General features: G+C 44.9%; 1 protein-coding gene across 1 annotated transcript; it reads left to right on the top strand.

The window, feature by feature from the left end:
• Positions 1-37,593: 37,593 nt before the first annotated feature.
• Positions 37,594-43,291, top strand: CEBPA (CCAAT enhancer binding protein alpha). Its single transcript, XM_086945142.1, has one exon. The coding sequence runs from the start codon at positions 37,918-37,920 to the stop codon at positions 38,719-38,721; it is 804 nt and encodes a 267-aa protein (XP_086801268.1). The 5' UTR covers positions 37,594-37,917; the 3' UTR covers positions 38,722-43,291.
• The last annotated feature ends 28,798 nt before the right edge of the window (positions 43,292-72,089 follow it).

Here is a 72,089-nt window from a genome sequence, read left to right as displayed (position 1 = left end):
CTTTTGTACACTCCCTCTCCCCACACTCCATTGGGACCTTGACAGGTCCTGTGGTGGTACTCCTTCTTCTGTTTGTTTATTTCAAGGTCAAAGGGACCAGGAGTATCCCCCTCCACATGGTGGAAAATCCCTCACTCTCTCTTTGTTTTTGCGTATTAATTGAATTAACATAACAAATGCTACTAGTGGGCCTCCAGCAGTGATTGTGCCACCCACCTAAGTAGTCCTTTAAACATGTCTCAGACCTGCCATTGCATCCTGGGTGTGTTTTAAACTGCCTTTTGTCCGGGCAAAATAAACCTTTTGCCAGACCCAAACCTTCATTTTTACTACAGTCCTGAGCACAAGGTGCAATGTATTTCAAAAGTAGTACATGTACTTTTAGGTTTTGCATATCCTGATAGAGAAAAACTCTTAAATTTGTTTTTACTACTGCAAGGCCTACCTCTCCCATAGGATAACATTGGAATTACCATATTACATTGTATAAGTGCAGTTTCCAAATGGGAACAGATAACCCCTTTATGTTTGGTGGTTTTGGAATCACAATTTAAAATCATAATATATGTTGAAGTCAAATTTTAAATTACAGTTTTTAAAGTGCCACATTTAGGAAGTTAGATAAAATGTGGGGTCTTGTCCGTAAGGTACCAGGTAGGACACTCAAAACTATGAAGAAAACAGGGAAATCACCTGGTTACTGCTTTAGAAGGCTGCTATTTATTTCAGCAGACTCGATGCCTTGACTATCTGGTTCATAGGAAAAAATGCGATTTGTATCACATACATTTTTAATGCTTGAATGCTTTTTGTTAAACAATTCTATATGACCGAACAAAACACAAAATCAATTATACATCCAATGTTGTTACACAATAACTGGAAACAATAATGAACAAATGACATAAGAGACTCACATGTATCAAGCAATATGAATCAATAACATATAGAAATTACACCCGCTTATTAGTTACAATAAGCAGTCCTATAGCTTACTACTTGAGCTAATATTTAGTTGGGACTGCTACCACAAGGGCTGTATTTCTGTGGGGCTGAATCTTTAGAAAAAAGCCTCCCTAGAAAACTAACTAGACATTTACTAGTGAAGGTCCCTTTGTGTCAAGAAAGGAAATGCCGACGCATTTAGGAGGTTGGCATGTTCTTGCCTTAGTCATTTGGTGCCTGAAGCCTGACTCTGGACACATTACTGGGTGTAGCTGACAGTTGGGCTTTGTGCATTTCTCCTAGAGAGCCACATACAATTGAGAGCTTAGGTGTGAATGGATGGGGCCATTGCCGGCAGGATGGGAGGGATGAGCTGGGCCCAGCCCCACTTACTTGTGAATACACTGTGTCCTGTCCCAACATAAAGAGCTGCATACGCCCTGTAGTTTGTCTAAAGCCAGGGCCAGGAAGGCAAGGCATGCATTTCAAAGGCTTGCCTCCAGAAACGTCTCCCCACTTCAAAGGCACAGCTGTGTAAAAATACTGATCGTCAGACATCAACACTTCAGTAAACTTTTGAACCTTTAAACTTCAGTACACATCCGGACCTGTGAATATTCTGACAGTGAGAAGGACTGCTGGGCTGCTACAAGGGCTGCCTCTCTACTGGACTGCTGTTCTAAAGGAATTGCTGCCCTGCTTCCCTCTTGCCTGGGGAAGAAGAACTTGATCTGCAACTTCATCTTGAACCCAAGACTCCAGAGTGACTCCAAGGGCTTCTCGATCTGAGCCTCAGGGACACAAAAGTCTCCCCAAGCAGCTTATGGACCCAGCTACATTGTGTTCCTGGTCCCCAAGTGTTGTCTCTCAGGGCCTGGACCCTTGGTGTGGCTTAGGGGCTCCTAAATCAAGCTTTTGAGCTCTTCGTGACCACAAATGTACCCATTTGCACTAAGCCTATGCTGCTCCTACCAAAAATCATCCCAAGCAATCCCCAGCCCATCTCTTCACACTGCAGCATCGACTGCTTTTGGGGAATCACCAACGCGAAGCACCAGCCCCCCTGTCTGTGACGTGCGGCCTGCTCTACATGTCACATTGATTACCCCCTGCTACACTTTCCTTGCTACTCACAGCCCTCTCCAATGTGAATGGGACTCTTGGCACAAAACTGGATAAGATAAAGCTTCAATGGGACTAATATGGGACTGTATCCAATCTACGCTCCAATGTGGTCAGCCTGAACTTTTGATTTTAATTTAGCACAGCACAAAAAAATAGCTGTGATTTGCACTTTATGATTTTAGGCACTTTTTTACAGTTTATTTTTTTTAATGTATGACTCAGGTTCTACTGATTGGATTTTTGTCATTTTTGTCTTGTTTCATTTATTAAATTAAGCTCTGTTTTTATATTCTAGTATGAGACCTTTTTGTGTGATTTTTTTCACTGCTTTACTGTATGAAGTGTCGCACAAATGCTTTGCATATTGCCTCTAAGTTAAGCCTTACTGTTCTGTGCCAAGTTACCAGGAGGTGAGAACAGGGTAATTTAAATTATCAAGTTAGCTGAGACAGTTTGATAGCATTATAATGTCATGAGTGCACTCCTGATACTTCAAGCTCAAGCAGCTGGATAAATGAACAAAATGATCACAGCTGTGTGGAGGACCAGCACTTTTTTGTGGATGTTTATAATTTCTGTCAATTCGAAACATGTACCCAACATGTGGGTTAAGCCAAAGCCCCTCTAGTGATGATTCAGACATTATTGTCTGGCAATAGCTATGCTGTCAAGCCAGACAGTAAAGTGAATAAGGAACTAAAAATATTTTTTTGTTTTTGTTAGTTTAATTTTATAGTGCAGCTTATCACCCATGAAGATACTCAGGCACTGTCCATGGGCACAGGAGAATGAGTGATTTGCCAAGAATCACAGGGTGTTGCGCCAACGCCCAAGACTCAAACCCAGGTCCCCAGCTCCCAAGTCCACAGCTCTGGGCACTGCGCAATACAGAAAAATGTGTCTTTAGACATTGCCTGCCATTTGAACTTTCTTTTAGATTGTTACAAAATAAATACACAACTGAAGGTTCTCTTTATTGATCATTCTCATTTGAACTTCTGATGAAATTCTGAGGGTGCAGCAGCACCTCCTGCACCCCTAGTTCCAGGTCTCCTGTACTGTCCTTAAAAAGGGCTTGAGCAATAATTGTGTCAGAGTAATGGTTGAGCAGATTGGAATCAATATATTTCTCCAGTTTGATCAGGCAGAGCGCAATATCATGTGGAAATGCACTCCACCTAATTTAATGTGGGCCAGTGTTCCTGCAGTCAGTTTTCACAGTGTGAGAACAAAGGGCATGAATTTTCCATGCAGTAATCTCCCATGGAGTAAATGCTTGAGGTTAGGGCTGCAGCAGCCATGCCTTGTTCCCTATTTTTCTGGCATAGCACTAGCATACAGTGCTCGGCCCTGAGAGCTCTAACCTTTCCTTTCACTCCCCTGCTCACTTACCCTTTCATTTCCTTCCACCCTACCCTGAGGAAGAAGCATACATTTGCTACCTGCTTAAAGCAAGTGGCAAATTTATGTTTTACACTGTCAGTGCACTGCTGAGAGAGTGCCATTTCCTGGGACTCTGAAACAGACTAAAGGGGTACATGTTTCTGTACAGTACCTATGTTAACACAATGAGTGATGTATCGAGTACTGTAACATGTGAACAATGTGTTACAAATCTCTGTTCTAGGTGTGTTAACCCCATTATTCCCAGGTGGTATCAAGTCTAATTGTATCCTGTAACATTCAGCTTGTGTTTCATCAGATGCTTTCTATTGTCATGATTTTCAATTTCCTCTCATTCTCAGTACCTATTTTGAAGCTAGTATTCGTTTTTGCCTGCAGCATCCCAGTCTTTTCTTTCATCGCATACCTCCTTTTTAGGTTTCGCTTGCACACCACTTGTGCTGTGCTTGTGAAATCTCTTGTATTTAATATATCTTAAAAGGAGGCTCCTATCAGTTGACATTTTTCTCCAAATTACTGTGTCCAATCGCTTTTGTGTGGAACTTTTTTTTATTAACTTCCCTAGGCTGCTCGCTTTTAAGATACTTCCTCTTAAGCTGTTCAAACTGTTTAAGCCCCATTCACTGTCAAGTTAAGATCTCTTCCAGCAGTTCAAACTGTTTAAGCCATATTCACTGTCAAGATAAGATCTCTTCCAGCAGTTCACACTGTTTAAGCCCCATCCACTGTCAAAATAAGATCTCTTCCCACAGAAAAGGGGGTGTATGACAGAGGCATGCATGGTTGAACCACGCTTGCCTCTACCACACAGCCCGAAACACAAATGTGTCTCAACAACACATTCCTTTACCACTCATTCCTTTACAACATGGTAAAGGCAAATTTGGGAAAGGAATGTGTGGTAAAGTTCATGCACCAACCCACCCGCCCTAAAAACGACTCCAACCCTTAAAACTTAAACCAACCTGACTCCCCCTGCCCTAAAACATGCCCTTCTTGCCCTGAAAACTGTCCCTCCCCCTTGCCCTGAGCCTTAAAAACTGCCCCCCTGCCCTGGAATCTGCCTATTCTGCCCCCCTCCCTGAGCCCTAACTCTGCTCTCTACCTTAAAACCTACCCCGACCCCAGTCCCCCACCCAGAGCCTACAAATCGCACCCTTGAGGTTCCGTGACAATTGTAAGTGGTGTTTTCGACTCGCACGAATATGGTCAAGTCTGGTATCTATGAACCGCAAATGACGAGTTTAGTGGGTGTACGCGTTTTCGCTGTGCTAGCCTAAACCGTTCGTTTGTTTCGTGGGTTTCTTCATCCGAGCCCACGGGTTCATCTTAGATACGGCATCCATTTTGTTTCTTGCCCTCAAGTAGCCAGCGAACGGACGCTGTCCGCTTCGCGACCCTGGGATTCCCAAACTCTTGCGGAAGACACGTGTTCCTTTGAAGGTGTCTTTATGATGAGGGGGATGGCACTGTAAGGCAGATGGCCCCGCTCGAGGCTCATCTTGCCGTGCCGGTCTATTGTCTTAGTTGTGCATTCATTAGGCACGTCCCCTTTGATGCCTGCAACTCGTGTTTCCTGATACCACCCCTTTTACACCCTCTTCGATCTGTTCACTGTCCTCGTCTTCCTCTGCACCTGTTTCTGTCTCTTCCTTGATTCGTTTACTGCTGATTGGAATGTACTAATGGCGGGAAGATGTACTTTTACAGTTGGGAACTGCCAAATGTTACTGTAATTATGTTCCGGGCCCTGAATACATGAAAGCGACCCCTTATGATCTTTACGATGGGAACCAGGTTGTAATCCTTTGTGCACCATGTTATCCTATGCCCGAAAACTGTATAAAAAGAGCGATCCACAGATACAAGTTGAAGCAGACTCCTCGAACTTGCACACGTTGTACTTCCTGTGACTTCTGTGTTCCCTGCAGTAATAAACCTCGAATCTTTGACGCCGAAGGAAGTGTCCCGTGTCTATGTCATTTGTACGCCGGAACAGGTTACCCACAAAGGTTTTAGGTGTTATCCCTGGCACCGCTGGGTCTTAGAAAAACCCAGTCCTTCAGTTGGCGCCCAACGTGGGGCTGTATCAGTGGTACCGGTCCAAGCCCGACGATCGTGAGGAACTTCGTGTGAAATCTCCGAGGGAAGGTGCACCCCGCTTCATCGATCCTGTTGTCGAAATAAGTGGCCCGACGACTTTTCCCGCGAAGATCCCCGCCTCCTGACGGCTGCGACGGACTGCTGCCCTGACTGTTGTCCTGTTTTGGCGCCTGGCGTAGACCTTGGTACAGCGAGACGATTGACGGGCCTTCCTGGTGACGCCATTGATCTTTGAGTTAAGTATTTGTGGGTCGCTCCCAGAGTCCTTTGTTGTGGGTGCTTAGTTGTTGCATGGTTCCATTGCATTTGTGGTTCTTGGTATTTTGTTCTTTGTTGTGATATTTGACGTCTGCAGTCGCCAAAAACCGAGGGTTTTTGCTCTTTGCAGGGATATTGTAATCCTATAACCCTTGACGTTTGTGAAACTCGGCTAGTGTGCACGATGCCTGGCCGTAGTACTTTGTTCAGTTGCTTTAGAGGTTGTGGTGCGGATTCCCGACTGGAGGACTCGTGTCCGATACCTCCGGTTGGAACTCCTACTTACGAATTGTACAGTCGACACGGTTTGGGTCCAATTACATTCAATGAGTGTTGGGTTTGTTACACTAAAAAAGACGGTGTCCTTAGTTGGCCACCTCATGGTAGTTTTGAGCCCCGATTTTAGATAATCTTGAAGCTAAATTGTTCCAAAGAAAAGCAAGGCCGGCCATGTTTGATTCCTTTCGGTTGTGGCGTAAAGAAGCCAAGCAGAAAGAAATCAAGCAGATTAAATGTAATAAGAGAGAAGGAATTGTTACAATGGTAAGAAACGCAGAGCAGTTCCAGCGAGATAAGGAGGAAAAGGAAAAGGAAGTTTTCGATAGGTTGCAGCGTATGACTGTGGATAAGTGTTACCCCGCTTTACCGACAGGTACGGATAAGTAGGAGGAAGTAGTAGAGGACCCTTGTTGTCCTATCTCTTGAAGTCACCACCTCCGTATGCACAGGGTACCGCAGTTCCTGTGGTTCCCCCTGTCCCTGTTCCTCAACCTGCTCCTGTCCCTGTTCCCCAACCTGTTCCTGTTCTTCAACCTGTTCCCGCTCCATTACCTGCTCCCGTCCCTACTGCTCCCCCGCTTGTACTTCCTCATACTCCTGCTCCCGCTGCTCCTACTGTTCTGGTTACTCCTGCTGTCCCTTCTGTTCCTGACACTTCTCTTGTTACCCCGTTGAGTTACTCTTCTACCCCATCTGCTCGACGTCATGTCCCTTCTGTTGCTGCTAACTTCTTCACTTCTCTTGGACCGGTTCTTGAGTCCGCTGGTTCGGATGGTCCCCAAAGGCGGAGTCTGCTTCCTGTTGGTAGGGAACGTGACTCGCTGTATAACATGGCGATGGGTTGGATTAGATACCCCCTTAGAAATCCTCCACGTATAGTGCTTGATACGTTTTCTCAATTCAATGAACCGACACAGAGGTTCGTGTTTGAGGAAATGTGCAAGCTTTTACGTGACCAGATATCAGCTGATGCGTCTGACGATGTCTTGGCTGCTCTAACTAATCTTCAGCTTCAGTTTGCGAGCGGAATAATGGTGGGTAGCAATGTTCGACGTGCTGTCGAGCAGTTGCTATCTTTTCGTCCTTCTATAATGCCTCGGGCATTGTTTTTAGAAGACATTGAGGAACCGCTAGCAGCGCCTGGTCAGTATCCCATGCGCGAGGTTCCACCAGTATGGATGCCAGGTAACCCTGGTAGTAATCCTGCAGTCTTGCCACACTTTCAGAGAGTGTGGATACATCTTCCGTGGAAACGGTCAGAAGTTTTGCAGGTGAAGCAATCTCTGCCTGACCCTCGCAAAAATCCTGCAGGGTACTATAAAGAATTGTCGCAGCTAGTTGATGCTACGATAATGAATCTTGCCGATATCGATATGCTATTTGGCAATGTCGTACCGCAACCGGTATGGGCAAAGATTCGTCAGGAAGGCCATGCGGCGGAATTAGGCGGTGACTGGGCTGCACTTCTTGCTGCGGATGCCTTGCAAGTTGGTGGGGCTAAGCCCGAACAGCTGATTGCTAATCTCCCTCAGAGAATAATAACTCTTATGAAAACGCTTATGCCAGCTATGAAGGTGAATTGGGACAAGTTGTCCGCTTGCAAACAAAAGAAGGATGAGAGTGTCTCTGATTTCTTTACCAGATTTGAGGAGGCATTCATTGATCACAGTGGTCAAGATATGGGTACTGAGGGAGGTCAGAGATTGTTTGTGGACAAGTTTGTGTCAAATTTGTTGCCGGACCTAAGCAACAAATTACGGAATTCAGAGAGTGCGTGGGCTGTTTCCACTTCTGCTCAAATATTGGCTACGGCCCAATATTATGAGAATAGAGAGAAAGAGGAAAATGATCACGCCAATAAAAAGACAAAAGAGCTCAAAACGAAAGTGTTGTTGCAACAAGCGTATCCTCCACGTTCGAATCAGAATGACTCGCAACAGCGGAATCAATCGCAGTCTCAGTCGAATAGGCCGCAATCCCGAAATGACTCCTCTTCGCAGAGATCTACGTTGGGGTACAATCAGTGTGCCTATTGTAGGGGAGAGGGTCATTTGAAATTCGATTGTCCAGTTTTGCGTGATCGAAATAGTGGTAATTCATCTAGAGGAGGTCGTAGTGGTCCTCAACAGGCATCACGTGGTAGAGGTCCCGGTGCTCAAAATGATCGTTCTAATTATTCTTCTGATTCTAATAATTGTTTCGATCAACGCGGATTGTCGCAAGGCAGATCTGCACAGTACAATGTGGACGATTATTACGTCGATCAGGACACTGACGACGGTAATTACTAGGACAGCCATAGACAAGGAGAGGGAGTAGTATCAGTTCCGGTTGATCAGAGAGGGCCTTACGTCGCAGTTGCCACCTTGGGCGTCGTTGAGCCTTTTCTGTTGGACACTGGTGCAGCGAAAAGTTCCATCATGCATTCGAAACTCCCTGGCGCACCTTTGTCTGGCTTAACAAATGTTTCCGTTGGATTCTCTGGCGCCCCTGTTAGCAATCCGGTTTCGCGCCCTTTGCCCCTTGCAATTGGGCCTCGTGAACTGAAAGCTCCTCTGATTTTAACTACTGGTTGTGGTGAAAATCTTTTGGACCTGGATTTGCTAAAACGTCTGTATGCGACTTTGTATTGTTCTCCTGGGGATTGACTACTGCTACACAGAACGAAGTGCGTCAAGAACGTAGCGGACGGTTTTAGAGGATGGCTTTCTCGAAGCTGTCGGAATTGGAAAAGGCTCAGGTCCAAAGATTCGAATTGCGCAGAATTACACGCACAAAATGCTTCATGTTTCAGGTGTTCCTTCTGTTCTTAACTGTTTCCTCGTTATTGGTGGGTGGGGTGTATTACATGATACAGTCATTGTTGCCTTCTGCCTCACCTACCCCTTCTTCTGAACCTAAACTTACCTCCACTGTCTCTCCTCATTCCTTCCACATCTTACCCCAACACGAGCAGGTTAGACGTGCGGAATTCATGAACAATTCCTTCGTTCAGCTCCTTCATCAACATCAGTTGGTGATGAACACTACCAATTGTTGGGTGTGTGGGTTAATGCCACATACCACCGATAAGGGAATTCCGTACTTGGTCCTTCCTTATAGTTCCCAGGGTTCAGCTCGAGCATTCCAAACAATGTTTCGAAGCGCACTAGATTCTTACCCCAATCGAGAGCCACGTTCTCCACACTTTGGTCCCGGTCCGTACCATAAGCCTTTGGCAATAGCGATTGCTGATTTAGATAGGGATATCTATGAGCCGTCGCTCATCCCAGAGGAAGAGGTGCGAGCTTATAGGGATCTCAGTGAGGTTGAGTATAGTGCGCTTGTGGGCGAAAGACAGCTCAAAAGCTCGTCTCCAATATGGATCGTACCCCACCTTGGTAATTTCTGTCTAAAAGGCCGTGGTCAAAGCCCGAGAGCTCACCTTGGGGAGAGTGCTTGCTCTGAGACGTATGTTTTACCAATGCTCTCTTCCCCTGTTCTCCTGACTGCCAAGGGTACGTACTTTGTCTGTTACGACCGTGCATATACATGGTTGCCCCTTGACTTCGCGGGCACCTGTTATATTGCAAACTTGTTGCCACCGACTTTTACAGTCGCCTCCGATTACCACAAGACCAGAGTTGTGAGGGGCGTGATTAGCAAAGAGGACACTGCCGGTCAAGAGGCAGGAGACTTTTTCAAGGGTTTCTTGCCGTTTTGGGGGCCTATGATCAATAGTAGGAACCTGAGACAGTTGACTCGAGTGGTGAAATCGACAGCTAACATCACTGCCAGTGCCCTTGGTAATATCACAGCAGAGCTTCAGGCGGATAGGCTGATGACGTTACAAAATCGTATGGTTTTAGACGTTGTCTTAGCAGATCGAGGTGGAGTATGTAAGGTGATCCATTCGAGTTGTTGTATATTCATTCCAGACAACGCTCCGACTGTCTATCAAGCCAACTCGAAATTGCATAAGATCTCTGAGTCCATACACGTGGACGTAGGGGATTGGACGCTACTCGGGTGGTTTTGGGGCCTAATGTCGACTTGGGGTTGGAAGATTCTGATGATCATCGGGGTTGTTGTAGCATTCCTGTTCACGTGTTGTCTTTGTGTGCAGTGTGGTCCTGCCTTATGTGGCCTCTGTGCCACGACGTGTATAAGGCAGCCGCCTGTTACCAAAGGAACTTGATGTAAATGAAGATGGAGAGATCATGGAAGGTTATAAGGCATTTATTATGCACTACAGAGAAAAGCTGGTGATCCCATCAGAAAGCAGAGAGCTAACTGACTGGGCAGAATACAGTGGATAATGACATCAAGGAGATGGAATGTTAAACTTAAAGTGATACAGCAAAACATAAGTGAAGAGAATACAACATATCCTCTTCCCTTCGTATAGAAAGCAGGAGAAGAGAGAAAGAAAAAAAAACAAAATACAAGCACATGCTCATCGTTACAGAGAGACCTTATTGGCAAACAAAATCATGCAAGTAACTTGGAGGTCTTCTGACTCTCTGAACTCTATCAATATTGATCTCCTTAGAAGGAACATCACGGCTACATTCAGCTTTTTTGTACAGTGCCACACGCCTCAGGTTCCAACTTTCGCCATTGAATAGAGTAATGAACCTTCTATGAACAGACCTGACCTTGAATGGGCCCCTAAACTTGGTCAACCCAACCCCAACTCGACCAGGCTTGACCTTCACCCAATCATTCACCGCAATCTTACAACTGCTATCAGGCTCACACAAAGCGCCGGGATTGTCAGGGCCAACATTTATCAACTCTTTCATCCAGGCGGCAACAAGCTTTGTGCCAGCTGAGCGCCCCCTCATGATGTTGAAAGGAATCATTCCGGTCACACCATTCTCAGTGGTTCTGTAGGCCCAAACCAGGTCGTTTACTAAATCTCTCACATCTGTCCTTGACGAAATTGCCATCTGAATCGCACCTTTAACCATCCGGTTCGCCCTCTCGACTATTCCATTCCCCTGGGGATTGTAAAGTGAGGTCCTGGAATGTGCAATTCCACATTTTTTTAAGAAAATGGCCATCTCCAAGGAAGTTAACTGAGTCCCATTGTCGGTGACAATCCTAGTTGGAAGACCTTCTTCCCTAAAAATGTCGCTCAACACAGTAATAGTATTACTGGTAGTAATCTCCTTCATGAACTTAACCACTAACCACTTTGAGGAAACGTCAACTACCACCAACCCAAACCTCATATCTTGACTCAACTGGTAAAACGGGCCAATGAAATCAAGGCATATAGTGTGCCATGGGGACCCCGGGTCACCTATTGATCCACAACCAGTATGACTACCAACTTTGAGTCTCTTTTCACTCTCCAAACAGTCCGTACATCTTTCCACCCACTGAGAGATTTCCTGGTCCATGCCAGGCCACCAAAAATTCTCCCTAACTCTCCTCTTGGTGAGGGACTGTCCCAGATGGCCTTCATGGGCTAGTTTAAATATAGTAAACCTCACATCTTGTGGGGGAATGAACTTATCTTCCATTAAAATCAAGAAGCCATCCTTGTCCAAGACAGACAATTGATCAAGTACTTTCAAATATGGACGAACTGCGGGGGATAGGCAACTCTCTCTCCTCGGACCCTTAACGATCAACTCCTTGACTTCTCTCAACGCCACATCCTTTGCCATAGAGGTATTCCACAAACTCTTGCCAATTGCCCCGGCACAAATATCTACTACCTCATCCACAGCAGCTACAGACCCTTCAGAATTGGATGATTCAACACCCAGCTTGTCTACCGACTCCCACGGTAGTGGTAGTCTAGAGAGACCATCGGCTTGGCAATTCCTCCAACCTGGGATGTACTCAACTGTATACAGATATTCTTGAATCCTAGCAGCGAGCCTAGCTAACCTCGCAGAACCCTTGCCAGCCCCACCAGGTGACAGAATTTTAACCAAGGGTTTGTGGTCTGTCAAGAGCGTGAACTTGAACCCCCACAAATACATCCTGTAATACTCGCAACCCCACGCTGCGGCTAAGGCTTCACGCTCGATAATAGAGTAATTCCTCTCAGCTGTAGTGAGCGTCCTAGAAGCGAAAGCCACAGTCTTGATCCCGCACTCATGTACTTGAGCCAAAACCGCACCAACACCCACAGCACTGGCATCCACAGTCAAGACTGACCTACGGTTGGTATCAAATGGAGTCAGGATGCCTGCATCACAAATTTCATCCTTGATTTTCTTAAAACATTCTACTTGCTCCACACCCCACACAAACTTGCATCCTTTCCTCAACAACACCTTAATTTTTTCTGTCTTCTCTGCAAAGTCTCTTACGAATTTTGCATAGTACTCAATGAGGCCGAGAAACGACCTCAACTGATCTTTGTCACTCGGAGCTGGTGCATTCCTGATAGAGTCTAATAAATCACGCTTGGGTTTCACACCATCGACAGACAGGGTATAGCCCAAGTATTCAACTTCTTCCACCGCAAATTTGCATTTCTCTTTCTTAAGAGTTAATCCAGCTTGTTCCATCCTTTCTAGAACAGTCTTTAAGATCAGATTGTGTTCCTCTACAGTCTCACCAAATATTAGAACATCGTCTTGGAAGTACACCACGTTGTTCACACCTTTCAGTACAGCCCCCATCATTCTTTGAAACACTCCGGCTGCAGAGGCAAGCCCGAAAGGCATGCGTGTGAATTGATAAATCCCCTCGGTTGTTATAAAAGCTGTCAAAGCCTTGGAGTCCTGATGCAACTTTATCTGATGATAAGCGCTGCGAAGATCCAGCTTGGAGAAGTACTTCCCCCCTTTTAATGACAGAACCAACTCGTTGATGTTTGGTAACGGGAAGTTATCTACAACAATGTTCTGGTTCAGGGTGCGAAGGTCCACACAAAAACGAAATTTTCCATCAGATTTGGTTGTAATAACTACGGGAGAAATCCAAGGTGATGTTTCTATTTGTTCTATCACTCCCTGGTCCAACATTTCCTTCAACATTTTCTTCACTTCCTCACGTGCAATAAATGGAACCTTCCTCACCCTGTGTTGTATAGGCACGGCATCCTCACGCAATACAATCTTATGCACATAACCTCTCAACTCCCCTATGTGCTCATCAAACAGACATTGCATCCCCTCAACAATTGAATCCGTAGTTATGCTATCAACAACCATCACCTGTTGAGCTGCCCTGGGATTAATGATTATGCCAAGGTCATACTGTTGCCCCCATCCCAAAATTGCTGGGCCTGATCTGGACACATACACCTTCCCTTTGACGGAAGTCAAGTCAAGTCAAGTCATAACATTTATATAGCGCACTACATACCCAGAGGGTTTCAAGGCGCTTAGGAAGGGGAGGAGGATTATTTGTCAAATATCCACGTTTTAAGCTGCTTTCTGAACGCTAGGTGATTCTGGGTGAGGCGAAGGTAAGCGGGGAGTGAGTTCCATGTTTTGGCGGCCAGGTATGAGAAGGATCTGCCTCCCATGGTGGTCTTGTTGATGCGAGGTACAGTGGCGAAGGCTTGGCTGGAAGAGCGAAGTTGGCGGGAGGGGGTGTAGAAGGACAGTCGAGAGTTGAGGCAATCTGGTCCGATGTCGTAGAGTGATTTGTGTGCGTGGGTAAGCAGTTTGGAAAGTAAACGATAAACGATATCACACATACCATGAACCCAATTACATCTATACTCTCACCTTGGTAACCACAGGGACTAATATCGCTAGGTAACAGCTGCACATTTTTCCAATTTTCTAAATACATATCCTTGGGGATGATAGTCCACAATGATCCTGGATCGACCATCAGCTGTGTCTCGATCTCATCGATAAGGAATTGAGCTTTGGGCCTGAACCTTCTACCGGGTTCACCTTCACTGACACCATCCTCACCCAAACACAAAATTTTGTTGGCACCTTCAACACCAACAACGTCTCTCACTATTTCCCTGTTCTCTACAACAGCTACTTTATCTGCATTACCTCCCCTGCACATCTTGGAGAAATGCCCCTTCCTCCCACACTTCCTACAGACCTTGTCAATAGCATAGCATCTCCTAAAATCTGAGTTATGGAAAGTGCTCCCACACCTACTACACATCCTTCCTTGATATCTGTTCCTATCACTTCCTGGAAACCCACTGTTGTATTTCTTCAGACCACTTCCATTCAAATCCATGCTTTTCCCATTCACAGCGGCAACTTCATCTTGTTCAACACAAGAAACACCATTCCCTTGAACATTTTCCTTTCCATTATCTCTCTTTTCCATCTCTCTCATACATGCGTTCGATTCTTCGACTACTTTCGCTATATCAATGGCCATTTGTAGAGTCGGATTTTTCGCTGCCCACAGTTTTTCTTGCATTTTTTTGTTACGACATTGCACTATCAGCTGGTCGCGTATCATTTCATCTCTTATCTCTCCGAAACTACATTTGATGGACAGTTCTCGTAACCTAGCTACAAATTGGTCAACTGATTCATCGTTCCTCTGGGGTTGAGTGTAAAATTTATGCCTTGCCATAACAATGTTCACTTCCTTTGCATACTGCTTCTTCATGCGAGCTTTTGCTTCAGAATAAACATTAGTTATTGCTCTCCCATCTTGATTTAATCCTACTGGAAGATATTTAAAGGAACGTTGGCCTTCCTTGCCTAGAGCGCTTAACAACAAGGCTTTTTTCCTAATTGCACTAAAATCCTTTCCATCAAGTGCTTCTAAGTAGTTCTCAAAAATGTCTATCCATTCATCCCACTCGATGGGTGGATCCCCAGTTGTTTGTAGAAACATGGGAGGTACTATAACATTTAGATTCTCCATTTTACTTTAATTGGCAGTACTTTCTCTTGTGTGCACTGTAATATAAATATGGACACAGCCTCAAGATAACAGTAGCTCTACTGGATTGCTCCTCACAGCGTCTTAATAATAATATCAATTATACTTTAATCTTTGTGCCTCTTATCTTTTGAGAACAAACAAAATGTCAATTGCATTAGTCACTTGCGCTAGGCACTGCTTACCGTTTCACCTTCAACTGAACTGGTGCAGTTATGTATTCAATCTGGAAGCACAGAGTAACACAGAGCGTTGAGGGCGTGTAGCGCTGACTTAAAACGCGGTAATCCCTTTGAAAGCGTAGTCAGCGTTAGCGCTAGCGTTGTCCCAGAGCGTGTTACCGGCGTTGCTAGGTAACTAGCGATGGATTCAAGATGGCGTCTGGATGCGTAGCGTCATTGCGTCATCTCCGCTTCCGCTTGTCCTATTGACGTTGCCTGGCGCTTTGCGCTTGCTCACCTTCCTGTGACGTGGTTAGACTCTGTTCAGCACAGCTTGGGGCTTCCTTCTTGTGACGTGGTCCGTTCGGCAAAGAAGAACGTTGTGCAGTAAGTCTTGACAATGCAGCTCGTGTTGACCTGCTCGTGCAGGTTTCAAAAAATGCTTGGCGCTTGTGCAGATTTTCGAAAAATGCTCGGCGCTTGTTAGAAGAATGCGACGAGTTCCTGAGTCAAGTTTACCACAAATGCAAAGTCCCAAAAATCGATCACAAGTGAACGATCGATCAGTGATTTAAATAAAAATAGAGGTTCACTCATTTGACAAACAGATTAGCTAAAACAAAGTCTTACTGATGCACTCACCGCGTGTTTAAGCAGAGTGATGACTTCTTTAGTTTCTTTAAAAGTCGAGTTGGCTTGCACTTGAATTGTGAAATCAGGGTTTGCACACAGAGATGTAGTTCTTTGTTTCAGGCTGTGAGGAGTAGGGTTCCAACGGTTGCAGGTTACTTGAAATACCAGTAGCTGTAAATTATTACTTTAGTATCTTGGTTATTCACTTATGCAAATGTCTTTCTTAGTTTCTTCCAGAATGAGTTTTCTTCTTCAATCTGAATTTCTCTTCTTCAATCTGAATTTCTCTTCTTTAATTTGAATTTCTCTTCAGTCTACAACAAACAAGATTTTCGCGTGGTTCTTTTCTCACCAGTAGAGTTTCACTCCCTCTGTAGTTGTTTAGCTTCTCTGCCCATCGTCGCCATGTGATGTAAATGAAGATGGAGAGATCATGGAAGGTTATAAGGCATTTATTATGCACTACAGAGAAAAGCTGGTGATCCCATCAGAAAGCAGAGAGCTAACTGACTGGGCAGAATACAGTGGATAATGACATCAAGGAGATGGAATGTTAAACTTAAAGTGATACAGCAAAACATAAGTGAAGAGAATACAACAGAACTCTGATGGATAGAATTATGTTGCAGCAGCATCTAGATGGTCTGATGAATATCGAGATCGATTCTGATTCCGACTAGTGCTTGCCTACATGAGGGCAAAAGGAGCGTCTGAGGTTCCGTGACAATTGTAAGTGGTGTTTTCGACTCGCACGAATATGGTCGAGTCTGGTATCTGTGAACCACAAATGACGAGTTTAGTGGGTGTACGCGTTTTCGCTGTGCTAGCCTAAACCGTTCGTTTGTTTCGTGGGTTTCTTCATCCGAGCCCACGGGTTCCATCTTAGATACGATTCAGAAAAGGGGGTGGTGATGAACAGAGTGTCTGAATTAAGCAGACCACTCTTACCCAGTCCAAAAATCAGGGCTTGATCCATCACCGTTATTTATCTCACTGCACCATCCCAGCTCAGAACCTGGCTATATGCAAATCAGTCTGTCCCTGGCCCAGTGCATCATGGGAACAGGGCAGACTAAACTACCAAGCCAATTCTTCACCAGAAAGGAGACAAGCTACCGGGGACCGGTTTCTGGCATTTCAGCCTTCTTCGGCCCGGCTTGCTTGAATCCTGATGGTGCAGTGAGAAAGGGACTCATGTCTGAGTATACCCTGCCACACCTATGGTGGCCAAAAACGATTCAGAAAAGGGGGTGGTGATGAACAGAGTGTCTGAATTAAGCAGACCACTCTTACCCAGTCCAAAAATCAGGGCTTGATCCATCACCGTTATTTATCTCACTGCACCATCCCAGCTCAGAACCTGGCTATATGCAAATCAGTCTGTCCCTGGCCCAGTGCATCATGGGAACAGGGCAGACTAAACTACCAAGCCAATTCTTCACCAGAAAGGAGACAAGCTACCGGGGACCGGTTTCTGGCATTTCAGCCTTCTTCGGCCCGGCTTGCTTGAATCCTGATGGTGCAGTGAGAAAGGGACTCATGTCTGAGTATACCCTGCCACACCTATAGTGGCCAAAAACGATTCAGAAAAGGGGGTGGTGATGAGAGGGAGCTTGTTTCCTTCCCAGTGTAAGAATTGGCTTTTGTAGTTTGGTTTGCCCTGTTCCCATCATGCACTGGGACAGGAACAGACTAATTTGCATACAGCCAGGTTCTGAAACTGGGATGGTGCAGTGAGCTAAAAAACGGTGTTGGATCTAGCCCTGATCTCTTGACTGGGTGAGAGCTTTCTGCTTAATTCAGAGACTCTGTCCCTCACCACCCCTTGTTGTAAATATTTTTGTCCACCCTAAGCGTGGAAGGGTATTCTCAGATGTGAGACCCTTGCTCATTGCACCATCAGGATTCAAGCAAACCGGGCCGAGGACGGCTGTAATGCCAGAAACCGGTCCCCGGAAGCTTGTTTCCTTCCCAGTGTAAGAATTGGCTTTTGTAGTTTGGTTTGCCCTGTTCCCATCATGCACTGGGACAGGAACAGACTAATTTGCATACAGACAGGTTCTGAAACTGGGATGGTGCAGTGAGCTAAAAAACGGTGTTGGATCTAGCCCTGATCTCTTGACTGGGTGAGAGCTTTCTGCTTAATTCAGAGACTCTGTCCCTCACCACCCCTTGTTGTAAATATTTTTGTCCACCCTAAGCGTGGAAGGGTATTCTCAGATGTGAGACCCTTGCTCATTGCACCATCAGGATTCAAGCAAACCGGGCCGAAGACGGCTGTAATGCCAGAAACCGGTCCCCGGGAGCTTGTTTCCTTCCCAGTGTAAGAATTGGCTTTTGTAGTTTGGTTTGCCCTGTTCCCATCATGCACTGGGACAGGAACAGACTAATTTGCATACAGCCAGGTTCTGAAACTGGGATGGTGCAGTGAGCTAAAAAACGGTGTTGGATCTAGCCCTGATCTCTTGACTGGGTGAGAGCTTTCTGCTTAATTCAGAGACTCTGTCCCTCACCACCCCTTGTTGTAAATATTTTTGTCCACCCTAAGCGTGGAAGGGTATTCTCAGATGTGAGACCCTTGCTCATTGCACCATCAGGATTCAAGCAAACCGGGCCGAAGACGGCTGTAATGCCAGAAACCGGTCCCCGGGAGCTTGTTTCCTTCCCAGTGTAAGAATTGGCTTTTGTAGTTTGGTTTGCCCTGTTCCCATCATGCACTGGGACAGGAACAGACTAATTTACCTACAGCCAGGTTCTGAAACTGGGATGGTGCAGTGAGCTAAAAAACGGTGTTGGATCTAGCCCTGATCTCTTGACTGGGTGAGAGCTTTCTGCTTAATTCAGAGACTCTGTCCCTCACCACCCCTTGTTGTAAATATTTTTGTCCACCCTAAGCGTGGAAGGGTATTCTCAGATGTGAGACCCTTGCTCATTGCACCATCAGCATTCAAGCAAACCGGGCCGAAGACGGCTGTAATGCCAGAAACCGGTCCCCGGGAGCTTGTTTCCTTCCCAGTGTAAGAATTGGCTTTTGTAGTTTGGTTTGCCCTGTTCCCATCATGCACTGGGACAGGAACAGACTAATTTGCATACAGCCAGGTTCTGAAACTGGGATGGTGCAGTGAGCTAAAAAACAGTGTTGGATCTAGCCCTGATCTCTTGACTGGGTGAGAGCTTTCTGCTTAATTCAGAGACTCTGTCCCTCACCACCCCTTGTTGTAAATACCATCTTAGATACGGCATCCATTTTGTTTCTTGCCCTCAAGTAGCCAGCGAACGGACGCTGTCCGCTTCGCGACCCTGGGATTCCCAAACTCTTGTGGAAGACACGTGTTCCTTTGAAGGTGTCTTTATGATGAGGGGGATGGCACTGCAAGGCAGATGGCCCCGCTCGAGGCTCATCTTGCCGTGCCGGTCTATTGTCTTAGTTGTGCAGTCATTAGGCACGTCCCCTTTGATGCCTGCAACTCGTGTTTCCTGATACCACCCCTTTTACACCCTCTTCGATCTGTTCACTGTCCTCGTCTTCCTCTGCACCTGTTTCTGTCTCTTCCTTGATTCGTTTACTGCTGATTGGAATGTACTAATGGTGGGAAGATGTACTTTTACAGTTGGGAACTGCCAAATGTTACTGTAATTATGTTCCGGGCCCTGAATACATGAAAGCGACCCCTTATGCTCTTTACGATGGGAACCAGGTTGTAATCCTTTGTGCACCATGTTATCCTATGCCCGAAAACTGTATAAAAAGAGCGATCCACAGATACAAGTTGAAGCAGACTCCTCGAACTTGCACACGTTGTACTTCCTGTGACTTCTGTGTTCCCTGCAGTAATAAACCTCGAATCTTTGACACCGAAGGAAGTGTCCTGTGTCTCTGTCATTTGTACGCCGGAACAGGTTACCCACGAAGGTTTTAGGTGTTATCCCTGGCACTGCTGGGTCTTAGAAAAACCCAGTCCTTCACCCTTATTTAAAATGAGAATGCCAACTGCCTTGGCCACGCATATTCCTGGTTCAGTCATATGTTTGGTTAAGCGAAGCAGTGTTCAGCCTGCGATGAAATGGAATGCGTGCTTGAAGCCACGTTGTAAAGTCTGTTTCCCCAGAAAAGGCAACAGGTTCTAACAGTATGCTAGTTATTACTTACATGTGTAAAGCAGATGCTGCTTTTGCCTTAAAATGTTTTCAGCATTTCCTATTCATGTCTTTGTAACTTTCTTTGCACTTTTTAGGTATTATCGGATTGTTTTTTCAACTAAATCTGTTTGGTCATTATAATCAAATTCTAAATGTTGTAATAAACATTGCGCATTAAAAATAAAGTTAATATACAAGAGGTATACTATATTTTACTACTAAAAATGCAGCCACAAGTTCACTTACCTCGCAGACAACAGGGTCATGATTTCAATAGTGCAGCAGGTGCAGTAGCATCATGGTCAAAAGTTGTCAGAACGCCTCTCATAATAGTGCTATATTTGACTACTAAACAGGCAGTCACTGTTGCCATTAAAAAGGATTTGATTTGAATAGTGCAGCCGGTGCAATGGCACTGGGCCCAAAAGATCTAGGGACCACACTAAACCCAGATTATTGCTAAAATGTCAAGCTAAACAGGCAACCACAAGTGCAGTTACCTTGCACACAACAGGGTGATGATTTCAATGGTGCAGCGAGTGCAGTGACACAAGGACGAAAAGATCTATGCTCCCCACTAAACACCTAAAATTGCTATATTTTGGTACTAAACAGGCAGTCACAAGTGCAGTTACCTTGCAGACAACAGGATCATGATTTGAATGGTTCAGCAGGTGCTGTGACAACAAACCCAAAAGATGCCAGAATTCCTCTAAGCACCTAGTATTGATATATTTTACTACTATACAGGAAGTCACAATTGCAGTTACTTTGAAGTCAAAAGGGGCTTGATTTAAATGGAGCAGCAGGTGCAGTGGCACCAGGGCCAAACGTTGTCATAACTCAACACCTAAAATTGCTATATTTTGCTACTAAACAGGTAGTTACAAGTGCAGTTACCTTGCAGTAGAAAAAGGCTTTATTTAAATGCTGCAGCAGGCGGAGTGGCACCGGGGACGAAAGTTGTCATAACACCACTAAACACCAAATATTGCTATAGTTTACTACTGAACAGACAGTCGCAAGTGCAGTACAACAGGTCATTATTTGAATGGTGCAGCAGGTGCATTGGCGCCAGGCCCAAAAGTGGTCAGAACTCCCCTAAACACCTAATATTGCTATATTTTACAACTAAACAGGCAGTCATACGTGCAGTTATCTAGCAAGCACTAGGGTCCTGATTTCAATCGTGCAGCAGGTGCAGTGGCACTAGGACCAAAAGCTCCAGGCACCCTACTAAACACCAAATATTGCTATTTGTTATTCCTAAACAGGCAACCACAAGTGCAGTTAAATTGCAGACAACAGGGTCATGATTTGAATGGTGCCGCAGGTGCAGTACCACTTGGCCCAAAAGTTGTCAGAACTCCTCTAAACACATAGTAGTCTTATATTCGACTACTAAACACACAGTCACAGTCTCACTTACTTTGCACTTCAAAGCTACTTGATTTGAATGGTACAGCAGGTGTAGTTGCACTGTGGCCAAAAGCTCCAGGAACCCCACTAAACCCATTTTATTGCAAAATGTTACTACTGAACAAGACAGTCACAAGTGAATCTATCTAGCAGGCAATAGAGTCATGATTTGAATGGTACAGCAGGTGTAGTTGCACTGTGGCCAAAAGCTCCAGGAACCCCACTAAACCCATTTTATTGCAAAATGTTACTACTGAACAAGACAGTCACAAGTGAATCTATCTAGCAGGCAATAGAGTCATGATTTGAATGGTACAGGAGGTATAGTAGCACCAGGACCAAAAGCTCTAGGCACTTCACTAAACACCTAATATTTCTATATTGTACTACTAAACAAGCAGTTACAAGTGCAGGGACCTTGTAGACAGCAGGGTCATGAATTAAATTGTGCAGCAGATGCAGTGGCACTGGGTCCAAAAGTTGGCAGAACTCCTAAACACCGTGTATTACTATATTTTACTACTATACATGCAGACACAATTTCAGTTATCCTTCGGTTAAAAGGGGCCTAATTTGAATGATCCAGCAGTGCAGTGGCACTGGGACCAAAAGCTCTAGGGACCCCACTAAATGCTGAATTGTGTTACATTTTACTACTAAACTGGCCGTCACAAGTACCGTTATCTAGCAGGCACTAGGGCTATGTTTTCAGTGGTGCTGCAGGTGCAGTGGCACCGGGGCCAAAAGTTATCAGAACTCATCTAAACACCAAATATTGCTATATTCAACTACTAAATAAGCAGTCACAAGTGCAGTTACCTTGCAGGCACTAAGGTCATGATTTCAATGGTGCAGCAGGTGTGGTGACACCAGGGCCCAAAGTTCTGAGAACCCCTCTAAATACCAAATATTGCAACATTTTACTGCTAAACAGTGTAGTTACCTAACAGGTAATAGGGTCATGATTTGAATGGTGCAGCATACGCAGTTGCACTGGGACCAAAAGTTTTCATAACTCCCTAAACACCAAATATTGCTATAATTTACTACGAAACAGGCAGTCACAAATGCAGTTGTCTTGCAGGCACTAGGGGCATGAATTGAATGGAGCGGCAGGTGCAGTGGCAACGGGGCCCAAAAGTTGTCAGAACTTCTCTAAACACATAATATTGCTATTACATTAATGAATTCTATTAGTTCCCGCTTTTATTTCATTTTTCAAAATTGTGCTATTACTTACCCGCACTTTACCACTAGTAACAGCACAATATATTGCCTTTCTGTACATAAACAAGTCATTACACTTTAACATACTTTCTGTAACTTATATTGAACTACTCAGCAAGCTATAACTTGCAAAAAAAACAGCTTATTATTAATCACATATGCGAAACCTAATGCATTTACCAATGTTTGTTAGTTCTAGCGTTAGCCAGGACCTTTTGATTTTTTTTTATAACTGTGCAATATACCTATTTAAAGGGGTTTTCAGCCAGTTTAATTCATCCATTGGTCTCTTTGTGTGTCATTCACATTTTGCTTTAGCCCACTACAACAGACGGCTCGGGGCAGGGGGTCAGTCCACTTCAGCCACTGGCTAACTTTAATGTGATTTACTGCATTTTTCTCTTTCAGAAGGAGATTATCTGTATATAAGCTAGTACCCTTCTGTGACAATGTTTTTGTTTCTATTTTATTACTTTGATGTTCTCTGTGTGTTTAGAGTCTGATGTGACAGCAACACACTTTCTACCAGTGAGCCAAGTGATGGCACAGGCCACATTCTGTACTTTATGAGATTCTGTCTCTGGCCAGTGCTGTTGTAAAATTCCTTTGGAGTGTCCTTTATCTGACTTCTGGTATTTCACAGCATAACATATTTTTTCTATTTGAAACTGTTCTTTATTAAATTGTTAAAAACTTCAATATTATAAAAATGAATTCATAAGCAGACAATTCTTCAGAACACATTTATTCTCAATTTTTCAAATGATTATCTAAATAAAATTTGCCCAAGTGAAAACCAGTGTTTATCATGTTTAATTTGCAGCACTTGCAACACTTCTTTCTTTCTTTTTTCTTTCTTTCTTTCTTTCTTTCTTTCTTTCTTTCTTTCTTTCTTTCTTTCTTTCTTTCTTTCTTTCTTTCTTTCCCTCTTTCATTACTGTTTTAATTTCTTTTTTCTTTCTCTTTTGCTTTTTCTTTCTTTTCTTTCGTTCCTTCATCCTTTATGTCATTTTTTCTTTCATTCCTTCTTCCCTTTCAGCTTTCCTTCTTTTATTTCTTCTTTCTTTCTTTATTGGTTTCATTTTTATTTCAATGCTTCTTCTCATCTTTTTTGCTTTCCTTTTTTCCTTCATCCTTCTTTCTTCCTTTATTTTATTCTTTCATTCCTTGTTTCTTGCATTCTTTCTCTCTTGCCTTCTGTCTTTCCCTCTTTCCTTCTTTGTTGCCTTCATTCCATCTATCTTGCTTTCATTCCTTCTTTCCTTCCTTCTCTCTTACCCTTATTCTTTCTTTCAGTCGTTCATGCTTTTTCACTTGTTCTCTTTTGGTTTTTTTCTTTCATTCTTGTTCTTTTTCTGTTTCCTGATTTCATTCTATCTTTCCTTCTTTCTTGCCCTTATTTCGTCTTTCCTTCTTACTTACTTCTTGTCTTCTTACTCTATTTTTCTTTCTTTCCTTCCTTCCTTCTTTTCTGTCTGTCTTTCAATCCTTCATTCTTTCTTCCTTGCCTTCCTAACTTCCTCCTTTTTAGTCCTCCTTTGTTGTTTCCTTCTTTCTTGTCTTCCTTCATTCTTTCCATCTGTCTTGCATTTCTTCTTCCTGTTATCCTTTCTTGCCTTCCTTCTTTATTTCTGTTTCTTGCCTTCCATCATTGTTTTCCTTTCCCCTTCCATATTTCATTTGTCCTATTTTTCTTTCATTCTTTCCAGCTTTCTTGCCTCTCTTTCCTTCTTTTTTCCTTCATTCTTTCTCAAAGGCAAGAGGCTGCTAGCCAATGCCACAATAATTGGCTTTTTTAGGTCTGTGTCAGCCAAGACCTTTTGATTTTGCTAAAATTATGTGTATGACTTAGTTACTTATAGTCATTTTCTGTCACATTTCATACATTTGTCTTTGGCTGTCATTCACATTTTTCTCCAACCCACTCGAGCATGCATCAAGGGGCAACATGTCATCCCAATTCAACCATTGATTGACTTCACCATGACTTACAGCATGCTACTCTTTGACATGGAACACATCCACACAAGAGGTAATTCCCTTCAGTACTAGAAAGTTAATGTTAATGTTATGGGGTATTTGTACAAGTGCGGGGTGACTCCAAGGAGTGTCCCGGCGCTAAGAAAAGAAAAAGGAAAAGACCCCGAAAAGAGAGACCCAGTTAACTCCCAATCATACACAAATCTCATTATTGATGAAACAGTCAGTTCTTAAGTTGACGTCTGAAGCTCAAGAGCTCTGATTCTTGTCTCAGAGATAAAGGGAGCGAGTTCCATAGACTACCACCTGAAAGGAGCGTCCTTCCTGGCCAGACAGAATTTTGGCACCAGCAGCAGATGTTGGGTTGATGACCTCAAGGTCCTGGCTGCAATATAGGGCATAATTATTTTTCTGATATACTGAGCCCTGCTGTTATGAAGAGCCTTAAAGGCCAACACAAGAGACTTGAAGTCAACTCTGTTTTTTACCGATAACCAGTGTAGTGATTTCAGATGACTCGCGCAATGTTAATGTGTGATTTTTGAGACCCAAACATTTTTTTACCTTAAGTTGATGTTTTTCTTTTAGATTGGCCAACGCCTAGTAGCTTTCCAAACAATAAAGTTTTGCAACAGCCATAACAAAACCAAACAAGAATTGCCAAAAGTCTGTCCGACAACACCATTCCTATTGGCTTTGACAATGCTTGTTGTGATTTGTTTCCTTATGTATTATTTGTCTTTTACAAAACTATTTTCTGTTCCCTTTGTGTAGTACTATCCCAAATGTTTTTAGCTCTCTGGTCTTTCCCATTGTGCGCTTCTTAATTTATCACTCAGTTTCATTGGTCGGTACTTCCTCCTACAGTTTCTTTTAATCTCTTTTCCGCCCCTTACTCTGTTTGTTTTTGTACGCTCTTCTCATTCTTTAATTTCTCGCAGTCTCTTTATTGTCCTAACCCCAATGTTTCTATCAGGCAAGCAACGCCCATTGGGCTGAATGGGCTTCAGCCCCCTCACCCCTCTTGTGTGTCTCAGCCCGGGCAGCTGCAGCTCGAGCTGCTGTGGGCTTGGCTGGGCAGTGCCTGAGTTTTGCACAGGTCTTTAAAAACCACAAACAACCGCAAAGGTGCACCACAAATATTATAACAAATGATATGTCTTGGAGATGTTGGAGTTCTTCTTCAAAACCTTTATTTTCAAAACATTCAGTCAAACATAAACAGCCGACGCGTTTCGTCCCAACCAGGGACTTCTTCAGGGCTGTCGGTAAAAAACATATATACATATGATCAGTATTGTGAATACTGAAAAGCATATACAATTTACAAAGTTTAAAAACATTTAACAAAACAATTAAAATCGAGCTACTACAACAGACACAGAAGCCTGTGCATATATATGATGTTAAGGCATTGGCTCTCTGTCCATATGTCAACAGAGTAGTATTAGATGGATTTAGGCTATGTACACGTATATATACAATATTTACATGTAAAATCTGTATCTCTACAGATCAAATGCACAAGATTGGAAAAAGCTCATATATCATACATTTTCAAGAGAAGGGAGACAAGGTTAGACAATTGGCATTGGGCCCATTTGTTTGACCATGACATAGGCAACATGCCCTCACAAAGAATACCCTGTGTGTGACTAGAAGAAAGTGGTATGTGAGTCTGGCTGGGAGGCACCAAAAGAAGGGAAAAAAGGGAGAAAACTGTTTCTGTCACTGTTGGTGCTAAGGGTCCACTAGCTATATTACCTTTAAGTTGGTCGGACGTCGCATGCGTGGGAGAAGTACAGAAGCGTGGTCTTGGGATCTCCTTGCCAGCTACAGTATATCCTATAATTTAGGTGCTTCCTGACGCTATTCTTTTTTCTGAGGTATTGAGAGAGGAAGAAATCTCTGTGAGCATAACAAATTTCGATATGGTGTTATAGTACAGTAGGGGAATAGCACAATATGATGAGATATGTGGACTGCAGTTTTTACTCAAAATTATTCTTACGATCAGTCTACTTACTGTATATATGCTAGCAATCAAATGGCAATGCAGATTTCAAAATAACTCTGTTCACTTCGCTGTGAAAACCGTATTTCAATCCATGTGCTGTTGGATGTAAACAAAACAAAAAAGGAGGAGCTAGTACCCTATAATGCGGCACTTCCTAAATATATATAATCAATAATCCATTAGTGGCCAACGTTAGTTAGAAAGGGGATATAACTGTCCAACAAGGTTTACCTGAATTAAATGTATCAATGATGTTGGACTGGAGGTCCTGTGAGTCCTATGGAGGAGGGTGTGGGCACTGTATCCCAGCAGGCCTGTAGATGAAAAATAATCAGGGACCTGTGAAAAGAGCCTCCAACTTTTGTGGACAAGAAAATATACCCTACTTCTGTGAACAGATACTATGTGTCATAACACAAACTATTTGAAGTATAAATCAAAAGGTATACATGTGCCAATTTATGCTGCACAAGATTAAAAAATGGAGAGTATGTATCCCTCCCTGCTGTAATTTATTTTATTTTATTTAGTCAACCCTTGTTCAATAGTGGGTAGATTGAACGTGGGAGAGGAAGGACCCAGAGTTTCCCAACCCAAGATGCTCTTTTGAAAATATGGTCCCCAAAGCCTAAGGTGCAAATAAACCTCTTTGCAGTGGGAAATACTGCAATAATTCGTACAGCGAGAACTGCCTTCAATCTGGACATTCCAATATGGCCGCCATTGGTAGGCTCGCCCGGACCGAGGGTGTACGTGATTGGGCTCCCATATTGGTAACGCTGTATCAGTTTGAATTCTCCGTGATAATAGTACTATACATAAAGGCCCGATTATCGGTTCCCTCCCCATTACGGGTTCGGGATCGTTTTTTCTTTTATTTTTCGGTGCGTATTCTCACCTCCTCACATATGTTTTCGGCCGTTTAAAATATGGACATTTTATATAGAAGTAAGCAAGTTCTGCACTTGCAAAATATAGACAGTGCTGGTCTATCCAGGGGAAGGGCATCTGTTCAAAGCAAAGGTCTCAAAGATGCCCAAAGTATATAAACTTATGTTCTTTTGGACACTTCAAAATGGCCGCCATCTTCCTGACGGTCGGCAACACGATGGGTCCTTTGCTTTCCAGGACAGCGCTTTAGCGCGAAGGCGGGAATCGGGGCCAGGTGCACCCCATCAGCCCAATCTCGCCTACTATAAAGGGAACAACATGGACCCACACCTTCAGCACACGACGTCGCTGCGGGTGTTGGTCAAGACGAGGGTTGTGGATGGACGCCGGCCGTTTTTGACTGCAACGGTGAGTTAATTAGGTAACAGACACGTTTGGCTGAACCTTGCAGGCTCACCCATGTCTTCAGGTTAGGCCTTGGGTAATTCCCTCTGTAATAGGGACACTTTTTCCCTTGCAGGCTCACCTATGTCTCCAGGTTGGGTCTTTTGTATTTCCCACTGCAAAGAGGTTTATTTGCACCTTAGGCTTTGGGGACCATATTTTCAAAAGAGCATCTTGGGTTGGGAAACTCTGGGTCCTTCCTCTCCCACGTTCAATCTACCCACTATTGAACAAGGGTTGACTAAATAAAATAAAATAAATTACAGCAGGGAGGGATACATACTCTCCATTTTTTAATCTTGTGCAGCATAAATTGGCACATGTATACCTTTTGATTTATACTTCAAATAGTTTGTGTTATGACACATAGTATCTGTTCACAGAAGTAGGGTATATTTTCTTGTCCACAAAAGTTGGAGGCTCTTTTCACAGGTCCCTGATTATTTTTCATCTACAGGCCTGCTGGGATACAGTGCCCACACCCTCCTCCATAGGACTCACAGGACCTCCAGTCCAACATCATTGATACATTTAATTCAGGTAAACCTTGTTGGACAGTTATATCCCCTTTCTAACTAACGTTGGCCACTAATGGATTATTGATTATATATATTTAGGAAGTGCCGCATTATAGGGTACTAGCTCCTCCTTTTTTGTTTTGTTTACATCCAACAGCACATGGATTGAAATACGGTTTTCACAGCGAAGTGAACAGAGTTATTTTGAAATCTGCATTGCCATTTGATTGCTAGCATATATACAGTAAGTAGACTGATCGTAAGAATAATTTTGAGTAAAAACTGCAGTCCACATATCTCATCATATTGTGCTATTCCCCTACTGTACTATAACACCATATCGAAATTTGTTATGCTCACAGAGATTTCTTCCTCTCTCAATACCTCAGAAAAAAGAATAGCGTCAGGAAGCACCTAAATTATAGGATATACTGTAGCTGGCAAGGAGATCCCAAGACCACGCTTCTGTACTTCTCCCACGCATGCGACGTCCGACCAACTTAAAGGTAATATAGCTAGTGGACCCTTAGCACCAACAGTGACAGAAACAGTTTTCTCCCTTTTTTCCCTTCTTTTGGTGCCTCCCAGCCAGACTCACATACCACTTTCTTCTAGTCACACACAGGGTATTCTTTGTGAGGGCATGTTGCCTATGTCATGGTCAAACAAATGGGCCCAATGCCAATTGTCTAACCTTGTCTCCCTTCTCTTGAAAATGTATGATATATGAGCTTTTTCCAATCTTGTGCATTTGATCTGTAGAGATACAGATTTTACATGTAAATATTGTATATATACGTGTACATAGCCTAAATCCATCTAATACTACTCTGTTGACATATGGACAGAGAGCCAATGCCTTAACATCATATATATGCACAGGCTTCTGTGTCTGTTGTAGTAGCTCGATTTTAATTGTTTTGTTAAATGTTTTTAAACTTTGTAAATTGTATATGCTTTTCAGTATTCACAATACTGATCATATGTATATATGTTTTTTACCGACAGCCCTGAAGAAGTCCCTGGTTGGGACGAAACGCGTCGGCTGTTTATGTTTGACTGAATGTTTTGAAAATAAAGGTTTTGAAGAAGAACTCCAACATCTCCAAGACATATCATTTGTTCTAATATTTGTGGTGCACCTTTGCGGTTGTTTGTAGTATAAAGAAAAGGCACAGTGATGATGGGTGCCATTCAGTGTGCACACAGTACCCTTGTCTGAACTTAAGGGTTTATATATTACATGGGGGATAGATAGTCAGGTGCTTAGTGTAGTAAGGGTCCATCATCTTTGTAGTCTCTGTCTTTAAAAACCAATTGCATATTTACATACCTTTGTAAACTGGTTACTGAGGCTTCGTTTTTTTTGTCTGGCCCCAGTATCCCCTGGGACCTAACTCTGCCTATTCCTTACATTTGTATTTATATTTAGTGTCCTAGTGTGAGAATGCATTTCCTGAAAAGGAATAAAAAGTAGGGGTGGCAAAAGAAAAATGACAGCAGTGTGTTGTTTAAAGAGCCTACAAAGACCTTGTGTTGACACTAAACAGGATTATAAATAAAAAAGTATGTCTTCATTTGTAATGTGACTTCTCTGTCTTTGTTCCCTTTATTTATCAGTCATGGGTCATTCAGGCAGCCCTAGAAAGCAATGAAAAGTGTTTTTTATGTATATTTGATGTTCAAAATATGCACAGTGCTGAAAATACAGCTTTAGTTGACTGCCTATTATTGTACCATGTGGGCCGTCAAAATAATGAGCTGGCAAACCTAATCATAAGACTGGAAGTCTGTTGCAGAATCAGCACAATATATTTTTCATCCACCCTTGATTTCTGATTAATGCCACAATAGAAATAGTTTAACTTATATCTGAAACCCTACGCCGCCGTCAATTACATGCTGAGTTACTTCAAGTGTCTGGGAATGCACCGTGCATTCAGACACCTCACTTCTCATTGTCGCCCTTCACTTCCGCGCTGAGCCTGCACTTACAGCGATCACAATGCACTCACACTGATCACCATGCCCTCACACAATTCACCCGCTCACCCTGCACTCACAATGATCACTCTGCACTCACAATGCACTTGCATTGTTCACCCTGCACCTCACCCTGCAGTCATACGAGCACACTACTCACCCTGCTCTCATGTGATACTTCACTCACCTGTCCCCCTCACTGCTCAATCTGCAAATCTCACGCAAACAAGCCCATCAGTAACCATGCATTCATTGGTCCCACTCTGCACTTACATCCACACCCAAATTCATATGGTCACCTCACTCACCCTGCAGTCACTCCTCTTATCCAACTGTTGCATCGCTCACCGTGCACTCACATGGGCACTCCTACCACACACACAGCACAGATGGTTAATGTGCCTGCTTCAAACAATGTGTACCATGCAGATCACAGAACGGAGTGTGAGTAATCTATGAGCAGCGCTATAAAAAAATTGAAAAGTTTGTCAGAAAGGCGCTATAGAGAGATAAAGTGCATTGTTGGTGATTGGTAGTGAGGGGATTCATACAGAAAGAGGAAACGGGGGAGGGGCGCCGAAAGAGACTATTGCAACAAGTCCCCAAGCACCCCCCCCCCCCCCCCAAGAAGTTTGGGTTTAGATTAGTTGCGCCCCCTGGTTTCTATTCCTCTCTTTCCCTTGCTCTTTTTTCCCCTGTTAGTGGCATTCACGGGTGCTGCCGAGGTGCTGAGTGCAACACCATAACCTCTCCAGGCAGTACATGCGGAGAACGTGCAGACCGCCGTGTAATACGCACCATCCCGATGCCCCTCATGAGAGGAGAGAGGGGGAGCTGAGACCCGAGGGCCGAGGTCCAACCAGCACAGTTTGCTTCAGATTAAGTCGTTTTTCGACGACATTGCCCAATGGTAAATCCGGTTTTGGCGGCCAGGTTCACAGCGGGTGCCGTACGTTCGGAAACCACGACTCGGGATATCTTATCTGACACACTTTATACGTGTACTTACCTCGCAGCTGGGGAGCCGGGCCTCATTAGCATATCCCGGTGGTTAGGGCTTCCCTTCCTCACTGTGCAACTGTACCTCGTGCCACAAGTAGCAGAACAAAAAATAAAAAAACACCCGCCCACCCCCCTCCCCCTTTCCTACCAGTGATGGCCTCGTTGGACCTTCTAACAGGGCTGTAGCCCGGACGAAAGTATAGAGCGTCGAATCACCTGTGTGTATTGCATGAAAGGAAAAGATGGTTTTGTTTCGTCTTCTGTGGGCTTGTTGGCCAGCGCGTGCCATCGCGCACCTGGTCCAATGCGAACAAGGAAATTGGACATCATCTATACCATATTATTATTATAGTGCTGAAAAGTCACGAATTATGGTGTCGATGGCCCCAGGACCGGCGCTATCAATGACGCAGTAGGTGCCGTGGCACCGAGGCCAACTTCACTCTGATTATTCCTGTATTTTACTATACAATCGGTAGTCAGGGAGCCATTTACCTTAGCAGCACTGGAGCTCGAGGCACTCGTGCTACGCCGCTGGTTGGCCCCTCCTCACACCTCTGGGCCACGGTGCCACTGCACCAGGTGCATCATTGAAAACCCCTGAGCGAGGTCACGTTGACAAGTAACGCAATAGCAGCCACGTAAATGGTTACACGAAATGCTCAGAATATGCAGATGGAAATTCAGAAGGGGGGCGGGGGGGGTGGACTGGAATAGGTCTTTACTTTGAACCTCAGAAGGAAAACTTCAGGTAGTAAGGTCGATAAAGGTTTAAATGCATGATCGTTGCAAATTAAATCTGCTCATGACAGCTATGAAAAGAAGGAGAAATCGGTAGTTAAAGACTCGCTACTTAGTTTTCTAGGTGCTGTGAGTCTTGGGGCCATATGTATGAAGCGTTTTTCTTGTCGCAAACGCTGCGAATCGGAAATTTGCAGCGTTTGCGACAAGAAAAACGTGAAATGCGATGTATGAAATTATCGCATCGCAAATGTTAAGGAATCGCAAATGTTGCGATTCCTTAACATTGCACAAGCATTTAGGAAATCGCAAAATGCGATTTCCTAAATGATATGTATGAAATATTTAAAAATTGCGATTTTGGAATAAGATGTCGCAAATTACCACCAACTTGTAGTTGGTGGTAAATTGCGAATTCTTTTAAAAAAGCATTTTTTTAAAAAACAAAAGGTGCCATGTGACGCTCATACATGCTTATGTGCGCCATATGCGCACACATGTCATTTTCAGGGGTGCAGCAGGGTGTTCTTGAGACACCCCTGCACCCTGGAAAATTCGCAAAATTTGCGATTAGCAAATTGCTAATCGCAATTTTGTCTTTCATTTCTATGGGCCAAGAGGCCCTTAGAAATGAATGGGATGTATTCCTTATTTGCGAATTCGCAACTTGCGAATTCGCAAATAGGGAATTATTGGAAATCGCTAAAAAACAGCAATTATTTACATACATACCGTTTTGCGATTTCCAAATAGCGATTCCTTAAAATTCGCTATTTGGGATTCGCAAAACGATAGTATGATACATATGGCCCTTGGTGAGGTAGGGAACCGATACACCTAGACAAAAGTGACATGGCCAGGGTCACCAATGATGAAGAAGGAAGCCGTTTGCACTGACGGGGTTGCCCTCAAACCATCTCTACTAGATCTTGGTCTTTGAAATTATATTAGAACAAGCATTGGCAATGCCAATAGGTCTGGCTTACCAATGCACCTCGAAGCCAGGACTGCCGTCCTTCCATCTATGCTGCTGCCAGAGAAAATACCATACATTATCTCGTTATCTAAGGCACTTTAATAGTATTACAGTGTCATGTATGTGCCTCTGAAATTTCAACCTCAAAAAGCTGGATAAACAAAATGATCACAGCTGTGTCAAGGGCAAGCTCTTTTTTGTGTAGAAGCCCACGGCTCCTGCCCAATGGAAATGTACTTCTGGCTCCCAGCCAGTGGGTGGAACCAAAGCCTTGTCTAGTGATGGTCACATAATTGTCTAGCGACAGCTGCGCTGTCAATACAGACCATAACAAGCATTTGCAGTGCAATCAGTCTCGCCTTTGGGACATTATATGTATTAAGCTATGCAGCACATTAGCCTGGATGCTGAAACATTTTCTGTTCTTTAACATGGAGGCACCAAACTGTGTGACCCACCAGGTATGGGAACACATGGAGAGAAATATTGCCTTTCAGTGGGAAATGGTATAGTCCAAAGCTCCTTTTTTTAATATGAAATCAGCGCCTTCTGTGGTCATATCACTGAAAATTTTAAGATTTGAAAAAATATTATTGTCTACGGGTGCTCGTGGAAGACAATTTCAATGAACTGGAATCTACAGAATGCTAAAGTGATTCTGGTATTTTACTGACTTCTACTGGTCGCTTTCCATCAAGACAGATAAATAGAGGCAGTTGAACAGAAAAATGTCCCTAAGTGGAAGCAGACAAGTCCTAGGACTAATCTCCAGAGCCCACAAAGTACATAGACATATAAGTATATACTGAAGTATATACAAGAGGGCTCGAATGCGCGACCTAAAAATGGCGATTCAAACTCATGACGTAAAATAATCCCTAGATTGCAGAACTATCTGGTGCTCCTGCCACATGACCTCTGTCCCTATAACTTCAAGTGACTATGGGACAATGCAGCAGTCATTTGCAGAGTTTTCCGCGCTCTACTCGCTCAGCGGAGTATGCAGATTTATGAAAAACTCTGGTCCGCATTTTTTTCCTCGCTCGCTCTCTCCCAACGTCAATTTGGCGAGCGAGAGAAATCCACCTCCCGGTACGATTTCTCGTTCCGGGCGGTCAGATTTCTTAAAGTGGGCAGTCGTGATGATCGCGACGGCTCACATTGAGAAACTTTCCATTTGCGTTGAGACAGTTGCTGCTGGAGTAGAAAATCTACTCGAGCAGCAGAAAAGAAGCAGCATCCCCTTGCGCTGTGCATGGTGCTGTTCACGCTGATTTTACAGTGCAGGAAAAAACACCCAGCACTGATTATCAACGCGAATAGAGTGACCAATCAAACTCCGCCCCTTGCAGAACTCCACGTAGCGCAGCAGAGTTTTTTGTTCACTTTGTGGATTTCTGCGTAGCTGAACTCCGCGAACTCCCCCCGGGCCTGGTTGAAACATCTGCTTGAAAGCAGTCACTTACTATGGGCAGTGGCATAGGAGATGACAAGACATACAAAAGGTCAACGTCTCTGTGGGCTGCAGGCCTTTAGTTCGTCTAAGGGAGCTGTAATGTATTTAGACTCTATAATGCATGTACATGTACGTGACACCCACATGCCTAACCGCAAATGGGTTAAGCATCTCTCCTGCCCGCTCTCCGTTGGTGCGAGCATCCTTAAAGTAACCGACTCTCGATTCCTTCTTTATATGGTATGGAGACACATTATGGGCTTTTAGGTGCTTTGTGGCATTCTTCTCCTCGTTTTTCCACTATTTACTGATGTATGCAAGGTGTATAGGTGCTCTGAAGCAGGACCCTTATTGTTTCCAAATGTATTCTGATATATGTCACACTTCTAAGCACTGTGTGGGTTTCGTCCCCTCTTTGCCCATTACTGGTTTCTTCTTGTGTGCTGTATCAGCTCTCTGGTGTGTCTGCTTGTATGTGTACTGTGTGCTAGACTGTTGATTGCTGGTTGTGATACGTGTATAGTGTGTTCTGAACTGGTGATTGCTGGCTCTGATGTTTGTAGTGTAGACTGGATTGGTGAATGTTGGTTTTGATTTGCATAGTGCTTGCTAGACTGGCGTTTACTGCTTCTGATGTGCATAGTGTGTGCTGGACAGGTAACTGCTGTTTATGCCATGAATAGTGTGTCCTGGACTAGTGATTGCTGGCTCTGATGTGTGTAGTGTGTGCTGGACTAGTGATTGCTGGCTCTGATGCGTGCAGTGTGTGCTGGACTTGTGATTGCTGGCTCTGATGTGTGTAGTGTTAGCTGGACTGGTGATTGTTGGTTCTGATATGTGTAGTGTTAGCTGGACTGGTGACTGCTGGTTATGACATGTATAGTGTGTCCTGGACTGGTGATTGCTGGTTGTGATGTGTGTAGTGTTGGCTAGACTGGTGATTGCTGGTTGTGATGTGTATAATGTGTGCTGGACTGGTGATTGCTGGCTCTGATGTGTTTAGTGTGTGCTGGACTGGTGATTGCTGGTTGTGATATGTGTAGTGTTGGCTAGACTGGTGATTGCTGGTTGTGATGTGTATAATGTGTGCTGGACTGGTGATTTTTGGTTGCGATATGTATAGTGTTAGCTAGACTGGTGATTGCTGGTTGTGATGTGTATAATGTGTGCTGGACTGGTGACTACTGGTTATGATATGCATAGTGTGTCCTTGACTGTTGACTGCTGTTCATGCTTGTGATATATATTGTGTGTGCTGGGCTGGTGATTGTTGGTTGTGATGAGTGCAGTGTTTGCTGGATTGGTAATTACTGGTTGTGATGTGTGTAGTATGTGCTGGATTAGCCCTTTCTGTCAATGTTCTTTGTGCTGAATTAAGCCTTGCTGATTTTCATCTGCGGGTTCGCCGTGCCTTGTGCGATACAAAGACCCATCTTGACAGGCTCTGTTTAACCCTACCTGCCAGTGCTGTCCGTGCTGAACTGAACCTTGCTGGGCGTCTTGTTTTACTGGATGGGGTGTGCTAGGTTCGGTCTACCTTCTGAGCTGGCTGTTTTGTGTGTGCTTTGTTGGCTCTTTCTACCAAGGGCGCTTTATTACTCGCTGGCAGTGCCTAAAATGTTGATTGGCCCTAGCTGATTGTAATAGGCAGACTGGGATGGGCTTGCTGGCAGTGCCCTGTGTGCTGGATGGGCCATGGCTGGTTATATTTCTCAGACTGGACTGGCCCTTGATGGCAGTGCCCTGTGTGCAAGACGGGTCAAAACGGATTACCATCTATTTTCATACTGAGCTGGTTCTTGTTGACAGTACTCTGTGTTCCGAATTGTCCCTAGCTGACTATAATCCTCAGTCTGCACTGGCCCTTGGTGGCAGTGCCTAGCGTGCTGGACTAGTCACAGCTGACTATAATCCTCAGTCTGCACTGGCCCTTGGTGGCAGTGCCCAGCGTGCTGGACTAGTCACAGCTGACTATAATCCTCAGACTGCACAGGCCCTTGGTGGCAGTGCCCTGCGTGCTGGACAAGTCACAGCTGACTATAATCCTCAGTCTGCACTGGCCCTTGGTGGCAGTGCCCAGCGTGCTGGACTAGTCACAGCTGACTATAATCCTCAGACTGCACAGGCCCTTGGTGGCAGTGCCCAGCGTGCTGGACTAGTCGCAGCTGATTATAATCCTCAGGGTGGGCTGGCCCTTGGTGGCAGTGCCCAGCGTGCTGGACTAGTCACAGCTGACTATAATCCTCAGACTGCACAGGCCCTTGGTGGCAGTGCCCAGCGTGCTGGACTAGTCGCAGCTGATTATAATCCTCATGGTGGGCTGGCTCTTGGTGGCAGTGCCCTGCGTGCTGGACTAGTCACAGCTGGTTACCATCTTCAGACTGGACTGGTCCTCGGTGGCAGTGCCCAGCATGCTGGGCTAGTCACAGCTGGTTACCATCTTCAGACTGGACTGGCCCTTGGTGGCAGTGCCCAGCATGCTGGGCTATTCACAGCTGGTTACCATCCTCGGACTAGACTGGACCTTGGTGGCAGTGCCCTGTGTGCTGGACTAGTCACAGCTGATTGCCATCTTCAGTCTGCACTGGCCCTTGGTGGCAGTGCCCAGCGTGCTGGACTAGTCACAGCTGATTATAATCCTCAGTCTGCACTGGCCCTTGGTGGCAGTGCCCAGCGTGCTGGACTAGACACAGCTGATTATAATCCTCACTGCTCTGGCCCTTGGTGGCAGTGCCCTGCGTGCTGGACTAGTCACAGCTGATTATAATCCTCAGACTGCTCTGGCCCTTGGTGAGAGTGCCCTGTGTGCTGGTAGACTAGCCATCGCTGATTTCCGTCTTCAGACTTCGCTGGTTCTTGGTGGCCGCTCTGTGCTAGACTGGCCAGAGCTGGCTGCAAACCTTAGACAGACCTGCCCCCGCTGGCAGTGACTTCCCGCGAGGCAGGGCTCGCGCCGCGCAGCTGTTCCTATTCCGGTCAAAGGTTCAGGGCAGGGGGCTGGCACTAGAGGGCGCCTGGCGAGGAAGCTCTATATATACGGGGCGGAGGCAGGGAGCACTGAGCGCAGAGAGCACCCAGGGTGGAGGACGGCTGCGGGACTGACTCAGAGCACTGAGATCTGTGTCTCATCCCACACCTGCGCGCCGGGGCATTGAGAGCCTGGTCGGGGCTGTCACTTGCACTGGCACTAGCTGAGCAGCGGAGTTGTGAGCGCTACAGTAGGCGCTACAGGAGAGGCTGACTGGAATCACCGATCCTACGGTAGGATCGGACCCCGGACCCGCTGTGCTCTCGTCCCTACTCTTCCACTCGCCATCAGGGCAGCCAGTCCCCGCCTCACGCTGGATTCCCGCAGCTGCTCGCCATGCTTCGCGGGCTATAGGAGCTCCATGGAGCCGGCGCACCTGTACGAGGCGGAGCCCCGGCTGAGCCACCCGCAGCAGCAGCACCAGCAGCACCAGCAGCAGCCGCACTTCAGCTACCGGGAGCCACCCGCTGGCGGCGACTTGAGCGACCTGTGCGACCAGGAGAGCTCCATCGACATCAGCGCCTACATCGACCCGGCCACCTTCAACGACGAGTTCCTGGCCGACCTGTTCCACAGCAGCCGCGCCAAGCAGCCCGCCGAGTACCCGTACCAGCCCCAGCAGGCCGCCATGTACGGCTGCATCTCCTACATGGACAGCAAGGCGGAGCAGCGGCCCCTGCTCATCAAGCAGGAGCCCCGCGACGAGGGGCCCCACCGAGGCTCACTCTACCCCGGGGGCCCCGCGCCGCACCTGCAGTACCAGGTGGCGCACTGCGCGCAGACCACCATGCACCTGCAGCCCGGACACCCCACGCCGCCTCCCACTCCCGTGCCCAGCCCGCAGCACCACCGGGCCGCCGTCAAGCGCCAACACTCCCCCGAGCCCCACCGCAGCGGCAGCCGCTCCAAGAAGAACCTGGACAAGGGGAGCAGCGAGTACCGAGTGCGCCGGGAGCGCAACAACATCGCCGTGCGCAAGAGCCGCGACAAGGCCAAGATGCGCAACGCCGAGACCCAGCAGCGGGTGCTGGAGCTTTCCACCGACAACGAGCGGCTGCGCAAACGAGTGGAGCAGCTAAGCCGGGAGCTGGAAGGGCTGCGAGGGCTCTTCAGGCAGCTGCCCGAGACCTCCCTGCTCAAGGCCATGGGCACCAACTGCGTCTGATAATAGGTGCGCAACTTCAGGGGTCACAGACTCATTCAAAAACCAACTGCGCAACTCTGCTGTCATACAAAGACTGGCGCAGACCCAGCGCTGGTAACGCCAAGCTCCTGTGGAGCCAGGGCGAGCTGGGGCTGCGGAGAATGACTGCGAAGCTCAAGGGGTACGCAAACTCTTCCACGGAGAGAGGGATACCCCAGAAGACTGCGGCGACATTCCCAAAGACTTATGCAGAAGCTAGGCAGCTGTACAAAAGACTGCGCCACACACGATCCTCCAAAGACTTGTGCAGAAGGAGGACAGCTGCCTCGGGAGGCCGCGCAGCAGTGGCACAGTCCAGAGAGCGGGCAACCCTGGAATTGAGACATCACTCGACCTCTCAGCATTGGTGTCACCCAAAGACTCAAGTTGGGCCAAGGCTGACACGCAATTTTGGACTCTTATGCACCAGAGTGAAACAATGCATCTGAACGAGTGCGCCACTGAAAGGTCTGCTTAAATCTGTCCGGGATCAGTGCACCTGGCCAACCACGGGGTTACCAAAAGAGTCGTGCAGAATAGACTGCACAACCCTGGAGCCGCCTAAAGTCTGCATTGCCAGAACTTTTGCTCCAAAAGGCTGTTTTACTACTAGTCCACAGACAGGCATCGGCCGGAGGAGACTGTGCATTTCTGGGCTGACGCAGCAACTCATGCCGAAGGAGAGAGCCCCGCATCTTTGGGGTTCTACCCAAACTCACCACGGACCAAAATCTGGACTGAAAGACAGCGCATAGGATAATTCAGAGACTTGTGCCAGGTTAGCACTGTTCCCGGGGTACACCAAAATTGAATGTCTGGGGTCATATATATATATATTGACACATAACGCCACTGTTCCCCACGGATACACCGCTCTTTAGGCATCATATATCTATGCATGAAAGGCCACAGCTGCTCTCTAGGACTGTATTCCGAGCGCTGGGCTGCAAGGCGCATATATGTGCACGCACAAGGCCACAACATCACCTCAGGTTTGCACCCCCGCAACTCCTCCCTGCACATTTGGTACATTCCATTTCTGCTACATATAGAAAGTCACATGACGAAACTGCTGACTGTAGTGCCTTAAAGGTTTTGTTTATGTACTGTGGTTTACAAATCTCCAAAATAAACAAAAAGCCTCTCATGCCTAATAGAACTGAAGCACTAGGAAAGCCACAGCAAGAAGCACACATTGACGTCCATACTATAATGGGGGGGAGGGGGCGGGTGGACAGAGTTATAAAGCGCTTAGACTTCCTCAAAAACTTGTACTACTCACATTCAAGGAAAGTCAGATGAGATCAGGGGATCAGTATTTCTAAATCTTCTTCAGTGCCCCCAGACACAAAAATGAATCCAGGGTGAACCTTAGAGTTATCAGGTACAGACACCCGCGGCAAGCCCCACAAAGAGCTGAATCAAACAGGTCGGGGGCTGAGAACGTACCAGCACACAATACAATGTACCAGCACACAATACAAAATGTCCCCCTTGATAGAATATGCTAGCGCCGCGTCTGCTGCCCCCGAACTGCTCTTTCAGACTCGTTCATGCTGCTGACGCTCAAAGCAGCACTGCCTAGCGCCCTGACTGCATGCGCCACCTGTCTGTGCCTGGCCAAACGTGCTGTTCCAGGCTGAACTTTGAATTTCTCAATTGTGTCTAAAAGAGTTGGTTTACCTAAACTCTCTGAATATGCACTGTGTCCCATGGCTGTAATATTTTGTATATCGCGCCTTGTTTTGCTACCGACACATTTCTACGAGTAAACTGTGTTCAGTGCTCACTGGGTGCAAAGTGCGTTTCTGTGTGTGTTGTAGTACAAAGTGCCTTTTCGACCTTGTTTGCAGGCTGAAACCGGTGAAAAGTAAAGTCTGTGCTCAACTATGGCGTTGTCGTTTCTTTGTGCCTTAGATTAATGTGCATACAATTCATCTGATTGTGGCCGAATTGTTTAGTCATTGGATATACTGAAAGCATGAGCTGGGCGCCCAGGCACACTCAGCAGGTGCCCGTGTTCTCATGTTGGTGTTCAACGCCTCGTCAGGGTTAGTAAGCGCTGCATAAAGAAACTTCTGGGGTGACTTACACTGCCTCCTACAGAACGTGCTTTGCAATTGCAGCCTTTCCTTATAGTCATCCAGTTCTAATGAGGAAGTTGGGCCATATTTTAGTGAAGCACTGCTCGTGGTGCATTGCCCCCACACTCTTCTCCAGTGATGGTTATTACAATTATTTTAAAAAAACACCAGCTGATTTTAAAAGCATGGGACCTAGGCTAGCCGTGCAGATGTTTTTTTTTTATTTCGGGTTTCCAGCAATTCAAGGGCCCACAGGTGGGCCTTTCCACCTGATAAAGGGAATTGCGTCGAGCTAAAAGCTAGCGACCAAAATATGCTCGTCATAATCGGGCGGGACTTGCAAGTTGTGTAATGCTAATGTCTACTTAAAAATGAATTAAACGTACATCTGAAATGCTTGCGTTTAAACAGTTTCTCCAAAAGTGAAAGTTACTTATGACAGAACACAGTGAACAACTAGGTAAAGCTGTCATTTTGTGGTCAGCCAGGTCATTCAATTTGGGACCCCTGCGTGCAGTGTGACACTGGTAACATGACCCTGTTCTTTGAGTGTATCACTCTCCCGCCTTTCCAGCCCCTCCCCTCAAGCTCTGGCCTTAGACCTTTGAATCCCTGTGAGACATCTGGCAGTCACATTTCAGCTAAGCTCACCAAACTTCGCAAGCAGAGGGGCGCATCATTTAGCGCTGCGTCACGGGCATAAATGAGCCATGCGTGGAGACACTAACAGGGTACCCGCCCCACTACACAAACAGGTTACTCGCCCCACTCGGACTACAGTACATGTACCGATTGCTCTCAGACCCTATAGAACACCGTGAAGCACGATTGGACGATGTGGTCCAATCGTGTTAACATAATGTGGCCCACATTACGATAATGCCGTGTGTACTGTAGAAGAGTGTAACCTCTCAGACACGAGGAAAGGAGGGAGAAAGTCATCAGTAAAGCCATTGGGGTTGGAAAATAAAACTTAACACACTTTTACATATTTTGTGACGAGACCGGGCGGGCGTGAAGGGAACAGCACAACGTTTGCAGACAAACTAAGCGGTCCCAGCCCGTACTTGGATAATATCAACGTTTGCATTTCCAGCTCCACACCCCAAAAAACTGACAGACCAGGTATTTTCACAATATCCCAGCGCGACATGGCCGCTTTTCACACAAGGCACGCGCTTGACTCCACAACTTGCCTTTTAAAAAGTTAATCATCAAGGCAGGGGGGGAGGGGGGAGGCTTATAGAAGCTTGTTGTTTTAGCAGGGTGCACACGTCTCCATATTGTCATTTGAACAGCACAGAGATGGATGACACCGTGTCATTAACACAACATGTGGGTGGCCGTGGTGCTAGTTTTAACATCTTGACTAGGGTCTGTTCTGGGGCATGGCTTATGTCTCGATTTTTAACTTTAAAACCTTGTCAATAAATGTCTCAATGTGTAACTTGAAATATTTACATGCCATTTCTGTGCCATTTTCGCTTTCCGTCCACTTGCTAAATATCCTTTAGGTTGTGTAGGGGATTAGTTCTTAGTTGTTGATGCAGGGATATTAATGACAGCTATGACCCACCACCAACATTCTAGAAAGTGCCAAATACAGTGCAGTGCCTTAAGAGACCCCAAGTAGCTGACCGTGTGGGTTTTAAATCCAATCCCGGAATTGCAGGTACTCATGGGGGCGGGGCCCGTGGAAAGGGGAGTGCCACGAGTCCCAGTGCCTCAGTTTTCAGTGACTGGGTTTCATATTGTGCGCAAGAGAACATGGGGCGTATGCTTTGCTAATACTGCTAGTGAAAAACATGCAAACTGTATTACTTCTTAAAAGGAATATTAACCCACAAGAAGTCGAGTGGGACAGTGTGGACAATAAGTGCCTCTCACCGATTATTTATTAAGAATGCAATAAGAGAAGGGAGTGTCACACACACTCGATGGAATGCTGATCTCACATTTACAACTGGATGGAATGGGCTTGGAACTGGAATCTGTTGTAATTAAAAATGGAGGCAGGAATGCTGCCTTGGTGCGGGCCGAAGGTTTGCGTCAGAAATGGGAAGGGCCTCCATAGTCTAATGCCACCATCTCCCGAGAATTGTAAATCTAATTAGCGATCCAGGTGAGGTTTCCGAAACAAGGCGCACTCACCCCGCACCTGCACTGTCATTGAGACCCCCAGAACTGAGGGTACACCTCAAATTCTCCCTGCCTATGAGGGCCACAGCTGTGCCACCAGGGCGGCCACGCCCCCTACAGCCTCTTCCTGCTAGATTCATACAAAGACAGATTGTTCTTTACCTTGGGTTGAGAAATGTGTAAGCGATTTTATTTTTTATGGAAAATATAAGAAATAAACGAATGTGTATTTTTTATCTTTCAAATGTAACTTGATGAGTTTTGAAACATTGAGTTTGCATTTCTATTCACTTTCTTAAATAAAGTATACAGAATATATTGTCTACTTCTTAGTGTGTGGTGTCTAATTTGTGTTCATATACAGAAATATTGGAAAAAAAACTGATGAAGTGATCTTGAGATGAAGCTGAGAACATGAACCAATCATCCATTGATACTGGTCATAACACCAACTCACAGGAGCCATAATTTAAAAAAAATATTAAAAAAGGTTTTTTTGTCAGTGGGTTGTTGCAAAGAGTAATTTCAACACCATTGTCAACATTTATCTTACCTCTACCAAGCACTAACAGAGCCACTAAGTCTTAGTTTATAGCTTTTAATTGACCACATATGAGCGCACACATATGCCTGGAAATTTTTTATTGCATTTTTTTGTCTTTTTTCATTTTTTTTTCAGAACATTAACTCCAAGATGGCTACTGATGCACGCGTCGTAACCTCTGTGCACTTATGTGCCGAGACACCATTATAAATGCATTGTGTGACATGGCAGCCATCTTTAATTTACTGGCACACGTCTTTGCTAGAATGGTAAATTAGAAGTAAAAGTAAAAAGTGTACCTAGCTCATAGAAATAGAACAGAGCAACCTGTCTGCTATTTGCAGCTTCAAGGTTCTTCTCAGAGCAATACAAAGAAATACTGGGGTTACAACTTTCCTGGGGTGTCCAGCAGGGCACAAGTCCTAAAAGAATAAGAAGGGGGGGGGGGGGGGGGGGACTAACCCAGTTAATCTGTTTGCATGTGACATCCCAGCACGTGACATCACAGGAAGAGGCATCATAAGAAGTGACATCAGTTCTTAAGCCCACGCATATATGTTTAACCGCATCGCTGCAGCGGTTATTTTTTTGCTACGTGGCTTTTTTCTAAAAGCCGCGTTAGATGATGAGCTCAGCTCGTCATCCGCACACGCCCCCCGTGGCTGATGACGAGCTGAGCTCATCATCAGCATCGAAGGGGTTAACATGTCTATCATGAGTACATTGGAGCAAATTTCGAGTATACATGCAAGCCCTCCTGATTGATGTAGAAGATTCACCATTTTTTAAGCTACACATAAAACAATGTTGCCTTTTGTCAGCGTCAACTTCCTCCACCCATAGTGATATTTACATTTTTACAACGCCCCCTCAGGGGTAGTAAGCTCTATATACATGCTATTTATTTTGCGTAATTACTGGGAAAGACAAACACATCTGACATTCTTACAGTGCATGCATATCTCTTAAACAGGGACAGAACAAAGTGAAAAGCTGCCTCTCTTAAGTATGTGCGAAGTGCTAACTAGGTGGGATCCTTTGTTTCCCCTCTGCTGTATTTCCATCAGGTGTGAGGCTCCTGACTGCTCCCAGCCAAGAGACCTGAACAAAAGGAGGCCTGATGACCCCTCAGATTCTGCCTTTGTTATGTGCCCAGCAGGAGTCTGGACTAAGAAAACCCCCTCCCGCCTGTACGTTGTTGTGGATCGAAAGCAGACAACAACGTTCAGGCGCTGCTAAGAGTCTCCCGGTGCTTGAAAATTACACCGGGACAAATTCAGCATATTTGTCAGTGGGGCCCAACTTCTTAGCATGGTGGACGGCGTCCAGCCTGTGAAAATAGTGGGTGGACGCCGTACACCTGTGTGCCCCGGTCTCCAGAGACCTGAACGTGGTGGTAGAATGGTGGAGGATTAACTGCCTGCTCTCAGGTGTCTCTGTACGACGTATCAAACTGGACAAATACAGGTCAACTACCTGCTGGTAAATATTTGACACCATCACCCACCTGCCTTGCATCCGGTGGATCATTGAAGGCTTGCACCCTTCTCAGAGATGATTTCATTTGGTACAGAGGGAAGCTCTTATACAACTCCTGACAGCATAGTACATCTTCTCTGCTTATTAATTGAGAGTTGGGAGCTTGGTACTTGGGATGTGGCAGAGAGACAGGGCCAACAGTGAGCTGGGCTTCAGTGGCTTGACATTCTGGGGCTTGTCAGATTCAATAAGTATTGCACCTGATCAAATCCAACACTGAGGTGTTCAAAATTAATTTAGCGCCATCATTATCATATATTCTTACTTTTTATGAACTAACATGATTTTTTTTAGTGCAATCTGTAAACAAACATGTTTCAGTAAATATTTGGCTTTTTACCTGTGCATTCCAGTAGGTATGAAAAGTCAAAATGTAATGAGGGTCATTGCACTTGATAGTTACTGGGTGCAATAAATATTGCACAAGTTATAATTTGTGAGGTATTTGTGCAGGGATTGCAATTTAAACATTTTACAATTTGGGGCCCGATTCCGACTTTGGGAGTGCTACACCAGATTTTCGCCGGCACAGCCGAGCCAAAGCTGTGCATGGTCTGCCCGCCAGATTACAAGTTCAACTCATGTCTCAAAGGCTTTCCTTTTGCCGTACCCACGTCAATGCCCTGAAACAGGCACAGCAATGGGAATGCAAAAGCAGCTACAGCACAGCTTGGACTATTAAGTCCATGCCAAGCTGGAACTTGGGGTAAATGCAAACAGGGGAGCACATGTTGTACCCCGCTGAATGCAAACCCATAGCGAGGGCCATGGGGGCCCTAGGGCCCCCTTTGTCTCCCCACCACCAGCCTTTTCATGGTGGCTTACCTCCATAAAAGAGCTTGTGGTGGGGAAACCAAAATATGCTCGGTGGACCGCGGCGGTCCCGCCTTCCCTATTGTATATCCATGTCTGCTGTGTTACTGCCAGGAAACGGGGGTTCGCACAGTCGGTGCAGCGGTGGCAGTCTGAATAGCCGCCTCAGAATACAGCAGGCGCAGATCCACCACCACGACTGTGGCAGTCAAAGACCGCTAAACTAAAAATGTGGCCATTAATATTCAATTCTGCTCTGCTAGACTTTTTCGTGCATTCCTGCTTCCAAACAATCAAGAGAAGAAACCTGCATTGCCTAAAGAGGATATAAGCTCCTTCAAAAGAAGGCAATTGTTCACATTCCTAGGTACCAGAGGTGGAAAAGAACATCTTCATCTTTTTTTGGGGGGGGGAGGATCAACAGGCGAAGTCAGACCAGCGCTGGATCTAAAGTTAGTAAATTCCTTCATTTCATACTTGAGATTGAAATGTTAACTCTGCAGCTAATTCTTCAATTCATAAGCAGAGAAGATTTGATGCATAATTAGATCTTCCAATGCTTATCTACATGTACTGGTTTATCCAACCTCACAAAGATTCATTCACTTCTGTGTCCTTAAGTAATAATTAGCAGTCCAAGGTGCATCCTTTAACCTTGCTTACTCTCTGAGGGTTTTATTCATTCTAAGGGAACCCATTAGTTTCCTTACCTGGAAAATTGGCTTATTTGACAGTCTTCTGTTTCTAAGGCACAAGTTCATGCAAAAGCAGTGTGCAACATGATTTTTCAACACAGATTATTATCAAACAAAACCAACTCTCATCTGACACCTTCTCAAGAGCTGCGGTTTATAGAAGCAAATTGCAGTACATTATTGAGAAGGTGTTTCTGCCTTTGCAAGAGTGTTGAAGCTTGAAGGGGAATTATCAAGTGTGAGAAAATGGCTGTTTGTTGCAGTACCCCCCACTTTTTGCCAGGCTTTTGATGCAACTTTGACTGTAGAGTATTAGGTCCCTGCTAACCAGGTTCTGAGTCCCAGTTTTCTACCCCTGCAACTATACCACAATTGGCACAACTTCACCTACCCATGTAAGTCACTAGTAAGTGGCACCCCTGGTACCTAGGCATGGGTCCTGAAGAGGATCCTCTGAGGTTGCTGTCCTGGTTGTATATAGGGAAACAGTGGTTCCTTAGTGGTCTGCAATAACCATAGGGCCTTACTATGGCCGGCCTATATATTGCGAGCCAAGCTGAGTTATAGCACAATCTCACATTCATTGTCCATATCCCTACACAATGTTCCTGTCTCCCCAGACATTTTACTGGCCCTTAGTACCAATTCGGCTTTTAGAATGGGAGCGCTAACCACGTATAAAATGGGTTTGTGACAGTTGCTATGTAAATAACTGTATATATGTACATTGAGGGAGGATAATAGGCCATACTTTATTAAGTGTAAATGTCGTGATATATTACTATCAAAGTGCCACATATGCCTATTAGCGCGATTGTCTTAGTATTAACCCTGGGCGGAGTTGGGGGAGTGGGGCTTCGCGGAGCTACGCGAAGTGGGCGAGAAACTACACCCACCTCCGCACTCCGCGTAGCCCCACTCCGCAAAACCACTGGCCGCCAGCCCCGCCACCCGCCTCCCTCCCGCCCTCCCTAAATACTTTCAAATAAAGGAATGAAATAATTTAAAAAGCACTTACCTTGCCGCCGCTGCCCGCCGCGTCCCCGGGGCTCGCTATCTTCCGTCTTCTTTAGTAATGCGCATGCGCGGGCGGCCGCGCATGCGCATTTTCTTGTGAAAATGCGCATGCGCGGCCGCCCGCGCATGCGCATTACTGAAGAAGACGGAAGACGGAAGATAACGAGCCCCGGGGACGCGGCGGGCAGCGGCGGCAAGGTAAGTGCTTTTTAAATTATTGCATTCCTTTATTTGAAAGTATTTAGGGAGGGCGGGAGGGAGGCGGGTGGCGGCCAGCTACGCTCCGTCTGCGGAGCGTGCGTAGTGCCGCCTGGCTCCGCCAGCTTCGCAAAATGCGGAGTAGGCGGCACTACGCACACTCCGTGCACGGAGCGTAGCTGGCCGCCCACCCCTACTTAGTATGTATGTACAGGGTTATTCATACCGACCGCTTGCACAACACTGAACGTCTACCAGGACAGAGCAGCTGCAGTCTAAAACACTCACACAATTGAGAACTTTATTAAATGTAAATATCATATGTTACTATTGAAGTGCCACATATGCCTATTAGCGTGATTGTCTTAGCATGTATGTACAGCGTTATTCATACTGACCGCTTGCACAACACTGAATGTCCAACCAGGACAGAGCAGCTGCAGTCTAAAACACTGACACAATCGAGAACGCTGCTGCGCTGGCAGGCTTGTTCTCAGTTTCCATGTAAACTAGTTACCGATCGGCTGATCGAACTAGGAAACTGTGCTCCTCCCGAATTGCGCTGTCGAAACGGCAGGGAATTCCTGCCATTTCGACAGCGCGAAAAGGCGGGATTCCAGACATTTAACTCACTCTCATTCCAGCTCTCGGTGTCATCACACCAAGAGGTACACTGCTAGACCGGGCAGCAGCGAACTCAGACGCTTGCCACTCCAGACACAGAGACCGTTCCGCTCTACAGCATTCCAGTAAGTAACTCCGCACACTCCACCACAGTGTGAAAAATCCCATCCTCCTCCACCCCACACTCTCGTTTGCTCATTGTATCAAAACTATACCCATTCCTCCACCTGCAGCATTCAAACACACGGAATCTTCCGGGTGCTGTTTATATTCAACAATGAAAAGGAAAGTGCTACGGCTGTAGCAGGGCATCGGAAGAGCTCACTGACCTTCATCATAGAGAGCCAGTCTTCCTCACTGTGAGGTAAGGCCTATCATCTTGCCAGCATCTGTATATAGTAAACGAGCAATCCCCTAGGCCAATACCCTATGTAACCATGTGCCCTTTCCCCTCTCAACCTCACCACTGAAGAACCCGGCTGGGTTCTCACATGAGTTTTTCCTTTTTCCCTTCACACAGGGCACACCACATTCATATAGGCTGCACCCTTTTATCATCCATGTAACCACCTTCAATGTTAGTCCTTCATTATAGTTTCTCATATATGTGCTAGTATATGGATCTAATGCTTTCCCATTCTATTCATTTGTAGATGTCCCTACATCGTTAGTCCCCACATTCACAGGAGGGTTCAAAACGCTGTTGACAAGTTCACAGAATGGACCATCCCACAGCCAGTGTCACTGTATACCTAGGCTGTTGACAATTTATAATTGAATGGTCGCTTCTTGCAATTAATGGAAACCCTTTGTAAATTGTTCACTGTATATAGTCACTTTTTGGTTCCATTTTCACTTGGGGACACAATGCACAAAGTGTTGAATTTTTGAATCTAAGAAAGTGTTTATACTATTTACTGTGTGTTTATAAAAATGTTATAGAGTAAACTGTGTAGAAAGTTCATTTTGTCCTCTGATATTACTAGGTCCTTTACAGGCTTACTGCGATTGTGCGCACTTATTGCCTAAATTATTTTTTATACTATCCACTGGAACCACTGTTTTCCTATATATAACTAGTACCCTGGTTCCTTGTGAGTAGGATTCCCCTGTTCTTAGTTGTGGCTGCCCTGGTTGTGCCACCTCTGGGCCCCCTCACCAAGTCTTAATAAATCCTCACTGATGCCAGTGTTAGATGTATTCATTAATTCACACAGGGTACCCTTTTAAAGGGTCCCCTGAAACCTAACCATACACTAGTGGGGTCTCTGGCTGGTTTTCACCAGCCTGCCACCACAGACATGTTTCTGACTTCATGGGGTGGTGGCTATCGCTCACAGAGGACAGATACAAAACGTGCTCTGGGCGTGGGTGTTTCACACCTCTTTCAGGACAGAATGGCCTTCCTGGATGGGAAGCTTCAAAGGCAATGCTGCCTTTCGAATCCCACCCAGGAACCTCAAGATAGTGGGGGAGGCTAAGCCCCCTTTCCTGCTCCACGTTTGGTAGGATGAAAGGCAGGAACATTAGTTAGATGAGGGGGCGGGTCTCCCCTCAACCTGCAACAGCCCTAGGGTGGGGCAGGTGAGGTGAACCCCTCCCCTGAAATTCCACTCAGAGCTAAGGTAGTGCCTCTTGCCAAAGGAAATGGTTACTAAAGGGTGCAAACACACTAAAGCTAAGTATCCCATTGGCTACTACCTGTCTCATTTTGTATTGTCCCAAAATTCAGTATTTAGGTGGCTCCTGAAACCTGAACCTCAGATTCGATGGATCTAAAGAAGACAATGGACGAAGACGTGCTGCTGATCCAGCAACTGAGCCCTGCTGCAGAAGAAACCATCACCAAACTCTGCCAATAGCAATAGGACTCCACAACTGTGGCCTGCCATCCCTACCTGAAACCTGTGCAGCCTCTATGAACCCCGGAGGCCTGCTAGCCTTTATTAATTGCCTGGGACCTCCCTTTGGACTAGTGGTATAGTCCCCGGCAGGCTGCCGGTAAAGACCACCACAAGGTTAATACCGCACGGACCGTGTTGATGTGATTCACCTTGTCAACCAAAAGTTGCAGCAGCCACAGCTTGTTTGTCACCAGTCCGGTAACTGATCCCTGCAATGCATCCATCAGCCAGAGGGATCATCACAGTACCTGCAGCCAACGCTGAAAACAGCCCCACCCCTTTGAGTCTGTACCTGCTTTCTGGTGTGGTTGACTGTGTGAAAGCAGCAACTGGGCATGACCACCAGACTGCGATGGACTGCCCTCACTCCACCTGTAGCCGAATGCTGCTGGTGAAGAACAAATTCGGCATCCCAAGACCTTCCGACACAGGTAACTCAGAACTACCTGCTGTGCCCGAGCACTGGGACTTCCAAAACTCAGACTCCCCTGCAGTAGATTTTCCCCTGAACTCTGTGTGACCATTGTCCCCTAAAACTCTGTGGCAGAGTGTTGCTTCCATCGACCATAATGCTAAATGTGTCAGAGGTACTCTGCTATCTAACCCTAAGCTTTTTCTCCCCTTGACCACGACGGTCACAGCCCAATGGTAGTGAACGCTGTTGCTTAAAACCTGTAAGCATTTGTATCTTGAACGGCATTTGGTTAAAAATCGACATATAAAGCATTTATTAACCGTTAAACAAAGTTTTTGGTTTTAAAAAATATATATAAAGATATTACTTTATCTTTTTTAGAAATTGATCTCAGATTCATTCTTGAGTTTGTGTCTCATTTATTGCCTCTGTGTGTGACCAAAAATGCTTCGAACTATGCTCTGATGAGCCTTACTGCTCGCCCATACTACCACAAAAAGAGCATTCAAATTATCTGCTTTTACCTCCCGCACACCTATTGGGGATCCACTGGACTCGCTCCACAGTAGATTTATTGTAAGTACACTATATAGAGAGCCAGCATCCTACATCAAGCCTGCTGCCGAGCAAAGCCCCATTGTCCAGGGACCGGCTGAGAGTTCAAGGCCTCATGTCCTCAACAGTGATGATTTTTCCTTAGGTCAGATTACACCTATACCCAGTGTCAATCATTGATTGAGACATTGAAATTCAGAGATCCATGACTACATGCAGGAAATTCCTGTAGAGTTAGAGTTTCATCAGTCACTGAAATTGTGGTTAAAGGAAGAGTTTCTCTTGAAGGGGCACAATTCCAGTTCCTTTCAACCAAAGCAGTAACTTCAGACACAAGCAGGTCTGGTTGTGGTGCAGTTTAAGTCCAGAACGCAGTAAAGGAGCAATGGTCAGCTCAGGAGAAAAGAAAACACAAGGAGATGATATACTGAGCGCAAAAACTTTTCAGACATTCACCCCCGTCACAGATCTGGGTTGAATCCATCATAGTTCCTTGGCTCACTTCATCACTTCAGTTCAGACAAAGCTATAACCTGGCTGATATGGGTTGTTAGCCTGAAACTGGTTCCAGGATGCTTGTTTCCAGTCCAGGGAAGACATGGCTTGGCAGTTCGAGCTGGACTTTTCCCATGAGGCACAGGGTTAAGACTGATTTGCATATAGCTATGTCTGAACTGGGGTGGAGAAGTGAGCTAAAGAACGATGATGGATTCAATCCAGATCTGTGATAGGGGTGATTGTCTGAAAATTTTCAGCGCTCCCACCGTCATCTCCTTGTGTTTGCATTGTTCACCCTAAGTTGGCAGGGTATGCCCAGACATGGGTCCCTTGCTCACGTTTCCACTGGATTCAAACTAGCCTGGCTGATGAAGGGTATTACCCAGAAACTGGTCCCCGGATGCTTGTTTCCGGTTCAGGGAAGACCTGGCTTGGCAGTACGGGCTGGACTGAGGCACAGGGTCAAGACGGATGTACCATGTTACAACGCATACCGTTACAACTACCTACCATTACAACGCGACCATTACAACGCATACCATCACAACGCATAGCGCTTTGAGGTGCTGGATAGTGGTAAGTATAATTTACTATTCTAACTCCAGTCCCCGTTGACCCTAGGGAAGGTGTTGGATAGTAAATTATACTTATTCCCTATCCTAGAGCGCCCCCCAGCGCAATGCGTTGTAATGGTATGCGTTGTAAAAGTCGCGTTGTAATGGCAGTGCGGAGTAACAAATGCGTTGTAACAGGTGTATACCGGTCAAGACTGATTTGGGGTGGCGAAGTGAATGTAAGAACAATGATGGATTCAACCCAGATCTGTGATGGGGGGAAGTGTCTGAAAAGTTTCAGCACTTCAGCCATCATCTCCTTGTGTTTGCTTTTTTCAGCTCAGGGGGAAGGCACCTCATCCAATTGGAGGATGCTAAAAGTTGTTCAGATAGCCCTTCTCCATTTTGCCCCACAGATTTCAAATCAGAGGTACAGATAGAAACTAAAAACAGGGTGGTTATGAGTATTTCTACCATAGTGGTGTCTGTCATGTCCAATCCCTCTGTGTGCTGTCACAGGAAGAATGTCAATGAAAAATGTCTCAAAGAACAGTTTATCTACCAGAAAAAGAGAATTGTGCCACTGATCATGTAAGTAGGTTATTTCCTTTGATGCCTGCCTGATCATTGACAAATCTGGTACTCCAGCAGTTAAAGAGGAGGTTTGGCTAGCCAGAGACAGAGAAGAATTCTCTGCTACCCATATTCTGCATAAGTACCTTGCCAGAGAGCATGGGCGATGGATACTCTGTCTTTCACGTGGCGCAGCTCCTTTCTAAATGCTTTCCTTCTAATTTCTCTCATACCAAGGGTTTTACATAAAATCAGATTGGACAGGGCGATGGCTGCCTTAGTGGTTTCATCCTCAAAGCATAGTTCTTAGTTCCCATTACTTCTTCAACTGACTGTTCAGTGAGCGATTCCACCAGATCCTTGTCCATTAAAGATCTCTCTGTTGCCTCTGACAGTTCTTTCCTCCACAGCAAGGGGCACACATATTGAGAGGCCAAACCTAGAAATAAAAGAGTTGTTCCTCAGAAGTAGAATTGTTGATACAGCAATCCAGCCGTCCATTTACTTTGAAATCTTACTCTCGCCACTGGCAATCATTTAATAGATGGTATAAAAAAAGAGGTTCTTCTGGGAGGGCGGTGAAACCAGTCAAAATCGTTGATATCCTTAGTAATGGTTTTCAGTTGTGTCTGGCTCAATATTACGGGCACAATTGGCTGCGTTAAGAGCTTTTAAAAACCCTGAGCCAGAACTACAGCTCCATTAGTCTCTAGGTTTTTGAGGAGTTTTTCTTCCTTAAAAAAATCTCATTCACTTCCCTTTGCCATCTTGGGATCTGATTCAGGGTTTGCTGGCTTTGCAGGGTTTTCCGTTTGAACCCTTGAACACAGTAAAAGTACAATTTCTTACCTATAATATGTACATGCTGTATTTCCTATATAAATAGGCTTTCCTGTTTTCAGTTAATATTTTTGGTAAATATTGGTGTTTTTTTCCAGTGTTTTCAAGCGATTTCAATCATTTAAAAACAGTTGTTATCAGTGGTTATATATTTTCATACCATTAAAAACCAACAGAAACAGTATTTTTCTGGTGTTTATGGAACATTTTCCTTTTATTATTGCTTGCTTTGCACTGATAGTGCATGGAATATAGACAGTGTTCATACAGTGTATATAAGTTTGACATTTATATTTACAACTCAAACTTATTGTAGTACAACATACAATACTTCTTCAGTGAGTCTTTGATCATACGCACTTGCTCTTTCCTTAGCTTGTAATCTTTTATCTGTGAAAAGGCCCTCTCATCATTGGCACTTGAAATGGGCAACACCAAAACAGCCAGTAAAGAACTTGCTAACTCTAGGCATTGAAAATAGTTTCCCATGCCAGAGCTGGTGCACCTGAAGATTGTGATTCTCTGGGAAAGGTTCTGCAACATATGCATTTGAACTGGTCATATAAGCCCTCAGAGTTATTGAAGCTGTAAAACACGAAGCAGTACTTTTCAAAGACTGGAGAAAAATCCCCTTTATGGAAGCGATGTAGAAATTGTGCAGTGTACCAGAATGAGCCTTCTTTGACTTCAAATGCCATGGTTGGGGAAGGTACATTTCTATGCATCATTGCAAGCCATTTCTCATGCATTGTAAAATAAAATTTCCTGACTGCTCCTCAACATTTCTTTGCTTACCATGTGGCAAGCATTCTAACATGGAATGTGCTGCAGTAGCAAAGTCACTAAAGGTGTTGCCCAGCCTACTCTCAAGAAGATGTTTCACATCTACACCAATAACTCTGAGCACTTGGTAGACAAGGCAGTTTTCAGACTCAACATTTTTTTATGTCCACTACAGGAGTCATGGGGCATATTATCAAGGACAGGCGATACATTATCGCCACTTTTATCGGCAGGAAACTGCCGATAAAGTGGCGATAATGGCCTTGATAATATGCTCTATGAATTTCAATCGAAGCCCATGTTAGATGTGTTCACATCGAACATGGGCTTCGATTGGAATTCATAGAGCATATTATCAAGGCCATTATCGCCGCTTTATCGGCAGTTTCCTGCCGATAAAAGCGGCGATAATGTATCGCCTGTCCTTGATAATATGCCCCCATGTTTTTCTATAAAAATCAAAGAATGCAGCAGAGTGTACTTTTTTTCACACCACAATCAATATGCGACCGAAGATCCTCACATTTTTTGCCTTCGGCATCATCACTAAGCAAAAAATCTGTAAACGGCCTCCCCACGGATAATATAGCATTCACGGCCTCTAGGACTGAGAACCACCGGCTAACCAACACAGTTGGGATGACTCTTTCTTTGATGACACACAAAGCACAAAATGAGAAGCAGTTGCATTTTAGTTTGCACGCATAATGAAACAGTGCACCAGAATGGATTACAAAATCAATAGCATTCTTCATTAACTCTGAAAATTGTAGAGATGCTTTCAGCATACCATCTAGCAAGTTTCAAGGACCTTTTACAGGAAGCACTTCTGCTCAGGTATCAATTTTGACAGGTCATCACACAACCGTTTCATATACATAGCTGAATCACTGCAAATACAAACAATATCATTTTAATCTTTGTTGAATTTGGTAAGAACTTTTAGCAACAGCATTCCAAGTGACACTGCGTTCCTTATCTTCCAAAAGTCTGGTGCCATGTTTTTTTCACTATCCCAAATGTTTGGTGGCAGCGCTCTTTTCACATTTACTTGTCACTGCACCTTGCATTGAATGTTTAAAGCCTTGGTGTTTGGCATATTCACCTATCAATTCTGACTCGCTAGAAAAGGGGGCTGATGAATCAAGGGGTTTCACCCATTCTCTGTTTGTGGATAAATGTGATGGTAAATATTGAGAAAGATTCTTATGAAACCAGGGATTTTGCCCATCAGTAAAAGAATCAAACAGAGCCAGAATATCAAATATGATTTTGATTTTTCCTGACTCTCTACACTTTTTAAAATCATTAAATAAGACCTAGAACAAGTTTCTAAACCCTGCATCTTCAGACCAAGCACCAAAAAGCTGAAAAAAGCAAAAGGAAGAAGAAACAATATTTTATTGACTTTCTAATCAAAAAAACTCAAGCAGAATAATGTTAGCCCAGCCTTTCATGCTTCAACCCTGCATAACAAAGTTAAATTCTTCAGGAAGATATTGAAATGACTCTTTCACTCTCCTTTTCCTTTCTTTGAATGGCATTTAGTTTGTGGTTGTGCAGATATTTATCAGTGTTTATATGCTTACATTGGTGAGGGTTATTTCCCTTTTGGTGGGGTTTTATCAGTTATTATTAGTTTAAACCTGAAACAGGATAGCCTTTATATAAAAGATTGAAGCATCTCAGGTTTTGGTTGGTTTTATGTTGAACCCAATCTCATTCCTGGGTATCACCTCATGGAATAAAGACTGTGGCGGTGAAGGTGGGTGAGGTTGTAATGCCTGGGTTTTGAACTTGATGACTATTCTGGTGAACAAAGCTTTCGCTCACTGAGTAAGGACTGTGAGGGGGAATTTAGGGCTCTGAGTAATGAAGATTACTGGAGAGTAAACTGGATCTGCATTCGCAGGCATACACTTTTTCATTTATTTCTGACATCAGACTGAAACACCAGTGCCCAAGTGTAGCTTGTGTAAGATCTTTCTAAATCAGTCACTTGAGCAATCTAACCTCAGTAATAGTATATACTTGGAAAGGAAATAGGTTTTCAGGTAAAGTGATATACCTGGAAAAAAGGCATCTTTCAAAAGATACATACACTTGCACACGCACCTCTCCATCACCTCAAATAGTCTAAGATGCAAACCACTGAAAATGTATTCAGATTTACAAAGACAAGCTTCCTGAAATCTGGAGAGGCAAATCTGTTCAAATTTGTTGTTTCATCTGCAGCAGGTAGTTTTCTGGACCAACTGTCATTTTTACTGGTAATACGCCCTTACCTTAGGTTTCAATAATTTGTTTGCTTTTTCTTGCCCTTGCCTACATTTATGGAACATTTCCTTTAGACACTGTGCACTAAAATATAATAGTCAGTGGTGTTGAATACATGGTACTACATTTGAAATGTTTGCAGGTCTTCTGTGTATAAGCAAGCCTCGAGATAGGTGCTGGATATTTGTTTCTGAGAATGTCTTTTACTGTCAATGCCACTAGATTTGGTTCAAGCGTTAGCCAAATAGTTAGTTTAGGTTCAAGGGAGCAAGCAGCAAAAAAAACGTACAGCTGTGACAGAGCCACCTCCTTATGCATAATGAATTATGTAGACAAGGATCAGCCTTGCAAAACCTTCTTTCTTCTACCTGAAGGGTGAGAAAGTTATGCTGTCCTGCATGCCTGTGGCATAATCAAAATACATTTTGCATTGTATACCTTAAGTGCAGAAGTCATTGCTTTATTGCTATGCTCAACAGCCTACTAAAATACCCTCCTAGAGATTGAGCAAAGTACAAGAGTTAGAGTGAACATCTCTTCATAATCAGCAACAACAACTCACTCCCAAACAAGAATGTTCATTCACACTAATGTATGCACTGTTATTGATCCCCATAATCTTTGCTTTAAGGTCACAAGAAGTAAGCCATGAACTCAGATTTTTTTAATGATTTCAAAAATCCAGGGAGTCATATATGATATGATACATAATCGTTATTCATAGTTTTGAAGTCATTTGCAATCCTACACATCACGCACATGGAGGAAGATGGGAACAAACCTTGATATCTTGCTGAGTAAGTTCCTACCCACATCTTTCACCCTGTGTCAAGTCCAGTGATACACAGAGCGAATTAGAGCTGGCCATAACAAAGCCTTTCTTAACCTTCTCTCTGAAAGAAAACAAATCAGTGCACTGTCCATGCAAGCAACCAAGGAGTACAGAGCTTGGAAGATGATTAGGCAACCTTTCATAGTGTTAACGTGTTTGGGCCCAAATCCTTATCTTTAAGACAAGCCCATTATTTTACACCCTCAACACGACCAAAGGCTAGTTGTGAATGATTCATGAATCCTAAATGAATGCTGCCTTTTAAGATTTTAGTATTTTCACAAGCAGATATTAACTAAGCCATATTACATATATGCAGAGATGCTATGGCCTTTTATCCAGTCCAGGATCTGATAAGTTAATACCCATCTGATTATATTGATGAAATAATCTATTAAAGAGGCAGATCAATAGACGACAGAGTCACAGTTATCACCCTTTGTAAATATCTGAATGATGATCCTTGTAGACCATTAACGGTGAAAGATACAAAATTGAAAGTTTGCATTAAGGCCTCTACTCAAGAGTGGTGACCAAGATCTAGGTTAAAATCATAAATTTCCCTGGGAACACTGTCCCAACCCAGGCCCTTCCTATGAACACAACTCTATTGCTAACACTACTCTTCAAGGCTAAATATTAGGCATGTAAGCTTGGTCTAATACACTACAGGACTTCTGAAGTCAGATGGTATGGTGTACAGCCTTCAAAAGTGCAAATCCCACAGAGCGACAGGTACATGCTAAAGCTTTAGGATCTGGGAAAACTTTAATAAATTAGTCACCAGTTGTTTAGCCATGTCATTATGGGAATACCCTTATACTATTACTTCTGATACAGTCTACTAACATTTCTGTATTTTTGTTCTGTAAGTACCTTTTTATATTGCTAGTGTTTAATGGCTATTTCCCAAGGTGTGCCTAGGGTAAATGATAAGGCTTAATTGAGGTTATGTGTGGCATCCCAACCTTATGTGTCAGACCAAAGATTTTTCATGAGTTCGAAGCTATAGGTGGGGGAGATTGCTTGGGGTGGTGATAGATGCAGAAATTGCTCTGCGTATTGCATCAAAAGCCATCTTTAATGATCAATCTACCGGTTAGTTCACTTAGCAAACTCTAAAGACTTTCAACATGGCATGGGCGAAATTTAAGTTACGCTGACATAATTAATGTAATTTGGGAAATTTCACATTGCAGTTGTTGCACAAAATTACTGTAATTCCCGAAATGATGCCATAACACCACATTGTGTAATTACACACCATTCACAGTAAAAATGGATTGCAAATGGGGCAATTGCTGCAAATGCACAGAAACAACAGAACTTTAGCAGCTGTTGTTTGAGGTGCTTTTGTTTAAGTGCGTCCTCACAGCAAAAATGAACTTAGGATGCATTATGGGCTATAATATTGCGTGAATTGACAGGTTTGCATTTCACGTATTTTGCATAATTTTGTCATAAGTTTGTGTCGTTACACAAAAGCAAATTTTGTGAATTTTTCACACACCATACTTCTAATAAATTGGTGATGACTGTGTTAAATATGATAATGGAATTAGTATCCTCCCACTTATTATCTACAGTTTATAATTGCTCCCTCACAATGTGGTCTAAATATAGAGTCACTTTAATTACATCGAATGCCCTTAAACTCCTTAATTTTTGTAAAGTGCTAAGTGAGAACAAAACATAATTGAGCACTGTTTTTCAAGGGGAGGGAAATTCTAGAGAGGAGTCAGAGGGCCCAAGGAGAAGCCCAATCTCTACTCCACCCTGGTCAGTAGACGGCTAGGAATTTCCTTCCGTTGAATAATATTGTGATTGTAAATCAGTTGTTTAAAATCAGGGGCAGAATTCACAGAATTATTTTTTAGATGATGTGTTCTTCATGGGACCATTTAGGTGGAAAGTTACAAAAAGCACAGCTGTTGAATTTTTGAGTGAATATGTTGTGCAATATTTGACCCATTGAAATGCATGGTAGCAAAAGCCTGGTTTTGAAGATTACAAAAATGTGTATATAGAAATGCTGATAACACGTTATAGTCACGGTATAAATAATTTTCTTGTAGTGCCATGCTAATTTTCTGAATTGTGGTGACTGCTGCTGTGATTTTACCATGTGAAAAATTGCTGACACTTTGCAGGGATTATGTGAACCATATTCCAGAGAAAATGGTTTTCTCTCATGATTTTGTAATCGAAGTCCTAGTAAGTCCCCCAAAAGCTAAGATGAGGGTACATTTTGTATGAATGTATGCTTCTTTTCCTCATCCATCTGTGAAAAAAAGTCAGATATGCTGAGTAATACATGTATTTCCAACAGAAGCAGCAGTCTATCAATTTATTCCTCCTTATTTTTTCACTGAGTTTCAATGAATAACTAGAGTGCTAACATACCTAGTTTGTTGGAACTGCCCCCTTCTGCAGGGCCACCCTCAAACGTTTTGCCTTTATCCTCCCCCTTTTGCTGAATTCATTTTTGTTGTCCTTAGGGTTCTGGGCACTTTACCACAGCCAACCAGTGCTAAAGTGCATGTACTCTGTATGCTAAACATGTTAACACTGGTTTATCAATAATTGGCATATTTAATTACTTATAAGTCCCTGGTAACATGGCACTTCATGTGTCAAGGGTCTGCAAATTAATTGCTACTCATGGCCCTGCAGCAATGATCGTGGCACCCTCTTAAGTAGCCCTTTAAACATGTCTCAGGCTTGACATTGCAAAGCCTATGTGTGCAGATTTAAACTACCATGTTGACCTGGCAAGTTAACCCTCTTTTCAGGCCCAACCCATCCTTTTTAAAGCTTATAAGTCACCCCTAAGGTAGGCTCTGGCTAGCCCCAAGGGCAGGGTGCAGTGCATTTTAAAATTTTACTAAGGGGGTGGGGCAGCCGAGCGGCGCTCGCATGCTCGTGACGGAGCCGCTCTAAAATTGTTTTCTCCAGAAACGTACTGGCACATTATAAGAGATATTTGAGCACTGTAGTCTTTTAGTAAATTTCTGTGATCTTCAAAGCAGGCCTTTAGAGAAAGAAAGAGTAGGGATATTTGGGTTGAGCCTGCAATGAGGCTTGTCTCAAGAACTAGCTGTAAGTCACCTAGGTTGACATTGACTGCATTTTGGTAGCGTACATTTGCTTGGTTTAGAATCAGTGGTGTAGCATTTACCTCATACTCTATAAGCTGGTCTAACTAGAAAACCTTCCAGGGAGCCGACGTTTGAATTTATCACCTCTGCACATGCCATGGAAATCCAGCCAAGTTTGCCCACAAATCCTGCAAACATACCACAGTTGCAAAATGTTTCATTAATAAAACTCCCCACAACTAGTAAGGCAATATCAGAATCCTTACAGGTGTATCGATGGATGAACGCATTTTCAAAAACTGCAAGAGGCTAGTTAGCCCATCATGTTGAGGCAAGAAAGCAAGATTTATAAAAATTTTAAATAACAAGCAGAGGAAAACAGTCTTGTGCTTATACGGACTAACAAGTCCTTTAGGTCTGCCAGCTGGAGATGGTACATTGCGGTAACCACATTGAAAACCCAAACCACTGACACTTCACCCTACTTTGCTGAAACTGTATGTACATCATGACACTACTCAAAATGTTTACTCACAATACACCTAGCACTCACACGACACTCATTCCATCTCCTAAATTGTTCTTTTATTGATTCATACATGCTAATTGTACACCAGGGTCCGTATTACACTGAATACGTATAATCCTTGGGATGCAATGATATTGTGTGATCCCTTTCTGCTCCCCCTGGGCACTTTGGCAGTGCTTAAATTGAGCCGGTGCTTCCCGGTGCTCAGCACCGCCACTTAATTGTCGGCACTGGCACTTAATTGTCGACACTGGCACTTATGACTAATTTAGAGATTAGCAGAACAGCATTTGTTTATTAATCCAGTGTGCAGTAAAAACAACTAATACCTGCCACCAAAGCTACGTTTATAGCTTTGGGGGCCTGGAATAGTCTGAATTGTCACACTTGTAGCAGTGTGCTGGTAAGTAGTTGTGTAGGTAATTTAATTGACAATGCTGGCAGTGGCAATGGATGGTGCAAGCTGCAGAGGCTTCCGGACTAGAGCCATAGCACTTATTTATTTTACAAATTAAGGACTGCACTTTGGTATAACAGAAGGGGTTGCAAACGCTTGTGTGTCCCCCTTCTGTAATACAGATCATTCCAGTGCAAATGTAGCTCAATCTCAAGGGGCTTACCCTTCTTTGCATGGGGGATTGGCACCATGCAAATGAGGGGAAACGTAGCCTCTGCACCTAGTTACTCCACCTGCCTGCAGGGGGAGCACTGTCCTCCTTTGAAGAGCAGCCCAGTTGCCACCTTCACAGTGCAAGGCAGACTGGCTGCTTCAAACGGCCCACCTTTCACTAATGCACTTCCCCAGGGCACGTGCGAGTTGGCAGCTGTGCTTGTGGCGCCACATTACGTGTAATAGGGCGCACTGACCAGATCTGTTTTTGGCACATTGACTTAAAAGTGAGCAGCAGTGCAGACCAGGGCAGTGCACCGTACACATACTACGGCCCCAGCTGTCAGTTAAAGGACTTCCTGATTACACAGTTATTATTCTCTGTTTCTTGTCCAGCTGATATCAATAAAATAGTTAAACCATAAAAACAAAATTGTGACTGGCTGTCTACTATTTGTCAGCAGTGTCGCTAATAATAGTGCTGGGGGTAATTTCTCGTTTAAGAAAGTGCTGTCCTACAAGTGCATTTATTAATGGTTACTGTGATCAATTACAAGCTCCGTAACTCCAAGGTGGTTGCCCCATTAAAAGGAAATCGTGCATGTAAGTTAAGCCCTTCATTGATAAATGGGCTGCAAAAGGCACCCGTTTACTTTCACAACATCAATAGCTCCACAGGTCTGTTAGGTGAATTTGCCCTCAAGGAAATAGTAAAGGTACCACCCACACTAAATCATTCTTTCAACTAGACACTGGCTGGATGCCATGAAGGGTTTGACACCTTTTTGGCTGAACATATTGTTTAGTTTGTAGGCACGCCCCAGGTTTACCATTTGAATGCAACACACGCATGCTGCAGGTATGCCCAACCCGCACCAGGTCTCGGCCCATTCTTGTGGGAACCGCTGTCAGAGGGCACATTCACCAAGGCATGGGCAGGGTTCATCTCTAACGCTGCGCTTCTACACTTCAACCTACAGGCCGCTGTATAAAATGCCTTGTTGATGAACCATTTTCATGCACTTTCCACCCACAGCCTATGACTATGCCTGCCTCTCCTCCAACCCTAAGCACTGGGTCCAGGTTTAACATTATTTGGCAGTGGAGCAGCAAAGATGTAGTACCACTTTGCATCAAAAGGAGAGACAAGAATGCACCACACCTACTAAGAAATTGAGGGGTAGATTTGCAAGCGCCCTTGCGCTGCATGTACGTCACTTTTTGTGACTCACTGGCAGAGCATTTCTCTGCCCCATATTTACAAGGATATGAAAAGCCACCCTGCGTGTCTTTTCCTGTCTGTGTAAATATGGCCCCTGTGCACTCAGCACTTTGCATGAAAGGGGCGTTCCATGGGTGTTGCTGTATGTGTTCCCATGCAACACCCATGGATCGAGACACATTTCCAGATTTATGAGAAATCGTAAACCTGGAAATGTGTTCGTTTTCTACGGGGTGGCGTAGCCAGGTGCAACAAGGAGAAATGTTTTCATTTCTCCTTGTTTTTTTCATATTTCAATGCATGCTGCATTCTACAGCATGCCTGTAGTGATTGTTTTTGTGCAGGAAGGTGCCGCTTCCTACACAAAAACAATCTCCCCATGGCGCAGGCATCCTTGCACCATGGTGCAAGGGTGCCTGCGCCAGAACATGGCAGCTGTTTGTGCGCCAGTGCAGGGGAGAGCACAGGAATGTGAAATATCATTGTACATATGTCGCATTCCTGTGCTCTGAAAGTACCGTGGTGTGGCACAACCAAAGGGCTTGCAGTGCCGCGCTGCGGCACTTTCTTGTTATTCTGTATTTTTTCACTTTCATGGCTGCACTTTTCTGGCTGCCATTCACCAACACACACACCCTTGAGCCATAGTACGAAGCTGTGTGGGTTCTCTAACCCATAGGTTTTATATTGAAAGGGGAATCTTTCGGCACAAAATCTTTTCTTTTAAGACCTTTCCCACTTTGTATGTGTGCTGTACAATGCTATATACATGCAGAGTCGTAAAAATAAGGAGAACTTAAAATCTTTCTCCTTGTTACGCCAGCATCTAGTAGGCGTACGATTTTGGTACTAATCCCTATCTTCAAATGTTAGCAGAGAGGGATTTGCATCAAAAGCCATGGGTCGTTGCATGGGAATGCACATGTACCACCCATAAAGTCACTTGATGCAAAGTAGTGCAAAGTAGCGCATAGCACAACCTTGCATTACCTAGGGGCATTTTCCAACGCAAACCTTGGTTTGCTTTGGAATATGAATTTCATCCCAAATCTTTGCGCTGGGTTGGTGTCACTTTTATGACACAAGCCAATTGTAAAACATGGGTAAATGCGAGTTATAATTTCCCTGTTCTTGTTTTTCTGTTGTTTTGATCCCGAATACGTCTGTGCACTTTTTTTGTGAAATAGTAGACAGGCAAAAAGTTAGAAAACGTATTTCTATATAACCCAACAAAACACTACATAAAGATTAAAGCAACTTTTAATTTTGTAAGACTAAAATCTAACATTTTGTAAGTCTTCTCAATGGATACATCAATTCCTCCCAAAGAATCATGCCATCATCATGTGCCATTCTTTGATTGAGAGTAGGAGAGAAAGGGATGCATACTAGTATTTATTGAAATGTTGATGACGACTCATTGTCTGACTAAGACTTGGGTTGTCCAATTGAATCATGTATCACTACCTCCAAAAATAGGATGATTTTCTGTTACACTCAACCTTACAATATGCCAACACAGTTCATTGTCACACTATAAATGCATCCTAAATTACATTTGGAGAAGGGGGTGTTATGGCCATCTTCAGTAGTGATTGTTTGCATTCACGTCAGAATGCAAATTTTAGGTCTGGGGTAAAAAGCTTTAACTGCCTGTCAGGGCTCATGTCATCACAATAAAAGTAAAGAAAAGTCTATATATAGTAGGGATTTGGCCTCAACCCTTTGTTGATGTGCCTCTTTACTACAGTTCAGTATTCGATCAGATGGCATGCAGGCAGACTCTTTTTTTCACATATTTGTTTTAGAAACATTTGAGTCATCCCTTTCAGCCATTGTTATGTTGAAATGTCACTCACTTTTTGTGTCAGGTCACTACTGATGCAGTGCTCTGGTAGTTCCTAGCCACCGCACCTCACCATTCACCCCAGCACACTAATAAACAATGGTGGACCAGGCCCTGGTCAGACATGGCTTGGCAGTTCAGGCTGGACTGTTCCCATGAGGCACAGGGTCAGACTGGTTTGCATATAGCCATGTCTGAACTGGGGTGGCAGAGTGTGCTAAAGAACGGGGATGGATTAAACCCAGATCGTTTGACTGGGTGTGAGTGCTTGATTGATTCAGATGCTCCGTCCATCACCACCCCCTTTTGTACCGCTTTTGGCCGCCATAAGTGTGGCAGGGTGTGCTCAGACGTGAGTCCCTTGCTCACTTTGCCACTGGATTCAAGCAAGCCGGGCTGAAGACGGCTGGAATGCCAGAAACCGGTCCTCGGAAGCTTGTTTCCGGTCCAGGGAAGACATGGCTTGGCAGTTCAGGCTGGACTGTTCCCATGAGGCACAGGGTCAGACTGGTTTGCATATAGCCATGTCTGAACTGGGGTGGCAGAGTGTGCTAAAGAACGGTGATGGATTAAACCCAGATCTTTTGACCGGTGTGAGTGTTTGATTGATTCAGATGCTCCGTCCATCACCACCCCCTTTTGTACCGCTTTTGGCCGCCATAAGTGTGGCAGGATATGCTCAGACGTGAGTCCCTTGCTCACTTTGCCACTGGATTCAAGCAAGCTGGGCTGAAGACGGCTGGAATGCCAGAAACCGGTCCTCGGAAGCTTGTTCCCGGTCCAGGGAAGACATGGCTTGGAAGTTCAGGCTGGACTGTTCCCATGAGGGGCACAGGGTCAGACTGGTTTGCATATAGCCATGTCTGAACTGGGGTGGCAGAGTGTGCTAAAGAACGGTGATGTATTAAACCCAGATCTTTTGACTGGGTGTGAGTGTTTGATTGATTCAGATGCTCCGTCCATCACCACCCCCTTTTGTACCGCTTTTGGCCGCCATAAGTGTGGCAGGGTATGCTCAGACGTGAGTCCCTTGCTCACTTTGCCACTGGATTCAAGCTAGCCGGGCTGGCGACGGCTGGAATGCCAGAAACCGGTCTTCGGAAGCTTGTTTCCGGTCCAGGGAAGACATGGCTTGGCAGGTCAGGCTGGATTGTTCCCATGAGGCACAGGGTCAGACTGGTTTGCATATAGCCATGTCTGAGCTGGGGTGGCAGTGTGTGCTAAAGAACGGTGATGGATTAAATCCAGATCTTTTGACTGGGTGTGAGTGTTTGATTGATTCAGATGCTCCGTCCATCACCACCCCCTTTTGTACCGCTCTTGGCCACCATAAGTGTGGCAGGGGATGCTCAGACGTGAGTCCCTTGCTCACTTTGCCACTGGATTCAAGCTAGCAGGGCTGAAGACCGCTGGAATGCCAGAAACCGGTCCTCGGAAGCTTGTTTCCGGTCCAGGGAAGACATGGCTTGGAAGTTCAGGCTGGACTGTTCCCATGAGGCACATGGTCAGACTGGTTTGCAAATAGCCATGTCTGAACTGGGGTGGTAAAGTGTGCTAAAGAACGGTGATGGATTAAACCCAGATCTTTTGACTGGGTGTGAGTGTTTGATTGATTCAGATGCTCCGTCCATCACCAACCCCTTTTGTACCGCTTTTGGCCGCCATAAGTGTGGCAGGGTATGCTCAGACGTGAGTCCCTTGCTCATTTTGCCACTGGATTCAAGCAAGCTGGGCTGAAGACGGCTGGAATGCCAGAAACCGGTCCTCGGAAGCTTGTTTCCGGTCCAGGGAAGACATGGCTTGGCAGTTCAGGCTGGACTGTTCCCATGAGGCACAGGGTCAGACTGGTTTGCATATAGCCATGTCTGAACTGGGGTGGCAGAGTGTGCTAAAGAACGGTGATGGATTAAACCCAGATCTTTTGACCGGTGTGAGTGTTTGATTGATTCAGATGCTCCGTCCATCACCACCCCCTTTTGTACCGCTTTTGGCCGCCATAAGTGTGGCAGGATATGCTCAGACGTGAGTCCCTTGCTCACTTTGCCACTGGATTCAAGCAAGCTGGGCTGAAGACGGCTGGAATGCCAGAAACCGGTCCTCGGAAGCTTGTTCCCGGTCCAGGGAAGACATGGCTTGGAAGTTCAGGCTGGACTGTTCCCATGAGGGGCACAGGGTCAGACTGGTTTGCATATAGCCATGTATGAACTGGGGTGGCAGAGTGTGCTAAAGAACGGTGATGTATTAAACCCAGATCTTTTGACTGGGTGTGAGTGTTTGATTGATTCAGATGCTCCGTCCATCACCACCCCCTTTTGTACCGCTTTTGGCCGCCATAAGTGTGGCAGGGTATGCTCAGATGTGAGTCCCTTGCTCACTTTGCCACTGGATTCAAGCTAGCCGGGATGGCGACGGCTGGAATGCCAGAAACCGGTCCTCGGAAGCTTGTTTCCGGTCCAGGGAAGACATGGCTTGGCAGGTCAGGCTGGATTGTTCCCATGAGGCACAGGGTCAGACTGGTTTGCATATAGCCATGTCTGAGCTGGGGTGGCAGTGTGTGCTAAAGAACGGTGATGGATTAAATCCAGATCTTTTGACTGGGTGTGAGTGTTTGATTGATTCAGATGCTCCGTCCATCACCACCCCCTTTTGTACCGCTCTTGGCCACCATAAGTGTGGCAGGGTATGCTCAGACGTGAGTCCCTTGCTCACTTTGCCACTGGATTCAAGCTAGCAGGGCTGAAGACCGCTGGAATGCCAGAAACCGGTCCTCGGAAGCTTGTTTCCGGTCCAGGGAAGACATGGCTTGGAAGTTCAGGCTGGACTGTTCCCATGAGGCACATGGTCAGACTGGTTTGCAAATAGCCATGTCTGAACTGGGGTGGTAAAGTGTGCTAAAGAACGGTGATGGATTAAACCCAGATCTTTTGACTGGGTGTGAGTGTTTGATTGATTCAGATGCTCCGTCCATCACCAACCCCTTTTGTACCGCTTTTGGCCGCCATAAGTGTGGCAGGGTATGCTCAGACGTGAGTCCCTTGCTCATTTTGCCACTGGATTCAAGCAAGCTGGGCTGAAGACGGCTGGAATGCCAGAAACCGGTCCTCGGAAGCTTGCTTCCGGTCCAGGGAAGACTTGGCTTGGCAGTTCAGGCTGGACTGTTCCCATGAGGCACAGCGTCAGACTGGTTTGCATATAGCCATTTCTGAACTGGGGTGGCAGAGTGTGCTAAAGAACGGTGATGGATTAAACCCAGATCTTTTGACTGGGTGTGAGTGTTTGATTGATTCAGATGCCCAGTCCATCACCACCCCCTTTTGTACCGCTGGTCATCAAGTTGTCAGGACAATTACAGGTTGCTGCTGACTACAGCATCTTAAGCTCAATAACTGTTTCTGTCCCCTTTACCTCTCACGCCCATGAAGCCTCAGCACTCCTGTACTGTTTCCAGCCATTTCAGAATTGCACCTGAGTGTGTGGAGCTGGGACCAAGTTCCTTTGCTCTTGCAGAACATTCCCTGCATAACTTACGAAAACATTGGATATGTTGAAAAAATACCAGTATCATTTTAAAAACAAAATCAGGACTTCACGTATCAAATACATGCCAACATTTAAGAGCAGGCAAGTTGTAGATTAAAAAAAAAAAGTCGGGCAAATTTAATTTCCGCCTTGACTCATAAAGAAGCAAAGGCAACCTGCCTCAATCGGGTCTATTGACATGTATGGTGACTGACAATCAGCATTTCATTTTTGGCAGTTTAATACAATACATAGTGCAAACAAAAAACAGAGTTTTTGTATGTGCCATGCAAAACTGCCAAAAATAAAATGTCGAGGCCTGTCACACCCTATAATCTCCTCCTCCGGGAATGAAGGGCAAGGCGTTTTGGCTCACAATATATATTTCCAAGCTCAGGCTGCCTTGTTTCCAGCAGATCATGAATCGGCAATCCAAATCGGGTTTCTGCATGCTGGACTGGGAGGAGGGAGGCTAGCCTTGAAATCTGTAGTCTCCTGTCTGAATCGGGAAGGTTGGCCTGTATAGTATCATGTGAAAGTGTGTGTCATTCTTCCAGTGTTTATACTATTAATGGCGCAGTCCCCAATGATGGTTCAATGTGCTTGCAATGTCCATTCCGATATGGCCACTCATGTACATTAACTGCTTCATTGCTATTGTTTTTGCTATACTGTTGGCTTCAATGTGTGTGAGCAAAGGCCTGTCTCCACAGATTTAATTTGGATTGCAAAGGACTGTCCCAGTGCTATGCTCTCTGGGTCAAGCGAAATACGAGCTAGATGTTGCACCTGTGGATAGAAGCCATTGGCCATCACTTGCACTATTTGCAGACTCTGCTCTCTGAGATTAGTCGATTTGACTTGCCCCATAGCCGGTGCCTGAAACTCCTGTGAGAGGATGATGAGAATAAGCAGATTGTAATAGTCAAGGAGGGTAGGGGGCTTGGCCTTGGGCAGAGATGGGGGTCTCCAGATGATCCCCGAGGTGGATTGGGTTCCAGGGGCCTCATTTATGAGGCCTTGCGTCAGTTTTGCACTGCTGATGCGTCACTTTTTGTGACGCATCAGCGGCGTAAAACATGCGCCTTGTTGCGCCATATTTAAAAAGTGACGCATCTAGGTAGATGCGTCACTTTTTAAACCCCTGCGCCATATTATACCTGCGCCAGGTATAATGTATGCAGAGGGGGCGTTCCCCCGCAAAAAGCCTCGTAATAGTGACGCAGTGAAATCTATGAGATTTCACTGCGTCACTTTTAGGACGCTGTTGCGTCAAAATCTTGCGCCTGCCTCACAGCAGGCGTAAGACTGACGCAAGCCCTTTCACATGGGGCTTTCCCCATGTGAAAGGACGCATTGCTGGAGTTGCGTCACTTTTGTGACACACTCCAGCAATGCGTCACTTTTGCGCTTACAGATACGTCAGAAATACTGACGTATCTGTAACTCCTTGCGACATGATGCGTCATACATTAAATATGACGCATCATTGGTATCGCAAGGAGTGCGCAGTGAAAAGTGACGCATCGCTGTTTTCACGCAGCGATGCATCACTTTTCATAAATAAGGCCCCAGGTCTCTATGTCTAGAGTTTCACCTTGGGGCAGAGGTGGGATGTCAGATGCTGGACTGGGTAGGATGTTAAAAATCGGTCTGTCTATGGTTGTCTTTGGGGTGTCATTCACCTTAATATGAGATGAGCTATATGATGCCTCTAATTAGAGGTCGGTGTGAGTATCTATTTTCCTCTCAAAATCAGATTTCACTGGGAATGCTGTAAGACCTGTCTTGACAAAAAGATAAGGCCTGCTGTCTTCACTTTCTACCTTTAACAGATTAAGATAAATGGAGCAAGAAGAAAATCTCAGTAAGTTTTATAGGGAAACTCCTTTTTATTAAAAAAAAAACCCTTTAGAATCAGGAAAATAAAAGCAAAACAAGGACACAACAGCAGGCAGGAATAAAGAGAAGAATTGAGACACAAGAAAAATGCTTGGAACAGCAGCATCTGGAAGCAACTCCGCAAAGCACCAGCAGACAAATTACATCTCCATGTATAGAGTTGTACATCATATGCACTTAAACAGGATCTAAGGAATAGGATGCAAATGGACTCTTGGTAATTAGAAACTGAAAGTAGAAAAACAAAGTGAAAAGGAAATAGTTCCCAAAGAAAAAACAGGCATGGTATTAAAATACATTATGTCAGGATCTGAAATGCTCTTTCAAAGATGGCTACCAAAACATTCCTGTAGTGACATAGTGCGTCCAAATTACAGTGTGCTGTTAAGAAATAAAGTCCCCAAGACAAAAACCTTCTGGTGAGTACAGTGCAGTGGTAGCCAGCACGGATCTGGGGAGCTGCAGCAGGGGAGTAAGGGGTAAGGAGGTATAATTGTAAAAAAAAAGAAAATTCACTTACCTCATATCTGCTCTGTCCCACGTCGTCTATCCTCCGCTGAACAGGAAGCAGCCATGCTCCCCTGACTCAATCACATCGCTGCAATGCAGCATTGTGATCGGCTCCCCATAATCAATCACAATGCTGCAATGCAGTGCTGTAATTGGTCTGAGTGCCATGGTTTGGTGCTCAGACGGGGACTGGGAGCCTGGGCATGTTCTCCATGCAGCCTTTCTGGAGAACATGCTAAAGTGCGCATGACTGTTTGGCCGGCCAAGAGTGCCAGTCAAAGCATCATTTGCACTTTAGTGTACCCCACTCCTCCCCTACTCTGTCAGCAGAGCAGCCCCACCCTCATGTTGCTGCAGCTGGAAAGAATACATTGATAACATTTCGTTACTATCATTTTATTCTTCCTTTCTTTTCCTGCTGCACAGCAGTCGTGGGGCGATGCCTTAGCGGAGGAGCCGCCACTGCATGGCTGATGTGCACGAGCATGGCCTTGCACATGCTGGCTAACCATACACATGGAAGTAGTGAAAAAAGATGCCAAGAACAGAAAGCTACCTGATTTCCACACAGCCAAGCAGTCATCCTTCTCCTGGCAACAAGAGTGTGTGGATGAACATTAATTGTGACAAACCTGCCACATATTTTCTTTTTTTGATTAAATGAGGTGCATGAAGTGGAGACGCTTGCTCCCAATATCTTTAACAGGGACCAAACCATCCAATCAGTCAGAAACTGCATTTCCCTATATAAATATGAGACTCACTTACCATATTAACCCCCAATTTCCATAAATTAACAGAGGCAAACGTCTTATTTTTTCTTTCCCTGTTTCTGGATTTTCAGAGTCTGATGATAATCTGCCCTACTCCTCAGAACAAAGTTTTGCCCATGTGTGAGTAAGGACAGATAGCAGGACAAAACTTCGGAGGGAAGGGGCAGTGGGAGTGAGAGGGAAAAGAGACAGCCGGAGCACCACAGTTTTATCAACTGTATGTCTCTGAAACTTCAGGGGACTCACAGTAATGTTTCTACAGGGTCACTTCAAGACCAGGTATGTTGCTTCAGGCGGGGGGCTGTTTGGGGTGTCACACCTCCAAAATAAATGCATTTTTGGCCTGTTAGTTGGGTCTTAGGGCCCTGAATGGGGTCTTCTATCTCTCTGGCCCTGAGTCACAATGAAAGATTAAACAGAGACCTTTGATGTGAGTGAGATATATATGGAGAAATCC

Source organism: Lissotriton vulgaris, chromosome 12, assembly GCF_964263255.1.
Source record: "Lissotriton vulgaris chromosome 12, aLisVul1.2, whole genome shotgun sequence".
NCBI classification, from domain to species: domain Eukaryota; kingdom Metazoa; phylum Chordata; class Amphibia; order Caudata; family Salamandridae; genus Lissotriton; species Lissotriton vulgaris.
The sequence above is the reverse complement of the archived record's forward strand: the minus strand, read 5'-3'. Positions and strand labels throughout refer to the sequence as shown.

Excerpts from the sequence above, each read along its gene's own strand:
- CEBPA (XM_086945142.1), top strand. The coding sequence starts at position 37,918 with ATGGAGCCGGCGCACCTGTACGAGGCGGAGCCCCGGCTGAGCCACCCG.